Here is a 70513-nt window from a genome sequence, read left to right as displayed (position 1 = left end):
CCGGCCTGACGCTGGAGCTGCCGACCTAGGGATTCCCCTAGAGGTAACTCCAGCTCGGACCAGGGCGGGACCTTCCAGGGGGCCGGACATCGACTTCGGGGAAGTCGAGCTTATCCCCCCTATCCTAGACCAGGGAAGTGTCGACGAGCTGGTGGGGAGGTATGATATCCCCCTTCAGTTCGAGGCCAGGGCTGCCCGACCAGGGGAGTACGCTTGCCGACCTCCTTCTGAGTTTGTGGCTATCTACAGGGATCAGCTCATAGCTGGTCTCCGTCTTCCCATTCCCCAATTCCTTTACCAAATTCTAACCTTCTGGGGAATTCGTATAACCCAGCTCGTTCCAAACGCCATCAGATCGATCCTCGGCTTTTTTATTATGTGCCGAGTCCTCGAAATTCCATACTCTCTAGACCTTTTCAGGTCATTCTTTCAGATGAAAGTGAGCGGGCCAGTTCATGGCTGGTTCTATTTTGCTCGCAGGAGCGGGGGAGAACTCCCAACCCGCGAGCTGTTCACGCACACCCCCTCTTCCATTAAGGGCTGGAAAGCTCAGTTCTTCTATGTGAAGAACACGGGTTTCCCTCCCTTGACCTGGAGGGAGGAGACCCAGGTGTCCGACCCCATTCCTTCACCTCTTCCTGCGGCCGAACTGGACCTCCTGGTCAGCTCGGATGCTCGATTATCGGTGAAGGAATTTAGCAATGCCCAGCTCCGGTCGGCGGGGCTGATTCGAGCAGAGGTAAACGACCCTGCGCCTGACCTCCGACCTCTCACACCCGAGGAGCTTACAGCTTGTAATCCCTTTGATCTTCTTTTCCTTGCTTTCCTTTCTTTTCCTTTGTCGCACGAACTGACCCCTTTCTTTGCTCTCAGTGAAGAGGTTCTCCCAGCTTCTGAACATAGGAGGGACAGGCAGCTCGCGCGCGGCTACCTCGGTACCCTCCTCAGCTCCTGGTGACGTGGCTTCTCCCCCACCAGAGCCTATTCCCGCAGCTCAGTCTACCCCCTTGGAGGAACCCAAAAAGAAGAGGAGGAAGACCACTGCCAAGAAAGCCAGGACCGAGGTGACCACCTCGGTTACACCCACGCCCCAACCATCTCCTACTGGCGCTTCCACGGAGCACTATGGGGTCAACAGTGCGGAGCTGCAGGCCTCATCTGAGTCGCCCCCTTCGATGTGGCGGACGAGGAACATCATTCCTCTCAAGCCCCCAACCGAGCTGAGCACACATCCCCACCCACTCCATTTCTGCCCGAAGTGGGGGTTGTCGATGAATGACCGAGCTCAGTTTCCAGAGGCTGCTCGAGAGCTCGTCAAAGGTTCGGTGCTCCCACGCGACCATCACTTTATCCAGCTCGCATCCAACTCCGAGTTGCTGTCGCACTACTACCTGAGCGCAGCCCAGGTAGCTTCTTCACTTGGTACTTTATTAATATCCTTAATCCATAGTCTTCTCATAGTTGGACCTGCAGCTCAACGTCGCTGGTGCCGAGCTGGCTCAGCGATATGAAAACATGGGAGAGAATCTCTCCCAGGCTGATGCGGCCAAGAACAAGCTGTCCAGTCAGCTCGAAGCGACCGAGGCAGAGCTGGAGGCAACGAAAAAGCAGCTTGCCGACTCCCAGGCCGCCTGCGAGCTTGAGAAGGAAAAGTCCGCCGAGCTGACTTCCCAGCTAGAGAGTGAGCAGAAAAAATCAGTCGAGCTAGTGGAGGCGGCCAGGACGGAAGGGCGCCAGCTAGGCGTTCGAGATTTTAAGAAGTCCGAGGCCTTTATGGATGATTTGGCCATCTTGAATGGCCCCGTCCTGCAGCTGGGCTACACCAAGGCCATGGCGGATGTTCAGTCTTTGAATTTGCCGGGCTTTGACCTGAGCAAATGGCCTGATTATAATCCCCAGGCTGCTGACCAGATTGACAGACTCGTCACGGGCTACTCCAATGGGCGCGACCTGGCTGCCTTGGTCGCCAACCCTGCCTTGCCTGCGACCTCCCCTGAGCAAGAGCAAGAACAGCAAGGGGAGAACTAGAGATAGTGACTTAGATAAGTCTATTAGACTCGGCCAGCTCACTTTTTGTATGGCCCCCTCGATGTTTTTCCTCTTTTTGAAATGAAATAAATAGCCTCTGATGGCCTTTCTCGTCCAACACTTGTAAAAATTTTCCTTTATTCAAAGTCTTTGGGTACATAAAAATATCTCAGCTCGGGCATTGAAACCGTTCTAATACGGGCCGAGCTAACTAATGAAGTGAAGATCAGACCTGTCCAGCTGATTACCTCAGCTCGGACAAACTATCAAGAAAAAACCTCAAAACTGAGTGGTGCCAAGATAGGCCCAACTAGATAAAGTGAACCAATAAATTGAACTAATAAAACATAGAGCCGACCTGTCCAGCTGAGCACTTCAGCTCGGGCAAGCCCCTAAAGGAAAAGCTTCAGATTTGAGTTGTGCCAGGTACGTGGAACTTCGCTTCCATCCTGGCGGGCCAGCCTACAATAACCCGCTCGGTCAGCCTCTTTTACCACGTAGGGACCTTCCCAGTTCGGATCCAACTTACCGGTGCCCACAACTCGGCTAACGGAGTTTTTGCGTAACACCAGGTCTCCTGGCTTGAAAGAAATGCGCCTTACCCTAGCATTGTAGTAGCGTGCGACCTGGCCCTTGTACTTAGCCATCCATATAGCCGCCTCTTCCCTTTGGTGCTCGACCAGGTCCAAATTAAGCCGCATCTCCTCATCATTGTCTTGAGCCACAAAGTGTTGCACCCTACCTGAGGGTACCCCAACCTCTGCTGGAATCACCGCTTCGACCCCATATGTTAGGATAAATGGGGTTTCCTGGGTGGCCGTCCGAGGTGTTGTCCGGTAAGCCCATAGTATGGTGGGTAGCTCCTCCAGCCAACTAGTTCTCACGGACTCTAATCTTGTCCTCAAGCCATGCAGGATGGTTCTATTTACGTTTTCGACCTGCCCATTGGCCTGGGGGTGCCCCACTGAAGTGAAGTGCTGCTGGATGCCGAGCTCCGTACACCACTCTCGAAGAGATTGATCAGCAAACTGTCTGCCGTTGTCCGAGACGAGAGTCCTTGGTACGCCGAATCGACAAACTATGCTTTTCCAAAGGAACTTCTGAATAGACCTGCTGCTTATCGTGTTAAGGGGCTCGGCCTCTATCCACTTGGTGAAGTAATCAATGGCTATCACCAAGTGCTCACAACCCCCTGGAGCTCGGGGAAACGGCCCCAACAGATCAATTCCCCACTGGAAGAATGGCCACGGGCTGCTGAGAGGAATCAATTCCTGAGTGGGGGCGTGATGGATCGGGGCATGTAGCTGGCAAGACCTACACCTGGCTACCAGCTCGGCTGAATCTCTAAAGATGGTGGGCCAATAGTACCCCGCCAACATCCCCTTCTTGGCTAATACTCTCGGGCCGACATGGTTGCCGCAGATGCCCTCATGCAGCTCGCGTAAGACGTAATTACCTTCCTCAGGCGTCACACACCTCAACCAGGGCTGCAAGTAAGATTTCCTGTATAAAATCCCTTGTGTGAGTACATACCTCTGTGACTTGAGGAGGATCTTGCGGGCCTCTGTCCTGTCTGGTGGAAGCTCTCCCTGAGCTAAATACTGAATGACAGGATCCATCCAGGAGCTCACTACCTGAATGACCGCCGTGCTGACTTGGTCATATGCTCGGCTTTTAACCATCTCCACCAGTATTTCCCGACCTATGCCTCCTGCCGAGGTGGAGGCCAGTTTGGATAAGGCGTCAGCTCTCCTATTTTGGCTCCGCGGTATCTGCTCAAGCGCAAACTGCTCGAACAAACCCTTCAATTCGTGTGCCTTCGCTACGTACCTTCTAAGCGTCCCCTCTTTGACTTCGTAGCTTCCCCACACCTGGTTCACTATCAGCTGTGAGTCACTATAGATTTTTATCGACCTGGCCCCTAACTTCCGGGCTATCTCCATCCCTGCAATCAAAGCCTCGTACTCTGATTCATTATTAGAGGCTCTGAAGTCGAATCTTAGTGCATAGGGCAGTTCTTCCCCCATAGGGCTAATAAGGAGGAGACCTGCTCCGCACCCCTCTTTGCTCGACGCACCATCCACGTACAATGTCCAGGTGGGACCTGCTCGTTCCACCGCCTCTGCGTCCTTCCTAGCCTGGACAGTATCCCCTGCCAGTTTAGCCTTGTCTGCCTTTCCAAGATGCCTGGCCTCGTCAGCATCGGCGGCCTGTCCGACCTTAGCTGCCTCCTCGGCCTCTCCGGCCTTGGCAGTTCCCTGGGTCTGCTCGGCCTCCACTGCTTTTCCGGCCTGCCTATCCTTGACGGCTTTTTCGGCCTGCCGGGCCTCAGCTGCTCCGCTTCTCCGGACGGTCTGTCCTCGGCAGCTTCTTCGGCCTGCCGGGCCTCAGCTGCTTCTCCGGACGGTCCTCCCTCCGCTACCTGTGTGACCTGGGTGACCTCGGCAGCATCTTCGACCTGTAAGACCTCTGCTGCTTCTTGGGCCTGGACGGCCTTGGTAGCCTCGTGAGTCGGTAAAGCCTTAGCTGCTTGCCCAGCAGGTACCTCCTTACCAACTCCCCTGTTCCTCATAGCCTGCATGTCACTGGCCTGATTAACCTCCGTTTCAGGCGATCCAAAGGATACACCATCTGCTATGAAGTCTGCCAATGCTTGGGCTTTGATGGAGGTCCGGGGCTGGTAGCCCAAGTCATACTCCGACAGCTCCACAGCCCACTTTACCATCCGTCCCGAGGACTCGGGTTTGGAAAGGATCTGCTTCAAGGGCTGGTCCGTTATGACCACTACAGGATGAGCTTGGAAGTACGTCCTAAGCTTCCGAGCTGCATGTACCAATGCCAGAACATAGCGTTCTACCGTAGAGTACCTTGCCTCGGCCCCCTGCAGGGCGCGGCTAACGTAATACACCGGCTTCTGCGTTCTTTCTTCCTCTCGCACCAATACTGCGCTAATGGCCCCCTCTCCCGCAGCTAAGTAGATGAACAGGGTCTCCCCCAACTCTGGAGAGGTCAGGGCCGGCAACCGTGCCAGGTGGGCTTTCAGCTCATCGAATGCCCTTTGGCACTCCAGGCTCCACTCGAACTGCCGATTAGCTTTCAGGGCCTTGAAGAAGGGCGCTCCCCGAACTGCCGATTTGGACAGGAACCTGTTCAAGGCGGCCATCCTCCCTGTCAATCGTTGTACCTCCTTAATATTTCGGGGAGGAGCCATGTCCATGATAGCCTTGATTTTGTCTGGGTTAGCTCTGACCCCCTCTTTAGAGATCATGTAGCCCAGAAATTTTCCCGACCTGACCCCAAAAGTGCACTTCTTGGGGTTTAGCCGCATTCGCGAACTCCGAAGGACCTCGAAGATCTCTCTCAGGTCGGAGACGAACTGCTCCTGGGTTCGGCTTTTCACTAACATGTCATCCACATAAACTTCTAGGTTCCGGCCGATCTGGTTTCTGAACAGCTTGTTTACCAACCTCTGGTAGGTTGCGCCTGCATTCTTCAGCCCGAATGGCATGGTAACGTAACAGTAGGTCCCATCCTCAGTGATGAAAGAGGTCTTCTCCTGATCCCCCTCGTCCAAAGCTATCTGATGGTACCCCTTGAAGGCGTCCAAAAAACAGAAGATCTCGTAGCCCGCTGTCGAGTCCACGAGCTGGTCAATCCGTGGGAGTGGGTAACAGTCCTTCGGGCAAGCCTTATTCAGGTCGGTGAAATCCACACACATTCTCCAGGCTTTCTCCTCCTTCTTGACCAGTACCGGGTTGGCTAGCCAGGTGGGATAATAGACTTCCTTAACGATCTTAGCCTCCAGTAACTTACCCACCTCGCTCTTAACGACCTCCTTTCGCTCAGGAGCAAAATTCCTCTTCTTCTGCTTCACTGGTCGGACGTTGGGATCTACATGTAGCCTGTGAACTGCCAGCTCGGTGGGTATCCCAGGCATATCATCGGCACTCCAGGCAAAAATCTCAGCATACTCTTCCAAGAGAGATTCCAAAGAACTTCGGATCTGCTCACTCAGGCCGGCGCCGACCTTCACTGTGTGCTCGGGTCGGTCGGGCTGGACGGGTAGCTCGGCCAATCCCTCATCTGTCTCCAATCTTTCCCCTCTCTCCAGGGGTTCCCAGGATTCCAGACAAATCGTCTGAGCTACTAATTTTTCTTTGCCCTTAAGGGTGGCAATGTAACACGCCCTTGCCACCTCTGGATCTCCCAGCACCTCAGCCACCCCCTCAGAAGTAGGGAATTTCATACTGAGGTGCAAGGTGGAGCAAACAGCTCGGAGGGCGTTCAACGTGGGGCGTCCCAGGATCATGTTGTAGGATGACGGCTCCTTGACTACCGCGAAGTTTACCGGGATCGTTCGGCACCTTGGGGACACCCCCACCGTGACCTGAAGGGTGATCATCCCTTCCGGCCTCACTGGAGGACCAGCAAAGCCGATTAACGGAGTTCGAACCGGCACGAGCTGTCTATCTTCCAGCTGCAGTTCCTTGAAGGTCTTATAATATAGTACGTCTATGGCACTTCCGTTGTCTATATACACCTTCCTCACTTTGAAGTTACAGGTGATGACTTCTATCACAATAGCTTCATGGTTATTAGAGGCCAAAGGAACCGCGTCTTCAGGTCCATAAATTATTTCCTCATACATCTTCAATCGCTTGGCCGAGCTCTCCCCCGTTGGAGGGGGGCGGTTGTGCCGCCGAGCTGCATGGCTATCTCCGCCCGCAGGTCCTCCGGCAATAGTGTTAATCACCCCCGCCAGGTTCTGTATTTCCTGCTCGGGAGTTCGGCCACGGGGCCCCTGAGGCCGGTCCCGTAGGAAGGTTGGACGCTCCGACCTAGGCCTTCCCCGTTGTAGGTCAGCTCGTTCCTCTCGTACAAACTGCCCCAGATGGCCTCGTTTGATTAGTTTTTCTATGTCTTTCTTGAGATGACGGCAGTCCTCCGTATCATGACCCACATCACGATGGTAGGCGCAATACAGACCTTGGTCCCGTCGGTTTTTGTCCCCAGCTAAGGGCCGAGGAGGTCGGGATAGCCCCTCCTGCTCCATCACTGCGAGCACTCGAGCTCTAGGTGCCGTGAGGCCAGTCCAAGACTTGTCCTCTCCCATTGGGCGGCTCCTGGGGAAACGGTCATAAGCACTCTTCCTTCCCTGGTCAGGCCGTGCCCTCACCTGGTCGGCGCCCTTCCTGCGCCTGTCATCCCTCAGTTTCTCTTGCGCGCTCTTAAGGCGATTTGCTTCCTCCGCGTTGGCCTTCTCATGTGCTCGATCTAGCATCTCCCGAACTGACTTGGGAGGTCTCTCCACAAGCTCAGTGTAAAGCTTTTGCTTGCGCAGCCCATTGATGAAGGCTGCCATGACTACCTTATCGTCGCGATCTCGAACTTGAAGGGACTCATTATTGAAGCGTACCATGTATTCGCGCAAGGACTCCTCGGGCTTCTGTTGGATAGTCATGAGGTGCGCGGTGCTTTTGGAGTAGGCCCGTGAGGAAACGAACTGTGCAGAGAACTGCCGCGCGAGCTGGTTAAAAGAGCCGATCGACCTAGGGGGAAGCCCCTGGAACCACTGCCGGGCCCTTCCTTCCAGGAACATTGGTAAGGTCTTACACCTGACCGCGTCCGCAGCTGTCTGTAAGCGCATCTGCGTCATGAATATGAACAGGTGGTCCTCCGGATCCGTGGTTGCGTCGTAAGGCTTCATGTTTGGAATTTTGAACTTCGCGGGCAGTTGGTATTCCTCGATATCGAGCACAAAGGGGGAAGTAATATACCTGTCCGCTTCTGGGTCTAGAAGCAGGTCCAGTTCGTCCCGCACCTGTTGTCTCTCCCTCCGGGGGGAGAGATCTCCCCTGGGGAGCCTCCGGACGGGCTCCGGGTGTTCAGTTCGGGAGTTCTTGTGAGAAGGCTCCATGACCTCGACTTGCTCACGCGTGACTTCCCGGTGTGCCCGCTTGGCCCCAGTTTTGGTGGGACTCCCAGTTCGGGATTCTGACTGATCTGCTCCCTGATCCTTGGGCTCCTTGTCCTGATGACCTCCCGACTGCTCTTTGAGGTAGTTCATTATTGCCTCGAAGGTGGGCAGGTTTTCGGCCACGGTCTGAACCAGTTGTTCAGGCGGGATTCGTGAGGGCCCTGCCCCTCCTCCTCCGGGTGTTGGACCCCGAGAGGGGTTTTGGGAGCCATCACGCTCGGCCCCCTTGGACCCGCCCACATTTCTCTGCGACCTAGTTTTCGGCATGATTCGCAATGAAGTGTAACGTGCTTCCCACAGACGGCGCCAATTGATGCGACTGCCAAAAACCGCGTCCGAGCTGAGCTGATGCGGCCGACCTGATTGGACAAATCGAGCTGGGGCCGGGCTAGGTGACCTGAGAAGAAAGAACGGAGGCGGGACTGATGTCCCTGAGATAACTCCGACGGTCAAGTTAGTTTGGCCGTAGAAGGATATAGTAATAGTAGAGAATACTTGTCAGCGTACCTTGCGTAACCTTGGTAGCGTAGTATATATAGGACCGGAGGAGGGATAGTTTCCTTATAGGAGTCAAAATCCCCTTAGGGTTCGGAGTCTTCTTAGGGTTTCATGCGGCAGCCCCTACATGTTCGGAGGCGGCGGCCCATCAAGCCCATCACAGGAGGCTCCCGACACACCGAGCTGGCTTTCTTATGCCGAGCTGGCCCGTGCCAGCCTCGAGGTACCTATGGCCGACCTGCCGCGTGTGATCTGCCGACCTGACACGTGTCATGCGCGGATTTGCCCCACCACAGTCGGGTAAATGATAAGTAATACCAATTATGTTAAGAGTTGGTATGATTTAAGACCGGCAGGTCCTCGACGGAAGAAATTGGATACTTTGGGATCTTGGTTAATTATTACTTCTTTCTTCTTTTTTTTTTCGACACAGGGGTGTCCGGGTCAATCCTTACGAGGTCCGACTAATCCCCTGCGGTCTGGGCCCAACGCCCCAATCCGATCCTAGCATGTTAAGTACGAGGAAAAATTCAGCAGAGTTGAGGCTCGAACTCGGGACCTCTCGGTCTCTGTGGGAGGAGGCTACCGATGGACCATTTAATTATTACTTGATCGAGTGTAAGGCGCCTAACATTCTGGAAATTTTCAAGCCTGTAGGCTGTAGGAATGGGGTCAGTTTATCTTCCGTTATTTGCGGGGCAGGGCGGGGCTGAAATATTACTACTGCCACTGCTTGTTAGGTCAGAAGCCACAAAGAGCAGTCCTTTTGGCTTTTGTCCATAGATCTTGTTTTAATTTAACAGTACGAACATTCTTCATCCCCCCGACCAACCAAAATTCGAAACGTTGGTTATTGATGTCGTGAAATCTCTGCCTGCTTTTGCCGGGACTCCTAAAATCAACGGCCTGAATCCAGGATAGAATTGATTGCTACACGTACTACTTTTCAGTCACTTACACCTTTCACGTGCTTACTGAGCTGCAGGATCTGTTGTATTCTCTAAAAGCGAGATGCCCATTACCACGACCAACTATATGATCCTGTACCTTCTTCTTTTTTTTATTATTTTTTTTTGGAGGAAAACTTGATGCTATACTCGAATGATTGTAACTGACGTGGTTTAATTATATTACGGTCTTTTTCCTACCAAACAAAGGGGCGAAAAAAAAAAGAAAAGAAAGGGAGAGCCGTATGTGAGGGTTTCAAATCCAATCTAGTAGATTAAAAGAAAATGTAGTGCTTCTTTCATCGAAAAATTTAAAAAGTAACTAAAGAGTGCAGTAGTATATTTGTTTAGTATAGAAACCTCTTGTCTCGTCGTACAAGTTCAGTTGAGTAAAGTAGATTGTAACGAGTCCGTTGCATAGTCCACAGAATTGTAACGAGTCCAGTTGAGTAAAGTAGATTGTCTGCGTTCGACAAAATAAATAAATAAATAAAAGAAGAGAGTCCGTTACGAGCACTGTAGAAGTTTTTTAAAAAAATTTTTGAAGTGTGTAAATTTTTGAATATTTTGAAATGTATAGTTTAAAATTTTTGAAACGTTTTTTTAGATTACTGTAGTTAAAGTTTTTAAAAAATTTATAGCTGATAAACTTGCCAAAAAATTTGGGTTCCATTACTCCATAGAATTGTTACGAGATTGTGCATGCCTTTGTTCTTTCTTTTCTTTTTTCTTTTATAAAGGTCCAAGTACAAGCGTGGAAAAACTTCTGAATAGGAAGGAACTTCATGGTAATTTTTGCCAGCTGCGAAAACTGTACAAGATAAATACTCAAAAACAAAAGGGTAGGCCTATAATGAAGTGTAGCTTACCCACGAATTGAGGATATATTAACGCTGAGATTTAAATTTTTACGGAAAATTTAAACATGCCTAGTTCTTATAACGTGCCCTCCAGATATAAAAGAACTTTCTTTATTCATGTCTCTGGCATAACAAAAACTTCTTGGTTTTTCCTCTTCTAGCCAATAAAAGAGAAGTTCGAAATTATATAATTAGTTTCTACTTGGACAATTTTTCAAGTGTCTCTCTGCTTACTATCTATCAGTGGAGAATTTTTAGTTCGCATCCGGGTTTAGGTCAACGGGTCGGGTCTGGATCTGGATCTAATAAAATTTTTTGGCTTTGGGTTGAAAATTAAATCCGTTACCTGGACCTGGATCCGGATCCGTTCACTCTAACAAAAAAAGGGGTCGGATACAGAATATAAGATTCTGACTCGTATCCGATCCGAAGCCGAATAATATATTAATATTTATAAAATAAATATATATTTCTAAATACATTCTTTTATCAAATTAATAATTTAGTAATGATTTTGTTGATTGATTTGTGATCAGTTTTGAATTGACTATTGCGAGTTATTTGTGATTTAATTTTGTAATATGATTTGTTTAAGTTTGGAGATTGGATTCATGATTGATTTTGGATTTAATTTTTAAATGTTTAACTTTTGGACCTTTTTCTTTTTGGATAGACTCGGACCCGTCGGACTCAATTCCGAAACTCTAAGGTCAATATCTGTTAGGTATACGGATCAGGTCCTGATCTACTGCATAAAAATGTGTCCGATCCGAAATTTTTATATTCCGATCCGAACCTGACTTGTTGACACCGCTATCCGGGACATATAGCTTATCAAATGCATCTAAACATATTAAAATCTAAATTTATTAAATTTAAATATTGAATTGAATTATCAAATAAGATCTTACATGTATCTTCTTTTATTTTTCCCCGATAACTCAATTACTATTGAACTAATACAAAATTAGGTATCCTTTTGCGATGGCGTGCAATTTAGTGCAATATGATTTCTCAGTGCATGTTAGTTTTCGAGTGCAAGAAGCAGTAGAGGATGAAAAGAGACGGTACTTGGGACACGGGCTCTTACAATCCCCAGAATTTTCCTTATCACCCATGTTGATTAAATAAAATTTTATGTTTGGCCCCACTAAAATGATTAGGAATGAAATGGATACTAAATAACCAAAAATGCTTTTAATGACAGAGTCCAGCTGTTTAGTTCATTTGGAATTTTTTTTATCGCATGTGATTCATTTGTTATATTTATCACTCATTTAGTTCCCTTCAAACTTTGTACAATTTGTCATTGATTTTATTTAAAATGTTAGACAAATATACTTTGTGGAATTGAAAATAGTTATGAAACATAAATATTCATCGTGAGCAATTATAAATGTCTTTGCATGATTTTTCAAACCGTGATAGTTTTATGCATAAATTTGAGTATGCCTTTTTATGTTGATCATAACGTAGATGTATTGTTTCTATTGGTTATGTGAATATTGATATATCCTTTTTTTTAAATAAAAAAAAGATCGAGGAAAATAACAAGCAAGATATTCTAGCAATGTCTTTGTTCCCCATTGAGAAATTTTTTTTGGCTTCACCACTAGACCTGTCAACTTATCGAGTATAGGCTGCAATTGAACATTTTGAACCCGAATATGTTTTAATATGTATGTTCCGGATTCGACCTGTATACTTAATGGATCTTCTACTTGATCTTCCAAATTCGGATCCAACAGGTCAGATCGAATACGAATCAAATTTTATAATAAATATATATGTTTTTATAATTCTTAATTTATTGTATAATAAGTAGTATTGTATAATAAGTAGTATTGTATTAATAAGTATATATATTATTATAATAATAAGTATTGTTGTATATATTATTGAATAATAATAAGTAGATATTATTATAATAAGTATTATTGTATTAATAATTATATAATATATAATTATCAATTTATTTAAATGGATCCGTATTGAATACAAGTAAAAAATGCAATATTTTGTATTAAACCCACTTTTTTATTAAGAAAAATGGATTCGAGTCGAGTAAATGAAATTATATATCCATACCATTGGCAGAAAAATTTAGCGAGCTCGGGTCGGGTTGACAGGCCTATCCACCACTGGTACTTGGGATCAAAATGCACGACATATTACTGTGTTTAGGGAGTGAAAAAACTCTATGTAAAACAGCCAAAAAGGGCCCAACCGGGTTCGAACCGGTGACCTCTTGATCTGCAGTCAAATGCTCTACCACTGAGCTATGGACCCTGGCTGTCCAAAGGCACAACAAATTATCTCTAAGAAGTGACGGAAAAACTGATATAAAAAGCCAAAAAAGGGCCCAACCAGGTTCGAACCGGTGACCTCTTGATCTGCAGTCAAATGCTCTACCACTGAGCTATGGACCCCTGAGGTCGAAATGCACAACAAATTATCTAAGGAGTCACGGAAAAACAGATTAAAAAACAGTCAAAAGGGCCCAACCGGGTTCGAACCGGTGACCTCTTGATCTGCAGTCAAATGCTCTACCACTGAGCTATGGACCCCAGTTGTCTTGGATGCTTGCGCAATTCATTCTTCGGCTGCTCCGCCAATCCCACCGCTGCCTCTTTCACTTACCCTGCGGCAAACAAAGAGGAGTAGGTAGTAGGCCGAAGAGCCGCCGAGATGGTGTCGCAGCACGGCATCAAACTTGCCGTTTATCTTGTATCCTCTTTCTACGGAGATCATAATTCTGTAATACAGAACACCTTTCTTGCTGACTTGAAGTAGCGCTTTGTAGTATTAAATTTCTGGTTCTTTTTCCCCGATTATGACAATTAATGTTGGTATTCTAATATGGCAGAAAGTTTGTGAATGTCTTCTCCGGAGGGGAACCCTAACCTTAGCGCAAATTATACGGTTCACCGAACTCAGTCGAGAGATTGTGAGGCATTGTTTACTAGCCTTAATCCATCAAAACTGCGTTCAAGCCTTCTCAATCCAACAAGAAGGTTGAACTCTTATATAAATCCTAGGTTGCTTCTTTTTAATTTCCTGTGAAGTTAAAAGTTTTAAAACTCGAATTTCGAGAATTTCAATCTTCTGTTTTTAATGAAATGAATTTAGGTGCTTTCGGAGAGGCTCCAAAGGTTGTAACACACTACATGGCTTTATTTGACAACATAATCCACCACATGAGGTTTCCAAAGTTCATTGCAATTGTAAAAGATGAGCTTGGTGGAGAAGTTAGTACCAATTTTATGTTTAGCTATTTCATTTATTTTTGTGTTTAGATTTATTTGTCCTCGGAGTGAATTTGGGCGTATTTGATGAGTTGTTTTTTGGGCTTTGACAGTGTGAAAAGGTTTTTGAAGCTTTACTTCAACATGGTAGACTATCTTTCAATCAAATTGTTGACAGAGAGAAACAGACTGTGAGTAAAGAAGGTAATGAAACTGTCTTTCTGCAAACTTTTATCATTTCCCTTGAGTATATTGTTTACATTGACCTTATTGGCTTTATGTTGTTCATTTCTTTGTTGCATGCTAAGGGAACAACAAATTTGCGCTTCTTCTTTCGTAAGTAGAAGGTTCTCGTGCAATTGCTTACTCGTTGTTGGAATTGTGCCTGCAAGTAGTTGGTGTAGGATTTGGAGACGAATATCAATTAGGAGGACATAAGGGAAGATTATATAACTTTTGCATCGACCACAATGCCCTATCACTGAGTTTATAACTTGTATGTTTGAAGCAGTATGTAGAGGGGAAGCTGAACCTAATCATCCAGAAAACGTTTTAAACTCGTAATTACCCTATTAAAAGTTCTGCTATTGATATCCTTCAAAAAATATATGAATTACATTTTTGAACTCTTACAACATGAGCAATCCTTCAAAAAAAAAAAGAAAGAAAGAGCAACCCTGGACTGGATGTGTACTAAAATTTATCATTTTTTTATTACTTCCTATGTGTTTTTTTCCTTTTTTGTGTTGTTGTTGTTATGTGGTTTTCATTTCTTTGTTATTTTATTCTTTATTTTTTTAATTGTTCTCCAGAAAATTTTGATGTGGACCATGTAAAAGAAAGCTTTAATAAACTTGTCAATGGCCGATTTGTGGAGCGGTGCCCTGCTCCTGAACCATTTCTTGCTCCACCCTCCGACGAAGAAACTCCTGCTAAGAAGCGAGGTGCCAAGTCCACGAAGGTAGTCATGTTCACCTTTCAACCTAGTGTTTCATTTATAATACTTTTTACTTTGTATTTGAACCAATACAGCAAGGTTGAAGGTCTTGATGTTTGTTTTACTTTTTCATTTGTTTGTCCCTCATTTTGAACTCTTAAGATAGTAGAGTTGCTTATCTACCTCTGAGCTTTCTGCTAATGTTAATAGCTCTTTCCCAGAAAGTAAAAAAGAAAAGGACGGGTAGTTTAGCTGCTGCAGAGATATTCTATCTCATTAGTTCACATGTGAATTTGTATATCTAACTGGGCTTGCATTAAGAAACAGTATATCATGAAGTTTAATATGTTTGCAGGAGTTCCAATTTCTCCTTGTTACTCTGGTTAATGAATCTCTTAAATAAACACAGGTTGGTGATGTATCTGAGAGCATTGAGCAACGTGCTTTGGCAGCAGCAGCTCCGATGGAGTCATTAAGATTTTTAGCTGAAACACACAATTGGAGTGATTTTTCTGACAAAAGCAGTGAGGAAAAGTTTACCTCTGTGAAAACTGGGGAGAAGGTCAGTATAGTAGTTTTCCCTTGCATACCCTGTTTCACCACTTGCTGACCTTTTATTTTCTAAATCTTAGAGGAAGCAAGATTTTCTAGAGACAGATGGCGGCCTGCTGGATCAAGAAGAAAAGAAAGAAGTCCTTTGGCGTGTCAATTTTGAAGAACTTGTACGACGTTTGAGGCATCAGGTTGAGAACTTTTCCTTTGCACGTACATCAGCTCATTAAATTGCTCATTAGGTCAGATCTTATTGTTGTGTGTTTAAATGATCAGGATGCTGGAAATGGTTCAGACACATCTTTTTTTTTTATATGAATAGTCTATTGGTTAGAAACCCTGCTGAAGATTTCAAGGATGTGCCAGATTTACTATTCTAGATTTCTGAAGCGTTGTTCCTTTTCTCGGTCCAAATTTATGTATTATATTTTCTGTATTTGGTGTAGGCTTGCATTGCCAATGCAAAATCTCGGCTTAATGATGAATGTGGCATTATCCTTGGTGCAATTCTGGAGTTAACTAGAAGTTCAGAGAGTAAAGTGAACATTGGAAGCACAGGTGACGACTTATCTATATTTGTCCATTCCTTTAAACATATTTTTTAGTTTGATGAGTTTAAGAGCTTTAAATTTATGATGCTTGAGCTTTTGTATTGTCGTCAATGTGCCTGAGACATAATTTTATGGCGTTTGAGTGTTTTCCATGTTGTCAAACTTGGGGTTTCTGAACTTCTTGTTCTCTACAATTATTTCATTATTCTATGGTGTTACCCACTTCCTCAGGTGACTTATTTTTAATCTTTATTTGCAGCTTCTGTGTCAATAAATGATATTTATGATGAGGTGATAAAGAAGAAAGGGGGTCTTGGCATGAACTTGGAACGTATAAGAGCTTCACTAGTTGAACTGGGTTGTGAAATGCCCATGCTAGTTGAAGAATATAGCATTGGTACGCTATTTCTATTAGTCTGTTAGTTTTGACAAGAAGTAGAATTGGCAATGAAAGTCCATGTGATTTTTTATGAATGCCATGGGGAGATTGAGATTTATGTGTATAGTGAAAGTCATACTCCCGGAAAGATATACAGATTTAGTTTTATGTACTGCTAAATTCATATTTTGCTTAACAGATTTGAAGAGCATAATTGACATGGCTCAGAATGAAGAGGTGCTTTATCCGTAATTTACTCCGTTCTTTTTTTGGTCTTCATAGTATTAAAGTGCTCTAGTTATACTTAATTGTGTTTTGTGTGCTGTAGGTGGAATCTATTGTATTGAAACGATATGGAAGAGAAGCCTATAGGATGTTCAGGTTCCTTTCGAAGTCTGGCCGCCTTCATGAGACTGATAAGGTATCTATGTGGACATAATATGATCTGTTAAATGATCTTAGACTGATAAGGTATCTATGTGGACATAATATGATCTGTTAAATGATCTTAGCTTTAGAGGTTTCTGAAAGATAAAAGTTCATGAATGCATGGTTGGGGGTTTGAAATTCAGCCCTGCCATATTTTAGGATCTGGTTGCTGTATAGCTACCTGAATGCATAACGACATAGTTCAATTGGTTTCATGTATAGAGTCCCTTCTCCCCCTTCTTTTTCTAAACTTAATATCTGAGTATCGATGAAAACGTTGCTGTTTCTATTAACTTGTGATATTCAAGATAGAGGTCATACAATTAGTCTTTCTAGATGTGCCGAAACAGATGTACCAAAACAGTCTGAAGAATGTTTGCACAAGTTGTTGTTTTATTGATGTTGATGACTATCGGTAAAAATGATCCTTTGATGTGGTCTACATTCCAATATAACCACAAAATTTTTTTATTTCAGTCAGTCAACTCTCTGGATCTTGGTGCTGCATTCTCTAGATTGCTAGAGCACCATGGAGTTAGAATGAGAATTAACATGTCAGAAGAGGGAAAATAATCCATCCCAAATTTAATTTCATTGGATATATTAAGTTTTTTTGTTGTTTTGTTATATAGATTGCAGATACCACGTTTGTTGAGAAGAAAGATGCTATCAAGATTCTTTATAAGTTGTGGAAAGATGACTACTTGCAGATGGAGGTACTTAATATCAACTATACTTATCTCATTTTCTTTTTTCCTGAAACATTTTGGGGGTAATGTATGCCATTGCGAATAATGGACTGAAGGTAGCCAAATGTAATATTGTCATCTATCAGAGATCTCAATATGTGGGTAGCGGGTACTCAAAATGATGGGAAGTGGTTATCACAGTAAATATTATGGAAGTGATACACTGCTAGTCATAGAGGATGGCTGTATGTAATATTTAATTCAGCACAAGGCTGTTTCTTCCCGTTGATAATGAGTATACACTCGGTATTCCTTGTTTGAATGGTGAGATTTCTTGTATTTCTCCCAAACTTGAAGAGAATAAAGAAATTATGAGATTTTGGAAGGAGACATTGAACTTTCAGAAGTTTATATAGCATTTCTTTCAAGATCATAGATTTTCTGGGGCCCTCAAAAAGGTCTTAATTTCTAAGTGACTGTAGTGCACAAAGTTTTGATTCTTCTATCGTACCATAAAAGTTGCGGGTGCACCATGTATGAGATCTAGCAAGTTTTTAGTTGAAAATTTGGCATTTTAAAGCTGGATTCGCCTTCATGGGCAATTGGGTGAATTGGCTTTTGACTTATTGACTTTGTTGCTTTTAGAGCTTGAATATTGAATACTAAAAGGATCAATTGATTGACAACGGAAAGGTCCCTAAAGAATTTTCTGCTGCTTTCCTCTTACAAATGGTACCCAATATGCATTGGAATTATTGTATTAGTAATTGTCCAAAACCATGGGCATTGGAATTATTGTTTTCCATAAAAAATCCTTGCAGCTATTCCAGTTTGATGCAGCTTCAATCATGGTTATTTACTTGTTGCATCTTCTAATTCATGCAACACATTGTGGTTTTTCATTTCAGAAAGTTACTGTGAATGGAGCTAGGCAGACACATTTCTTGTTGTGGAAAGTTAATAGGCAGTCTCTTTGCCAACATGTTTTAGATGAAATGTACCACGCTGCTTTAAACCTGAGACTTCGTATTGCACACGAGCTGGACCAAGAAAAAGAGGTTTGTGACTGAATCCGTGCATTTGAACCTCTACTTGAATGTTAAACTGAAAGCTTCGGAGGGATTTCATGCTGGTGATCTGAAGAAATCCTTCTGGGCGATAAAATCTTTTGCAAATAAATAGTTCTGGAGGTGTCTTTTTGATCTGGTGTCTGATCATTTCTATAACCTTTGCCAGATTCTTCAGATGCCTAAAGACAAGGTCGGAGAGGTAGAGGAATTGCGCAAAAGATACATGCGCTTAAAGAAAGTCAGCATTATTTACGAATCGTCCTTGATGAATCTTGATGATGCGCTGATGCTCTTTCATGACTTCTAGATGCAGGACTTAATTTTTTTTTTTTTTTTACTTACTATTCTTTTTGTTTTCTTTGTTAAACTTATTGTGTATAAAAAACTTACACCACCCCGTCAGAAATTCATAGCCTCGATACACTGGTGACTAGTAGTATTGATACAGACACGTTAGTGGGGAGTAAGACAAATACATTTTAATTTCACATATTATTCGGGCAAACAGGTGACTAGTATATTAAGAGACGATGGGAGCGGAAACGTATGTAGCTTGATTTGGACTACTTGGATGCCGACAAAACTGTTAAAAAGCATTCAATTACTTTTTTGTATTTCGTACATTTTAATAATATTTTGAAAAATATTCTTACTTTTCATTAATCGTATAAAACATGCAATATACTTTTGTATTTTGTACATTTTAATAATATCTTGAAAAATATTCTTACTTTTCAATTAATTGTATAAAACAGGTAATATACTTTGAATGTATTATACTTCACAAGTTTTATTTAAATGTTTGAAAAAATTTTAAATTTTGAATAAGGATAATGACATAATTTTGAGTTACATACAAAATAAGAACATTACATTTCATAATAACCATAGATTTATGCATATTTAATTAATAACATGATGAAATTTTAATAAATTTAACATTTCATACAAAAAAAATGTTTAAAATTTGCATAAATAGAGCATAGTCTTTAAAAAGTATAATAAACTTATTTGTATTTTTAGTTTTGTTACTTTTGAATATGTTCATGCTATTCACCAATGAATTTATATGCATGATTTTGTCGAACACATAGTTTTATATTCGTATAATATGCACATGTATAATATCTCATATTATACTCATCTCGTATTTTACTAATTATGCAACATAAGCACCCTTTTTAACATTTTTTGCTATATATATATATATATCTATATCTATATCTATATGTATTCAAGAAGGGGTTTTTAGCAGAAACCCTTTCAATGGCTTCTAAACTTCTCATTCTTTTTTCTAGATTTTTGTATTTATTTTAATACATAAAAAGTAATGGGTCATAACCCACCTTATCACCAATCAAATTTAAATTTAAAATATTCCCACTATCTCTTAACTCATCCTACAACCACTCCTACAAATCCTCTAATCATCATCCCACGTTTCTCCCTACATTTGCTCCCACGTTTCCCACTCCAATTAAGAGTCCACTCCAACTATCTCTTAACTCATCCTACAACCACTCCTACAAATCCTCTAATCATCATTCCACGTTTTCGCCTACATTTCCTCCCACGTTTCCCACTCCAATTAAGAGTCCACTCCAATTAAGAGTCTTCCAATTTAAGAATTTCACCCCAATTAAAACTCCTCCAAAGAATTCCACCCCTAATTCCCCCACCCTCTCTCTCAGTTTCTTATTTGTTTTTGGTTCTCTATTGATTTTGTAAATGTATTGATTTTGTTTCTTTTGTGAGCAGTTATGGAAGAGATTATGTGCAGAGACTTCAGCGGAAATCAACTTTCTTGTGGAGAACTGGAAGTATATTCTTGCCAGCTTAATTTTCCAGGTCAGTCCCCTCTGCCCCTCTGCCTTTTAAGTATGTTTTGCTTTTGATTTGCTTTTTGTCATGAATGATATTGCATTGATTTTCTGATCATCCATTATTTTTGAAATTTTTTTACAAAATCCTATGAACGGTCGTTTGCTTATTGTTACATCGTAAAGCAAAGATACTCAACAGTGGGATAAAGTATAAACACAAAATCACAAGCACATGCTCCAAAAGACCCATTAAAGACATGATTTATGCATCGACCATGCTGTTGCTACTCAAATAGTAGCAATTCAGCGAAAATGGAAAGTGGAAACGATGTGTGTGAAGAACAAAATTGTAAAGTTTAGTTGCACTTATTGTTCAAGATAAGACACAAACTCGAACCATCAGAGTAGGGCCTGTTAAACCTCTAATAATTAACCAACGTGATCTTCTGGAATCTCAATTTTTAGGCTTGCAATAGCCTCTTTCATTAAAGCTACTTGGCAATGTACTTGAAGGCCCTGTTTTTTCAATCATATTTAAACTTCACTTGGAAGGATTAGAGATTACCTTGATCGAAAAGAAATAAAGAAAAACGGAATAGGAACACTATGGCCGTAGCTTTTAAATTCTAATAACCACATCATCTATCCTATTCATAATCAGTAAATCCACAAGGGTCATTAGATGGGGAATTGAAGACGGTGACTAAAAAAAATATGGTTTCTATTGGTATTTGAAAAATTCTGAATTCTAACTGAACTTAAACCAAAAGAATAAATTAAAAATTATAGAGGCTGCCAAATTAAAAGAATGTATTGAATTGGATATTAAAAGATGGTTTAAACATAGTAGGACTAAGAACCAAAATCTTTGAAAAACAATTCTATATTCAAAAAAAAAAAACCTACAAGAACAAACTCATTTTCCCCCAAAAAAGAAAAGAAAAAAAGCCTATAAGAACATACGCCCTTTTCCAAATTTAATGATTTATCTACATTATGAACATATTATAAACTAATGGATTCCTTTTTATTTAATATTAAAAATTTATTTTAAATATACAAGTGATAGCAGAGGGAATGAAGCAGTTAGCGACATGTGAAAAAATCGAAAAAGACAAAAGCAATTAGAGGGATAATTTCGCACAAAAAAAATAACAATAAGCGGTCAAAGTACCTAAAATAAAAATTCGTGGGTTAAAGTGCAATTTGAGGTATAGATGGGAGGCATTTTAGTGCATTTATTGGTTTGTTTTCAATTAGTGGTGCTTGGTTTTGCGGGGTTTTGGGGGGGGGGAGGGGTTGTGATTGCAAATATGTGTGGTTGGCGCTGGTGGGCTACTTGCTGGAAGTTGGGAAAAAGTGAGTTACTCTACAGTCTCCTCGCCTCGGTGCTCATAATCGGATGCGTGGGATGGGGAGGTTCAGTAACGGGAAATTTTCAGTAGTTTCATTGGACTAAAAATTTTCAAGTGCAATTGAAGAACAAGTCATTATCACAAAAATGCAAAGATCGTGCATTTTCATTTGTAATACGCACTCCACAAAATTTAACAAAGTTAATTAAATCACCAATTTTGGCATTCGTACTAAAAGTGGATTAGTGTGAAGAGTATTCGCACCTTCAAGCAAGATTATCAAATCGAATGCTTAGTATTTGTAAGTATTTCATTTTAACAACATTCAATTACATTCATTTGTAGAAATATATCATTTCCTTTTTTAATATAATTTTTTATTTTTTTTTTCAGGATCCATCTTCCGAAAAAAGACAATTCTTGAATGATATACACATTCTATTATATTTCAAACTATTGTTAAACATATATTACATTTTAATTTTGTTGGTACAATTTTTTCACCTTTATTTGTTCACCATTTTATTTTTATTTTTTTTAATAATGTCAGCACCGTGCGTAGCACGGGTATTCACACTAGTATATGTGTATAGACACACACATGATATACATATAAAAAAGGGACGTTACAATATTGATTTCAAAATTTTCTTTCGTAAATAATCTTTCATCCAAACACACACAGATTTTGTTATCCGAAGAAGCGTGGAGAGGATAACTAGGAGCACGATAGAAATTACTAAGCAAGAAAAGTTGCTGGGGTCAACAGTCAAGATTTTGCAATCTTCATCGAATAGGCATGAATGAATTCGGGTAGAAGTTAAAGAGACGCCAACCATTGAATCTATCCTTAATATGGACAGGCATGTGCAAATTCAAATTCTGATCAATTGCACATGTTACGAGTTTCACTTGCTAACATTTTCCTCTTAAAAGGCAGGACTAAACGGCCAGTGTCGCCTGAGTGCATTCTCACGACAGATTAGGGGGCATGAGCTTTATCTTATCGATGATGGAGAGGGCAAAAAAAAAAAAAAACAGAATTGAGGTAATTTTTTTTATTTTACTTGCACTTTTTCTTTTTTAATCCTGAATTTGACAGCGACAAAATTAAAAGAGTATCTTGCGAACTAATTTACTGGAGTATTATTTATTTACTTAAAAGAGTAATGCTGCTATTCAAATAAGGAGGGATATACAAAAAACAAACAGCACTTGTGTTGTGTGTACTAAAATATGATTAATTTGCTGCAAATTAACGGCTAGTTTTTTTTTTCAGGACTTCACGTGATAAATGTTAAAATGATCAATCAGATTGCAGAAAGCCCTCCCTAAGTATTAACATTCGGTCCAAGCACGCAAGGAGAAAGGTGAGCCATTTTTCAGGTAAAAAATCACGACTCTGATTTAAACACCCGTAAATAATATATATATATATATCCCAGGAAATCAACACAAACAAAAAAAAAAAAAAAAAAAAAACCGCGACCAGTCCGTGGCAGCCAGTCCTCCTAAATCTTTTAAAACATGTTTACCATGCATGCATTCCTAATCCCTAACCCCTAATCCCAATCCTCACGGTAGGGCAAGTAGCTTGGGCATAGTCTAGTGGTGAGTAAACCACTAACACAGCAGCCACTCCCATAATAAATACTTATGTTTGTGCCACCCAACAATAAAATAATAATAATAATGTACATGTTGAAATCAAAAGTGGTGAGTACTATTTTCTTTTCTTATAGTTGAATCAATCAACCAACAAATGCATGCATCCATACTTCTTTTCGACATGTTGTTTTTTTGTAAATAAATGGAAGCATGAATTAATTCTTGCCAAATCAAGCAAGACACCACCAAGCATAAAGGTTTATGGAAAATCGATCGTCTCTTGTGGTGTGTGCCAATTTGCCATGTGCTGCATAAAGATCCGAAATCCAACTGGGGGAAAAACAGGAAGAGAGTTCTTAATTTCAGAGCTTGTCTAATACTAAAAACTAGGAGAGATTGGTGGTACAATAATATATATGCCTCGTATTCTCCTTTTTTTTTTTTTTTTTCTGACGGAGTGGACATCCGGGTCAATTCTTACGGGACCCGACTAATCCCACTTCGACCCGGAGAGGAGGCTCCACTCCACTCGAGCACGGTGACAAGGGGGCTCGAACCCTAGTTGTCCAGATAAGTCCACCATACCCTAAAGAGGGGGAGCGGGCCGCTCGATGAGGCATGACATGTGCTTCTCGTGCTATCGGTTGGTGCGCTTTTTTCTTGTGGAGTAAATGTTTCAATGCATTTGTGTGGTGTAAGTGCATGCTCAGTACGTCAGTATTGTTTGAGCCTGAATGATTTGTAACCTGAATGATTTGTAAATGTCTCGTATTGATTCCACAACCGTGGGCTGTATATGTGAATTGTTATCGTATTAATCTTCGGCAGAGACAGAGAGCAGGCCGGTAGGATGATGTATTAGACTTCCATTATATATAAGTCTCTGTCTATATACCATGAATGAATTCTTTGGTCATGAGCGGAAATGCGGTTTTTTTTTTTTTTTTTTTTATATATAATAAAGTTCGCAGCATGTTAAACAGGGCAAAATAGAAATCTCAAATGTGTGCGTGTATTTATTTATGCTGCTAACTGAACCAACAGAACTCGTAACACAAAGGAAAGTCGTAATTTGAGTTTTTTTGGATGCCGAATCTGGAGGTGCAAATGGCAAACCGTCCATAATACTCGCACGTTGATCCATACTGTTGAATTTTCTGAAGTGGCGCAAAAATCATGCGCGAGAGAGAGAGAGAGCGTTTAACTAGTAGTCAGTTGTACAGTAGTACTACCATTTGCCCTTCTTCTTCTTTCTCGGTCCCTATAATTTCAGAAACTTCTCATGAGGTTTATTAAATTACGCCTACCTCTCTTACTTTTACTGTTTATATAATAATATAAGTTCAAAAGGCTATTTTTTTCTCAAAAATCCTAAACTACCCTTTTTGTACAAAAATAAAATAAAAATTATTATGCCAATTGTTTTCTTCTATATTTCAATCAAATCCACTGTACTAACAAACTAGCCTAGCAAATACTCTAATTCCAAATTCTAAACCCAAGCAATTCCCATTTTCATAGGCATGGATGGGATTAATCATGTTTAAGAGAAGGAAATGCATCATTATGACTATAGAGATTTTCAAGAAATTCATTTTGCCAAACAATTAAAATTTTATTTATAACTAATCACACCCCAAACTTCAAACCCAATGCTCACATCTTTTCAAAACAAAATAATCTAACCTGCCATCAAATTTTTCGAACATGTTAACGTCTTAAATACAAAGAAGAAACTCCATCTCCATAACGAAATCACAACCAACAATTGTCAAGCATAAAAACAATATAAATGTACTTATTAACATTTTAAAAAGTTTTTTGAATGGATGATAGACGAATTAGCAAATTTACCAATTTCAGTCCCTTTTTCTCTTCTGGGCAATGATTGCATTATTTATTCCATTATTATTGTGTGTCTCTTCATCTTGTTTTAGTTTGACCATGAAATCGAATTTTATTTTAACCATCAAATTTAATCTCTCAACTAAACTTGTGATTTGGCATTTCTAAAGAGAAGAAAGAAGGAATAAAAATACATAGTGGAGTTTGAGAGATCACTTTTGGTATGATTGGTTGTAGTTATAGATAATAGTTAGTAATAATTTGAGAGGGAGTTATATATAGGATGAAGGGGTTAATGGATGAGAACGGAATGACAGTAAGTGAGAGAGAATCATCGTAAACTGTAACTTTTAAACAGGATAGTCGAAGAGATTAGATTTCTTCTTTTTCTTTTTCTTAATTTCATTTCATTATACTGTGAAATTTTTATTAAATGAAGGTTATTGTAGTCATTTTATTGTGACAAGGGAGGTTAGTGTAATTTGTAAAACTTGAGGAGGGCTGAGTGAAATCATCATAAACCTCAGGGGAGGTTTGTGAAATTATCCCTTCTCGGTCGGTAGTGGCGGTGCCCTCTCTTTAACATTTTTATGATTATTTACATACTTCCGTCTTGTCTTGTGACAATGACGACGTCCATTAAATCGCTGCCAAAATATCAACTTCATGCATGCTGATACTCCAACGTGTTTAAGGAACCCCCCCCCCCCCCCAAAAAAAAGAAAAAAGAATTCCTGCGAAGATGCAGTATATATTCATTGGTTTTATATATACTACTATAACACTTGAAAATTAATAATCACAAATAAAATAAGCCGCAATGCTGAGTGGAATACTAGACTTCTTGGCAGGAAAAGGAAAAGGAAAAGGATGTACCTATCTCCTCGAATGCACGCGGAAACGAACGCGGGATTTTCATTTGCCCATTCAACAACAGAGCTACGTGTGTGTATCTCTTAATTACCAGCCAGCACTTGAATCTCGACCCAATTCCAACGTTCAGAAGCTGGGTGCCAGATATCAATAATGTTGATCTCTGTTATCTCCCCCTTTTTTTTTTCTTTGCGGCCTATTTTGTTGGGTGAAATTTTAGGGAGGTCAATCAGAATTTTCTGACTTCGTCACACACATACATTCATACTAAAAACGCGGCCACATGTGTTAGTTTAATGTGTGGACATCCAAATGTGTTTTATGTCCACTGAATTCAATTTTTTGATCGCAGGCGTTTATCTTTTGTTGTTCCACTGCCGCAACGAGCAAATGAATATTACACAGAAAATAAACATAATATACATTTATACGCAAGCGTGGAGGATTGAGATACGGGTAGATATATCGCTTTTTTTTTAAAAGATGATTCAACCCTTACGGAAAAATAAATTCCATTATAGTATAGCAGACTCTTTAACTTGTCATCCCCCAAATGTGTAAACAAAAAACAACCTAGCCAAATTTGCTGTCACTCTAACTAACTAATCTACGCATGAATTCGGAGAGTACAATTAATTCCACTAATTAACTCCTAAAAAAAAACCATGATCAATTTTCTTTCCTTGTACCTTGTGCATTTAATTCAAGAATTGGTTATCTTATTAAAACATGCAGCATGCCAACATCTTCTAAAGTCGAAACACGTTGGTCCTTAAAATCTCTTTCACGAATGAATGAAAGCTCTTTAAAATTCAAAACCATAGTTGAAACTCATACACAAGCAAGTACCATCATATTTAATATACCAACCAAAGTGTTTGGAGATCGGAATGAAGGGAGAACATGCTGTAGAAACTAGACATAATTCACATTAATAATCGATTATGTTCACACTTCAATTCTGATCTATCAAATTTATTGCAAGGAGAAGTCGTTACGTGAAATGCAGATTGGCCGTACATATGTTTGAATTTGTTACTCCACTTTATGACTTTGCACTCATAGTAGGTGAGAATCGTGGTATTTCATGTTTATGGGGGAAAAAAAAAGGACGGTAGATTTTTCTGTGACCATGGTCTCTAATTAATTAGCTTGAAGAAAAACTTACTACTGGGTTTCAAATGGTATCGGTAAAATAAAATTTAAAAAAAATTTAGGTTCAACTAAACTTTCATATCGGCGATTGTAATCAATATTCGACCAATTAACTTGATCCGTCAACAAAGTTCGGAGGCTTAACATGACTTTTTTTTTTAGAAGACTGCATGCCACTTTTTGAATAAGCCTGGGGACTTCAAACACAAAAAATTCGGATATGTTAGACTAGTAATAAAAAAAAATAAAAACACTTGACTGAATTTTGTGAAATCTGCTGAATTTTGGGATAAGGGTTGATGCTGTTGCCTGGCAGACGAGTCCTGGTTCAATAGGGGCGCTGAAATGATTGGGACGGCTTCCATCGGATCATTTGTGGCCGTTTTTCAAGTTCACATAAGCCGGCAAGACGGTGATAAATCACAAGGTACAGTATTACAATTAATTCCCACGGTGACACAGAAGAGTGATTGTACTTGTTGCTTTCTAGGAGTCAATTAATAATGTCCTTGAGTTCGGCTTCCTACGTAATAATGCTCCCGATTTTGAATGTCAATGTAGGCTAATTAAACTCAATGATTTCACATCTCAACGGCCTGCCATTAACTCTTACAGGGACAGGCAACTCGTTTTCCACTAATACCAGTGCATGATGTTATCCCGGTACACGCACAAACATGCCTAGTCTTGGGTAATATTAACTAATAAGAGTGTGAGTTCAACTTAGCCCCCGTCAAATGCTTTTCCTTACCGATTCCTGTGCTACTCCTACTCCTACTCCGACTCCGACTCCGACTCGCTCTTTCAACTTAACATGAAATATTTGATATTCTCTTTATAATTTTCATGTAGGTATTCATGTGATAAACGCTCTACAGATTGGGAAATGATTACGCAGATTTTAAGACTTTTAACTTCGGCATTTGTACTTACCCTAGGGGACATGGAGGACCCGACCTGCCTAGCTTATCTCTTGAATTTGCGTGAAGCATGCCCGGTGCATTGCTGCCTAGAAAGACAAAAATGTAGAATGGATGAGAAAGAAGCAGGAATCCTTACCGAGTGAGCGGCTAATTCTCGACATGGGAATGCCAACAGGCAAGGTGGAATGAAGAAAAATCAATTCTAGGAAAGGCACTTTGCAGATTTCCTGCCGTAAGACCACATGTCAGCTTCCTTTGTTCAATTAGGTGAACAATTAAAACCTTTTACCTCATAACAGCAACTGAGACTAAAAAAGCAAAAAAAAAAAAAAAAAAAAAAAAAGTAAGTGCTTGCGTACACAGAATTAGTTGCTGACGCATACACAGAATTAGTTGAATATCTTCGATTGAATAATAAACTGTTTTACCCTTCAACCAGGAAAAATTTTTAAAAAAAAAATCAAAGGGACAAATGAAGAATTTTGCAGTTGGATGAACAATATATATATATATATATATATATATGTCTTTTGGTGAAAAGTCAAGAACTTTGACTTTGACGTGCAATTGGTTTAGTCACGCCCACAGCAGACTTCTTAATCAGGGCAGTGAGTCCATCCAAGGTTAAAAAATGGGAATGGGCAAATATTGAAATGATTCAATAAACGGTACTTGCTAGTGATGTTAATATATTCTTAGATTTTGATTCTGTGTGCTTTTATTTTATTTTATTTTTTGTCAACACAGGGGCGTCCGGATCAATTTTTACGGGGCCCGACTAATCCCCTGCACCTGGAGTACCCCGCCCTCCAAGAGCACCCAGGCGGTATGTGAAGCCAGACTCGAACCGGTGCCACTACGAGGAAGACCCCATGGGATCACCAGCTGAGCTGACCCCGAGGGATCCCCTGTGTTATAGAGTAGTAAATTTTAATACTATTCACGAAATCCACTCGAGGGAGAAATAAAACTATAAACTATACAAAGCGCATATAATCGTGTCTATTTATAATTATAACAAAAGTTTTGTTTGAATTGCAATTTTTTGAATTTTTTGTAAAAAAATTACTGTAACTAATTGATATATATATATGCGCAAGGGATTTGTTTGGATGGAGTATTATTTGAAATAATTACTGTAGCACTTTTTGTGATGTGATATATGTGGGACAAAAAGGTAATTGAGAATATAAAAAGGTGAATTGAGAAATGTGTTTATGATGCAAGCGAAATATTATTTGAGATATTTGTGCTATACACTGACAGTATATACATTATCACCGTTTGATTCATGACATGTATGTAAAAGCGAAAAAATTACTGTAACTAGTTGATATATATATATATGAGCAAGGGGTTTGTCTGGATAGAGTATTATTTAAAATAATTACTGTAACACTTTTTGTGATGTGATGTATGTGGGACAAAAAGGTAATTGGGAATATAAAAAGGTGAGTTGGGAAATGTGTTTATGATGCAAGCGAAATATTATTTGAGATATTTGTGCTATACACTGACAGTATATACATTATCATCGTTTGATTCATGACATGTATGTAAAAGCTGAATTTTAAATTCAAATTTTGCATAGTTATCATTCATCTAATATTGATAGTGTATATACTGTCAGTGTAGAAAAATTAATCCTTAACATATATAAGGTAAAAAAAATAATTAAAAAATATGTTCGTGGAAAACGGCACAATTTTTCAAAACAAACAAATGGTTAAAAGAAGGGAAATTTGCCAAATTGGTCCCTAACATTTTCACAAAACACTTTTTTAGTCCCTAACATTTAAAATCAGCCAGAATAGTTCCTAACATATAAATTATGAGCCAGTTTGGTCCTAATGCTCGTATTTACTCTTTTTTCCGGCTAAAAATAGTACACCGGCGTAATTTCAAGGGCAAAATCGGAAAAATTCGTTAATCCATAATTGTGCATCCCTCAAACTCTTCCACCACTTCTTCAATTGATTCTCACCCTTTTGTTGAAGCTCTCCAAAGGCTTTGTGGGTTTAAGAAGGTGCAGAGAATTATTTGCCAAATAAGAAGATAAAAATGAGTTCTTTGTTGAAATTGATATCGAATTCAGAGATTTCCAAACTGAAAAGGGTCTTCTTCTCAATAACCATAGCTGCCTGAGAGAACCCATGTTGCTGATTCCTTGGTTAAGAGGAGCAAGGACGGATGATTTTACGAAGTCAGAAGCAGAAGAAGAGATTGGGTCAATGGCTGAATAGAGACGGAGGAATATGGGCTCCGTTCAAGCAAAGATAGCCTGTGGACTTGCCAAAATGCTTCAACAGCTTTCTTACCAAATTTGAGCAATCAATATGAGGGAACTGCAGATATTGGTACAGAGTATTGTGGAAGAAGATGATTATGCATTGGAAGCCGCTGATTGTGACAGATGCAGGCTCTGTCTTGTTTGAAAGAATTGAAGCTGAAGCTTTCTAACCCACAAAGCCTTTTGCTTAATTTTCCACCTTCTGGACAACTCATGATTGACCCTGTTGTCATAGCCTGTAGCCAGGCTAGTAGATTTCCCATTAATCTTCTGTTCGAGATTGAAACTTTTTCTTGGTGGCTTTGATATTTCTTGAAACTTCTTTTTGGTGTCTTTGATATTTCTGTCTTTTCATTCAATTTTTCTTGTTAATTCTCCATCCTAGTAGCAGTAGGTTGAGAATCAATTGAAGAAGCGGTGGAAGAGTTTGAGGACTGCAAAATTATGGATTAGCGAATTTTTCCGATTTTGCCCTTGAAATTACGCCGGTGTTCTATTTTTAGCCAGAAAAAAGAGCAAATACGAGCATTATGACCAAACTGGCTCATAATTTATATGTTAGGAACTATTCTGGTTGATTTTAAATGTTAGGGACTAAAAAAGTATTTTGTGAAAATATTAGGGACTAATTTGGCAAATTTCCCTTAAAAGAATCATCAAAAGAACAGAACAAAAGCAAATAAAAAGAAAGAAAAACAAGAAACGGGGAGCCATCACGTCACAACGTGTACAGGGAGAGAGAGAGAGAGAGAGAGAGAGAGAGAAAAGCGGCCGGCTTGAAAAGATTGGAATGTTAATGTGTACTCGTTTGGAGCCGCGCGTTAACTGATTTGACAAGGAATTGCGAACGTTGAAAATCAATCCATCCCGAAGGAACAATTTCAGAGTATATGACCTGACCTAGTTGTGGTGAAACATGCAAACATACACTAGTAGTATTTTTTTTTTTTCCCCAAAAAAAGGGACTGGTCCCAATTTGAAATATACACTAGTAGTACTTGCAAACGAAAAAGTTTGCTATACGACAAACTCCCAATTTGAATAGTCGTAGCTGTAATGTACTAAAATTTATTAATTTCTAAACCTGACCAAAAATCAAACTCCCCACCGGTGCTAGGACAGAAAGATGAAAGTGGAAAATGTTCAAATCTGGTCAGTTCCGACAATTCCCCAGTCAAACGTTTGACATATGCATGCCTGCTTGCTTGTCTATAAATACCCCTCATTCGCCATGGCTCCTCCTCATCTGCATCATATCAAATTCTCAACATATATACAGAGTGACTATCGATCTGGGGAATTGGGGACTTGTTCTAAGGTTTCTACCTGCGACCCTAGTTAGTTTTTAAGACTTTGTTGTAATACCTTTTGAGAGAAAATGGAATTCCTACTTGAGTTCTTTCAACCTTTTTTCATGGCCGTGGCCGCCATTCTTTTCGTCATCCTTTTTAGGGCAGCATACATCTTTTGGATTATGCCCAATTTAGCATATCGAAAGCTAAGGGCAAATGGGTTTCCTGGTCCAAAGCCTACTTTCCCTCTTGGAAATATACGTGAGATGAAAAAGAAGAAGACCACCACCTCCTCCTCCGCTTCTTCTTCTTCTTCTTCCCACGCATTAAGCATCACCAATGACATCCACTCTATGGCATTTCCCTACTTTGCCCAATGGAAGAAATTGCATGGTAAGCCGCCCTCGCTATCACTGAAACTAATCTTGTAGCGAACATTTTCCTATGATTCATAGCAACGCATACAACACCATTGCTACTGAAAGATGCAGATTCGATCTGTCTACTTGACCTTCAATTCTAAACCCCCCACCCCCAAACTAAACGAGAAATAGTGTAAAAGAGGATATTTCAATCCTTACAAGGTGAAAGGAGAAAGAAGAGAGAGTCGAAGAGAGGATCTCATGGCCATCTGATTAATATCTCTGCCCATAAGTTGGGTATTCGGTGCTGCAAAATATTATTCAATGCAGTCACTTAATTGAATGCGTTCTGAAATCACCTGGCTTCTGCATGTCCCATTTTGTTGGTGCAAAATAACTCGTGTCATTGAATTCTTACCAGTATAGTACATGAATATTGCACCGACGCTGAAAAGCTTTTTGTCCCAATTTTGCAGGGAATGTATTCATCTATTGGCTGGGAACGGAACCATTTCTATACATTGCAGACCCTGAGTTTCTCAGAAAGATGTCAGCAGGCGTAATGGGTAAGAGTTGGGGCAAACCAACAGTGTTTAAGAATGACAGAGAACCCATGTTCGGTAATGGTCTGGTTATGGTGGAAGGTGAAGATTGGGTTCGCCACAGGCATATCATAACTCCCGCATTTTCTCCGGCCAACTTGAAGGTCATCCATCCATCCCTCTCTCTCTCTGATCTTGCTTTTTATTTGTTTCAAGTCTTAGCTGCATTTTTTTTCCCCTGAAGATCGTATCACATAGGTTGGAAGATGTCTTGTTGTATTTTATATATTATAAGGTATGATTCGAAGACAGTAATATAATATACTCCGTTCAAAAATCATCAGACAATGTCAGGCTTAATGATGGAGTCAGCCAATAACATGCTCGACCGGTGGACATCACTAGTCAAGTCTGGCAATCCAGAAATTGACGTGGAAGAAGAAATCGTTAGCACGGCTGGGGAAATCATTGCGAAAACGAGTTTCGGGATGAACTACGAAACTGGACGGGAAGTGTTCCAAAGATTGAGAGCCATGCAGGTCGCCCTTTTCCAGTCCAACCGTTACGTGGGTGTGCCCTTCAGCAAACTAATATGCCCCAAGAAAACCCTAATGGCGAAAAGGCTAGGGAAGGAGATTGACTCCCTTCTCACGGAAATCATCAGTGCCAGGAGCAAATCATCAAGAGATGGGCATCGTGAGCAGGACTTACTCGGTTTGTTGCTGGCTGGGAACCACGTAAATGGGCGGCAGGGGAAGAAGACATTGACGACCAGGGAACTCGTGGACGAGTGCAAAACCTTCTTCTTTGGAGGACACGAGACAACTGCTCTGGCACTCACGTGGACATTGCTTCTCTTGGCCATGCACCCCGACTGGCAAGATCAGCTTCGTCAAGAGGTCGCGGAAGTGATAGGAAATGGAGACGTAGACGCCACTAAGCTTGCTGGACTAAAGAAGGTAATGGTTTCTAGTACCATATTTGAACTTGGAGACCCAAGATTGCTCGACTAAAGAAAGGACTACTACATCTAACACATGAACCCATCCTTTATATTATCACGAAATCACGGTTGATAGGATGGATAGACTATCTAAAAATAACTAATAAAGGAAGGGACGGATTGAATGATACTGAGAGAGGGAGTGCAAGTAAAAGATTTCAAGTTGAAATTTTTGCACTTCCACTGAAAAAAATTGGTAAGATAAAATTTAAATTTGGCTAGGGACGTCGATTCACTAACTTGAAAATATTTTTCACAACTAAGAAGGGAATATAAGGATAGTTACTTGAATTAATATGCATGCATGATGTTTTTTTGCTGGTAACAAAGACCTCCGTCCGTCGTACTCGTATCCCTTTGGTGGTATAAAATAACACAATAGGAAGATTTAAAAATGTTTAGTGACATGGTAATTGGAGATTTTTTTTTTTTTAGGGTAAAACAAAGTTTTCATTCATTAATAATGACATGGTAATCGGTGATTCAGTCAAATGGTACCCAAAACACACAATTTCTCTAGATAAGATTTTATAGCTTAGTTTCTGTTTTATTAAGGTACACTTTTTCAATTGCCGATAAGGCTACGTAGTAATTCTATTTTTTAAAAAAAATCAAAGAAACAAAAAATAAACGGCTTTGTAACCCGTACTGAATGGTTTTTTTTTTTTTTTTTTTTTAAAGAAGAAAAACAAGGCTACAATGCATAATGCTAAAAGAAAAAGGTCAAGAGGCAACCATTCAAGAGCGAAAAAGCGCAATTTGGCAGCACTTAAGTTGAAAAAGACCGGTCAAAGCGCGTGAGTTTCACTCTTGCGACCCACTGGTAGTCAATCTAGAAGCTTAATAAAAAATTGATTGGCTGGCAGAATGTCTGTCAGATTCTGAACGAATGAATCTGATTTTGACTGACCAAACCCGAAAACTTTGGATGTGCAGTGCACACGCTACGCTGATCCTGCTAACACCTATTTGGGCAGCTTCCAGATGATTTGACTTTCCAACCCTTTAGTTTCCCCTTCCTCCCTCTACCGTAGGCTCTAGTTTTACTATGCCATTAACGACCGACCGACCGACCAGCGTAACTGGCACCTTGAAGCTTCTTGTTTTTGGCTTTGACTGATGTCAAGGTTATCACTCCAGCGAGTCAAATCCGAATATTCACTTTTGATGTCTGCTACACGGCGAAAATGAAAGCGGAGCCCCATCGATGCATTCTATATTAGATGATGAAAAAAAGAGGAATGCGAGAGAAACAAAAAAAATGCAGCCAAACATTTAACAGTCACACTTGGTATAAATTATGCAGTAATGTGTCGTGATTATAATTTTCAGATGGAACTAATGAGTTTCGGTAAATTCTTTTGCAGATGGGATGGGTGATGAACGAAGTGTTGAGACTATATTCGCCAGCGCCTAATGTGCAGAGGCAAGTAAGAGAAGCGATTCAAGTTGATGATTTGGTGATCCCACGCGGAACCAACATCTGGATTGATGTCGTGTCCATGCACCATGACAAGGAATTTTGGGGTGAAGACGTGAATGAGTTTAAACCGGAGAGGTTTAAGGGTGATGTGCACGGCGGATGCAAACACAAGATGGGGTTTTTGCCATTTGGGTTCGGAGGTAGGATGTGCATTGGGCGGAATTTAAGCATCATGGAGTACAAGATCGTGCTGACTCTGCTGCTAACAAGATTTTCTGTGTCCGTCTCCCCAAACTACCGCCACTTGCCCTCTATCTTGCTCTCCCTCAGGCCTAGTCAGGGTCTTCCCTTGATACTCACGCCAATCGATTGATTGATTAATTAAACTCTCACTTCTTGAGGGCTTGCTAGGACTAGCCTGATTAGACCCTAGTTTAACTGGTAGGAAGGGAAGGAAAGCACCACTACGCTACGTTACCAACCTGTTTTCTTTCCCCATGTTATGAATCAGGAACGTTCCACTACCTTGATTGGGAAGCTGTGATGTAGGTAAGTACATATAGTACGTTTGTAATATGTTAATATGAATCTAGAAAGATTTAAATCTACTTTCTCTGGTATGTACACTTAGGTAAGAAGAGTGTGTGAATGTGGGATTGGAGCAGATGTAGTAAATATTTGGCCCAGCTTATGAAATTTTGCATATTTATTTCTATTTCAATAATGCTTTGATACCAACAACGTACCAAAGATTGTAGTTGCAGCACTTTGCATAAAAGTGTGCTGTTTACTTACTAGTAGTATACAAGTTCAAGGTTGAGGTTAATTAGAGTACACGTGTTTTCCTCTGTTATATAGCAACAATTTCTCAACGTGAATTTTACACTCTTAACTAGTAAAGCATAAATATATGAACTTAAGCTTGCAGCACTTTACTAGACATTTGAGGTTCTATGCCGAGTGAATCAGATTCAGTGAGCTCGAAGGGAAACAGAAATACATATAGGCATTCAAGGCATCGATCTTATCACTTTCTGCATAGCCATCCTACCATACTAAATAGAGGGCATACAAATCAAGTGATTTCCTAGACCACAATCCATGACAACTGAATGTGCTCCTTACCTTTCATCTTGAAACCCCCAGTGTTCGTTACTTAGTATCCTATAAATATGACATAATGAAATTGGACAAGAAATTGTGAAAATTTTAATTATGATTGTGAAAATTTTTTTAATTATGGGGTTTTCCACTATTGCTTGCCATCATAGTTGGGAGTCTTACAGTTTAATCTGTGTGGTAAACAAATAATTAGAGAAATAACCCGACAGTCCAATAAGAATTTTGAGAGTAATTGAAATGCCGGTGCTTACCTTTACTCCCACCCGAGTGTTCCTGATATTTTGCACAAGATAAGAACTGTAAATTTAGACTTTGGGGCAAAAGTTCTTCCAACATTCAAACCCACCAAGGCAACATAATCTAGATGCTTGAGGATTCATACATCACTCTATTTGATCTGAAGAACTTAAAGCACATATAATTGCACTATTGCGGAGGAAAGGGGGAAGAAAACCCCTCCGAAGACTGCAGACAAGAAGCAGGCACCTATTTTTGTTTTCCGGGGATAATATACTCACCTTTTAGATACCAAGCTTTCAACACACTGAAGATAAACTCAAGGTAAAAAAAACAAAAAGAAGTTAATCTCCAAACAGCAGTAAAGTATTAGCACCAAAAAAGTAACAAGAAAACATGTAACTTATTAAGTTTACAAATTCGTATTTATTATTCGGATTATACAGAACAAAAGATTTAGAGTATGTCAAAGAAAGTAGTATCTAAAAAAGACGTAAACTGGGTGGGAAGCGGACAAGCATCCATTGTTTCTCATACAAAACCAAATGGCTCCAACCAATCTGATCAAGCAATGAGAGCTTTAGTTCATAAAGCTTCTTCTTTGGAGGTTCAGCATTATCTTGGATCAGATCATTCAACGCCTGGTAAAACAAGTGCGCTATCGTGAGAAACTTTGAGATTCCAATCAAAATACCAAGTGGAAGATCAGGCCATGGTGTAACCATGTCAATCACACTATAAGATCACACAAAACAACAGTTATACAATCATAGGGGCATATCAACTGTGACAAAACTCAACCAAGAAGAATTCTAGATTAATTAGACTGAATTAAATTTTCCACAATGAAAGAGAGATGATAGTGACAAAAATAGGCATCCCTACCTGACCTTGGGGATGATGGCTAGTTGCTGTTCAATCTCAGCATCATCTCAAGGCAAGGAGTAAAGCAAGCATAACTCTATCAAAAGAAATGGAAAAAAGGAAAAGACGATAGAAATCAATTTTTTTAAATTCCGTTTTAATTTTCTTAAATTAGGGCCTCCATAGGGATTCGTGTACACAATTATAATAACACCCCTCAAAAACACCTCAATACCACCTAAAATAACCAAAAGAAAAAGTATAAGAAAAACACAAGCACACACAACACCACCCTCCACCACCATACCACCTCCTGCCACCCATGGCCTCCTCCTCCCTCACAATAAGAGGTACGATAATTACAAAATTGGGTATCCATACCTGACCTAAAGGATGATGACTAGCTGCTTTTCCATTGTTACTCTAAAAATGGAAAGAGGAAAACAATATAGAGATTGATTTTTTTAGTTCCATTTCAGTTTTCTGAAATTGGGGGCTCCATAAGGATTCATGTACATCAACAGTTACAACCCTCAAACCCACCTAAAATACCACACCAAAAAAAAAAAAAACTGAAATACACACACAGGACCATCCATGCACCACGATACCACTTCCTCCTTCCCCACACCCGCCACCGGGCACCACCCCCCTCCCCCCCTTCTCTCCTCACCCCATCCCTTCACATTGACAGAGAAGATAGGGGAGGAGAGGGGGTGGTGGGGAGGGACGAGGTAGGGCCTTAAGAACTATACTCAAAATTTCCAAAAAGTTTTATATTTTAGAAACACCACAAAAATACAAAATCATAGAAGTTTCCTACAAATACATCTACAATTAAAAATTTTAGAAACACCCTATCCATACAGATCGTTAGTTTTGGTTTCAAAAATATCCATACCAACCTAAAGTGCTATTACCAATAAGGCATTACGACTATCGCTTCATTCGTTGCCAACCCCAACCAGCGTTTGGTCTATGGATTTTGTTATTAGGTTCCTATGTTAACTTCTAAAACACAGACAACTACTAATTGATAATACATTGAACGCCTAAAACGAATCAATTTTTATAAATTTAACAACAGCAAAACCAATTTCAGTGCAAAAACAATAAACCAGGGAAAACAATCTTGGTTGAGTTTTTTTTTTTTTTTTTGTTCTTTTAGGGTAAAGGAAAAAAGCCCAAACACTCAAACCAAAGAAACAAGTACTTGCTCCAAAAATTAAACAGATACCTAAACCTTTCTTTTTTTTGGTTATACCAAATCAAAAAAACATTCATTCACCCAGAATTTTTAGAGGAGAAGCAGATTTTAAGATACATAAAAACAATAATTAGATAAAACCATTCTTAAAAAGAAGAGAAGTACCTTTAAAGCAGTTCCAAGCCTTCCACTACGTCTTTCCCGTATGACCACAAGAGTCCCATACTTAGATGATTTAACATCCACCCATTTCTTTAGTTCCTTAAAGTTATCTTCAAATAAATCTGATTTGGCATCAGTTTCTGATGCACCTTGATTACCTTCCTCATCCACAACTTTCTCACCCTCCTGCAATGGTCATTCTCACTATCAAAAATGTTACTCCTAAATAACATGACCTCCATACAGGAATTACCTTGTGAAACAGCAAGCAACTGAAAAACAATTTAAACTGGAGAACTAGAAGATTTGAAAACCCAAAATCGTGTGTACGCGTGTTTTGATAGAGAGATTCAAAAACAAACTACTTATTGCACCAGCTTATAAACCTCATGGGCCACATATTGTTAAAACATCTGCTATAACTTATGTACCTAGCAATACAGAATACACGCAACCTTTTTAAATCATAGCTCAGCAATATTCCCAATTTGTCATTGTAACTAAAGGTGGCATGGTATGCATTCTGCAACATACATGTAAAATTAGAAGTACCAGTGTCACAGAGATGCAGTCTGATCCAATTAAATTAACCTAGCTGTGCTACTTTTCTGCGGTTTCCTGATTTTTGTACAGTTGTAGGGTATGCAATTCCATTTTAAATTTTCCCAGCAGCAAAATAATTTTCAGCATAGAAGTTCTGGAATATCAATAAAAAAAATGTTTAAGAGACCAAATTCCAACATGCTATGTATCTTTGTGAACTTATTCTTTGGCGATCCAAATACCAACAGAAGTCCCTGATCCCATCTCAGAAAAGCATACCTTTAGTTTTTCAATCTCTGATAGTGCTAACCCTTTTTGATACAGTGCTTCTGCTAACTGCTCCCGGGTTGTCTCCATCTTCTTCTTCAAATTCTGTAGTGAAGCTAATAGTCACTATCCAGTTTCGATCCTTATTACAGGACAGAAAAGCAAGAAGTAAAATTGCTCCACATGACTGCTCCCAAAGGGGATAAAAAGGAAAAAGAAACTTCATCCAGAATGCCAGAAACCATAATCCTCGCACTTAAATTACAATATGGGGAATCACAACATGACATTTCCAATCTTATTTCATTGTTGTTCCAAAACATCAGAAAATGACAATGCATCAATCAGGAGACAGATACTCACTTCTGCACCTTCATCTTCTGGTTCACTTTTCAGGCAAAAGTATTTGGCAAGTTCATCTTTGTCAATACTATCTATGATATCATCTGCAGCAGCAATCATCTGCAAAGTGTTGAAGTTCTAAGCACCAGAAGCAAATGTAATCAGGAGCAGCCATAAGTATTTTGTGCAAGTAATTCCTCTTTGGTGGAGGCATACCCAGAACTTGAGGATTTATTTTTTTGTTGTGTTTTTGGTTTTGGGCCCCCCAGGGGGGGGGGGGTGGACGAAGGAACCATTGCATATAAAACTTGGGACAATTATATTTAGTTTCAAGAAAAATTTTGTGGGGTGCAATTTCTTTGAAATATCCAAAATTCCAATGTGGAAAAATCAATTTTTAAAACTTTGGCAGCGTGGCACACCCACATCACACTGGGCAACTGCAAAATTCCAGAATTCAAACTGGTTATAGCACGTATTTTGACATCATAGTAGTTTTCATTTTGCACTCATCTTTTCGGATGCTAAACAACCCACTAAATGTCAGTAGTGCTGCATGCAAATTGTTTCCAGTGAAGTGATACCAGTTATGCCTTATAATTGCGGAAACTCTTATGCATCTAGATTACACATTCATATCCCAGAAGCCTTCAGCCTAGATCTTTCTGGATCTAGCACTATGTTGCACTGTTGGCCAGAACAAGGAAAAAAATAATTATACTTGTATACCAAAAACTAAATAGTTACGAGGAAAGGTGCCACTCTTTGGAATACTATATACCTCCTCATAATAATGAATCTTGTCTTCAGCACTGCTCTGAGATAGCAAACCTTCCAAAATTTTAGCAAGCAACGGAGTGTACTTCGGGTATTCTGACTGCAATTAAATTCATGATAATAACTTCAGCAAACAAAAGAACATGTAGCTGCATGGTAGCACATAAAGATATAAACAATTACTACTGTCGGCAAGGTATAAAATTGATGTTAAAAGCACAAATTGAATAATCAGTATAATCAAAGGAATCCTAAAACCATCAGCACGAGAAATTGTCGAATAGTGACTCTCTTAGTTAGATCCAGATGCAGGTACTGAAAGGTGGTAGGTCTTCCAAAGTAACAAATGTACTCTTTAGGTACCTAACTTGTAACAATACTGCTACTTTGCCCACCCCCTCCTACCCACCCAAAAACAACTACTACTCCATCAGATCTATCCTTTTGAGAATCTTCTCCCTTCAAATCCAACGGTGGCAAAATTGGTTTCTGAAATACACTTGAGCTGAATGCATTATGGAATTGCAACATATTTATGGAATTGGTTTCTCTATTGTAATAATCGTTGTACATGAAATGCAACAAAAGTTTGAGAAAAGGGGGGAAATTTTCAAAACGAAGGGATTTTTTTTTTTTTTTGCCTTTTTAAGAAAAAGGAAGCAATCAAAATGAATCAAATAGCTAATTTCTATTCCACCAATAAAGGCCTACATGAAATGCAATGAAGGAGCAAAAGTCACTAAACTATACAATGAGAACACATTGTCTGCAAATTTGAATCATAGTATGTGGAACAAAAAGAGATTAGGTGATTAAAAACAGAAAGCATGCAGAATGCCATAGACTCCTCTACAAGTTAGGAGGAGAAGAACAAGTCTCTAGACTAATTTCTTCTACAAGTTCCGCAAGGTGTACAAAATACAGAGGAAAGCAACCTAACAGAATTTATGAATTGCAAACAAGGAGCACAAGGGCCACTAAATATGCTGAAAGGCCACCAAGTGAGAATAAGTATGGCTTTGCAAGGCCAAGCCAGACAGGAATGATCTAGCAAGGGTGAAAAACATACTAAATTCAAGGCAAATCCCACTGGGTAAATTACGATTAAAAGTTTTAAAAGTTTTGGCAACATAAACCAGAAAGGCATCCAGATTCAAGAGAAATGACAACCGAAGGCAATTCTTCCAAGTTTCTCATGAGGTATGCATTTAAAGGCCCATGAGATAAACTACTCAAAATAAAATGCAAATGTAAAAATTTATAAGCAAATATGGTCAACAACATATTTATTCATGATGAACTTCCATATGCAGACTCAGTGTGTTTGCATGTTGCTGTTAATAGGCATAAAGCTCCCAAAGACGGTGACTTCTCATATATACCTGGGCAACTGGGTACTAAAAAGTGCATCAGCCAGTGACTTTTAAAGTTGGAGCCCGACCCAACCATAGATAATGATTGACAATAGGTGTACAAGTACCCACATAAGGGGCCTTGCTAAGATTCGTTAACACTTGCAAAACAACAAACACCTACAACTCTGCAAGAGAGACATGCATGAATCCTTGAAAAGAAGAACAAAATAAATACCTTAAGAGAGATGGACAAATTCTTCCATTCTGATCGCTCCTTGTCAGTGCCTTGATTCAGGCTGGCAAGAACCTTAATTTTGGCATCTCGGACCTGATTGACCAAAGGCATCGTAAAAGAATCAAGACACTAACAAAACAAAAACAGAGCACAGACGACCTTACACCTGTAAGCAAAGCAATTAAGTATAGAAATATAATGCTGTCAAGGATCATACGCATCTCGTACTGAAAGCAGAAAAAGAGTTACAGGATGCTGAGACACCAGCAGAAGAATTGGTAACATTACACATGGTAAACTGGAAGAACTAACCAAAATTCAAACTCAGAATAACTAATCCATTAGGGACTACAGCAATTACTCAAGTGTGATGCTCGCATAATGCAATTGACATTCTATAAAGTGAAAAGTTTGTATCCTGTAGTAAAAGCAAGAGCCAAAATTACATCTCTGACATTTCTAATGCTGTTGAAAGTTACAAAAATCACTAACAAGATTTTTCTTAGTAACTAACACCAGATTAAGATGTGGATAAATATAACAGACAAGATTTGACATTCTTAACATACCTCCTCCTCTAATCTTTCAGACACACTTTTGCCACTACATCTAGATGAAGCTTTTCCCTTCTCTTCATCATGCTGTGAAAAAGATACAACATACTGGAGTTTAAAAGATCTGAAAATGTAACAGATGATACGGTTGTATAATTTCTACAAAGAAGTGAAGCAAATATCGTCCTATTAACCTTGACAAACTAACTTCAGATAAAAAGGCAACAGGTTCATTAACCTTAGGTGGAGGTACTATATATGACAAAAGATAAGATGTAGGGTTTTTGTTTGGCTTTTTCCCCTCTTCAGAAACAGCAGATGAAACCTTTCCATACGAAATTGTTCCAATCAAAACAGATCCTTCAGGGCAGTTCTGCATGTCACAAGACATAAAATTATGAACTTTGATACAATCTTGAGTATAACACTTCCATTTCGTCTTTTTCTTTTTCTATAGTAGCCACCATGAAGAGAGAGGACATTATAAAGAAGATATTTTGACAGTTCAAAACCTTTGGTAGCTTGTTCTTTATTGGCGGAGCCACATAAAAGGATTCTTTCAACCTGCCACAGATAAGTAAGTCCAACTTCACAGTTGCCACTTGAACAATACAGAAAGAAGAATACCACCAGAGGGGCAAAAAAATATAAAGTACCCCAGAATTAATGTAGAAGATTTAAAGCTACTATCTCCAATAATAGGACCATCGGGTTGACTGTAGAAACTCAGTTTAATGACTTCCTGCATTCAAAAAGTACAGGAAATTAAACAATTGAAAGTTCTTTAAGAAATCATACAAGCAGACAAGTCGGAGCCCTTTTTTTTAGGGCAAGTCAGAGCCTATTAAAAGGAAGGTTGAAACTTGGGAGACAAGCCAAATATGTTGGTGGGAAAGGTCCTCACTTAACAATTGTAACAATGAAGGAAAATATGGATGGTTTCAAAAGTTTGTCTTAGTAGCCCTATTGCTCCATCAAAAAGTTAGAAATATGAAATCTAACAAAGAAAAGTTACTCTAAAGCTAACATTTCAATTATGTGTAACTAATATTTCAAAGCACAAGACACAAATGCCTAGCACATCTATTTTAATCTAATGGGGGGAATTTCAGAAAAGAGTTAAAATGTTTTACTGGAAAAAAAATACCAAACAAAGTAACAAAAGGAAACTACATTTACTCTTAAACAGATGGTTCAAAATATATACAGTAAAAAACATGCTAATCCACCTTCTCCTCCAATTTCCTTTCAATAAACAATACCAAGCCCTTCATGCTCTCCAAATACTGCAAATTGTCATGCCTAAAACCAAAAACAAGGAAGATGGATCAGCAACACTACGTTGCAGTAAGTTTAATGAAAATTGCTAGGACCACTCAAAGTCAAAGTTCAGATCAGAGAAACGATATCAATATCTTGTAAGATTTTCTTTTCATTTTTCCTTTCCATCAATCCTTTGCTGTGAATGATCAGAAAATTTTACAACTTTCAAACTTATCACAACAATGTAATATAAATGTAAGTTCAAAAAATTTAAGTGTGACTCAAGTACTCCACCATCTCAAGGATTCAAAAAATACATATGCTTTTAAGCCTATAAAACTAATCTAAATCTGTTAAATAAAAGAACTCGATTCACAATTCAGTAAGGGATGAAGTGTTTGTAATGACTGCTACAGATTACAACGTCAACAAGGCTTTTACCTCAAATACAACTGCAAATTGTATTCGCCCTTTGGAAGTTTCGCCGAATCTGGATAAACGTCACCCATCGCATAAACTCGCTGGATAGTGAAAGCAAAATACTTAAGCAAGCAAAAAATTGATACATAACTGCAAAACAAATCTTGAGGCTTTGAAGAATAAGTATTTGCCACCAAGTACAAGCATAGTTTCCTCTAGACATAAAACAGCTAGAACACTATAGCAATCAGAAAAGACACAACATCAACATTTAGAGAAGATTAGATATATATTTTATTAGTAAAATCCCTATAGGCTTCATAAAACATGGATACTTAAAAACTTAAGCAGGGTGGAAATTGAGGAAGAAAGAGAAATGGAAGCAGAAACAACTTCCAAATTGAAGAAGAGACTAAACAGGAACAAGAGGGATTCACCAAAGAAGATCCTTCTTCTTCCCTTTTTCGGAAGAAAAAGAGGATTCGAACAAAATTGATGAGACAGAAGAAATCTGAGCGAACGGAAAGGAAAAAACAATGGATGAATTCCACTTTCACTTTACATGGACAGGCTATAACAATCTTTTATAGGAGTCGACCAGCTCAGAAACCTTTTCCTTGTCCTTGAAAAGCTTCAACCTCCTCTTTTTTTTTTTAAAAGACCTCCTCATACTCCAAGTGTGAAGAAGTATTTGAGAATGGAGGTGTATAACCAAGTTCAAGGTCTCTCCACATATATTTACATAACAACAAAAAGATTCCCAGCAGAATCACCAGAACTTAATGTACTTTGGATGTTCCAACAGAATGCATTTTATGTTGGAACATGACATTAAGATTTTCTTTTTAACTGTGCAAATGTCAAACTGCTCACCTGCCAAATTTAATTTACAGCATGCATATAAGCACAGAAGTCCAGAAAACAAAAAGCTTTCAAGTTGAATAGTGAAGCAAATACTCACAATGTGCTTTCCTCCCTGTTTTAATGCCCAGAAACATGGGCACATGGCCTCAAGTTATCAAATGATCGTTACCCACATAAATCATCACAAATCTTACAAAGGAAAGACAGTGCACCGAATAAGTAAAATTGAGCAGCCAGTGATTGGGATCATGATGCAGCAGAAGATGACGTGGCAAAATGAAAATAAAAAGCATGAAATAAATAATTTTTTTCATAAGAATAAAGAAGACTAGAAAAAGCTGCAATTGACAATCAGATGCATACAATGAAGCAAAAATAACAGAATAATGTATGCACCTTATTTGAATCGGATATCATGTAAAATTGAGACTCAAACTTGTTGTCGTAGATGCGATTGTTAAGCAAAGGAATTTGAGGCTTTATTTCAGATGCATCTTCCAGTCTGAATTTGTAGCTGCAATACCAGAGGAATAAGAGAGTGCAAGGAAGTGCTTATATTCAATCAAGTAGGGATGTAAGAACCCACGTCAAAATCAGAGCTAATATCTGTTTGCCAGATGGTAGTTTGTCCCGGTTGGTTGAAAGGGCAAAGCACTTGGTATCAACAGGACGATATGGAATTCTAACCTGCAAAGTCATTTGTATATTCAAAGGTTGGAAATAGCAAAAATGATTGTCACGCATCTGAAAAGGTACTTCTCCTTTTCTGCGCAAATTGCTCAATTATTTCACCTTGTTTAGCATTGCAGCAGGGACAAGTTTCTCAGATGCCAAAAGACCTTCAGCATCAATTCTGACAGGTGCATCACTTCCATCTAGTACCACTTCCCCTTTGTTGGTGTTGATCCCATGGAAACCAATCTAATTTATTTACATCAAGAAACAAGCAAAGGCTTTAACATGTTTTTCCCTTTACAAAAAGAAGTCAACGAAACTATGCCAATTTCAGTACAAAAACCTCAAGCCAGCCAGCAGCAAGAGAAGGCTAACCACCCATGGCTAGTGGGCTCAACTCTATTCAAGAAATCAAAAGAACAAGAACAAAAGCATAGGCACATGAAGTCCGACATTCAACTAATGCCTGAAGTCCGACATCCAACTAATGTGTAGGCTGCATAGGTAAGATTACAGTCCCACAATTACAAGACTTCATGAGTCATAACTAAGTTGACTAATGGGGATAAATTGGGGCCAAAAAAAATATACTTAGAAAAATCCATCCCAGCTAGAAAGCAGAATCAATACCCCAAAATAGTCAATGACTTCAACCTGAAAAATATCTTACTGACACAAAATTAGATACTTTTCAGTAATAGTTGGAATAGGATCACAAGTACAAAACATTACATAGATGAAAGCTCCTAAGGGCTCCTTGCCAACAGCTCCCCCTAATAAAGCTGACAAATGACCAACCCATATTTTCTACAGAAAAAAGAATAAACTAGAAACATATTTGATTTAACAATTTCTCAGTCATCTGATATTGTGTTACCTCAAAATCAACAATAGTAGGTTCATGGCTTCCTATGCCACTGGACCAAAATTGAGCTACTGCCAATTCCATTGTCAGGCCACCCTCAACCTGGAAGGCAAAGCTTTTGGCGGAAGGAGAAGAGAAGGTTATGACACTCTCCCATTTCAAGGGCCTTTGCAACGGTGAGATCTATAAATAGAATCGTGTCAAAGCGGGTGTTGACAATGTAACATAGATATCTTACAAGTAGTATACCTGGACACTGTCCACAAAGAATCTTCTAGCTGTATCAAAACCTGATGTCCGCATGGTTGCCTCCACCCATGTAGCACCAACTGGTACCTCTATATATCTACGTTCTATGTGGCCTATATAACAAATAGGAAGGCAGAAAGAGATGACATGAGGGCAGGGCAAGAAGAGGGAAACAAAAAAAATGTCCCTTTCAATAAGAAAAGAGAAAGCCACATGCAGAAAAGAGTACAATGAAGAGGACGCAAGCCACTCATCAATATTTAGCAGTTCTATGATTATCACACAGTACCCATCATGTGCATCCAGACTAGTTTGATGCTGAAGGTAAAATGAAAACCCTCACCACAGAAGGTGCTAAGGAAACATCGCCTAATAAATGAATGACAACTAATCTCATTAAGTAAATAAAATGTCAATGCCTAAAAATCCACAAGATACCAATGAAACTTCAGAACCAACAGTTTGACAGCTTATGAGTCAGTAAAAATGAAAATTCTCTCTAAACTCTTAGTGACTTTAAGACTTAGTCACTTAAACTTGTCAAAAGGAAAATTTATATGAAAACATACCCAAAAATACATTGATGCATGTAGAACCAACTGTTTTCAACTTAAATTGAAAATACTTCAAAATAGCTTGGGAATCAAATGAAATGTTTGTTCACAGAATTGAAAATCACCTGGCCGGAATGACATCCCCTGAAAGGAAATTTGTGGAGGTCGATTTTCGACAACTTTTGGTTTTGTAATAGTAACCGGAATCCTGAAAAGAGGGCCCCTAGATGGCACTTTGCAGTCTATTCCGTAGACTTCATAATAGTGTAAACCCTCACTGAGATTAGTCGGGTCCACAATTATGCTACAAAAGGAAAAGGAGGACGACTTATTCTTGCCACACCTTTGAACAGCATTAGCAGCTTGCCAAAGTAGACATAAAAAGGGAAGAATTAGGAACCAAAACAGAAATGTCTGAGTAAAATTTCCTGAACTGATCACCCCAAAATTGATCAATCACTATTCACTTTCGCTCAGCAAATAGCAGCCCAATTTATGGGCAGACTAAATCATGCAACTAGTACTCAAGAAGCAATTAGAAAACATGATAGGCAAAATTCAGTGGTGCTGACCAACCTGAAAGTGCGCCCATTGTGAGTCAATAGAAGGTACTCAGGAGCTCTGACCACTGCCTCATTGGTAGAGTGTAACTCAATAGATTCCTCAAATGGAACCACCTGGTCTAAATTGCTTGCATCTTCATGGAACTTTGGTTCAACTAACACTGTCCACTGATAATGAGTTGGTTAGCTGATGAAAAATGCATAAAAGAATTGCAACTCCTGATATGAATAACCATAACACATTTTCCAGTAATGCTATTGCTATCCCTTTAGCTGTGTCTACTGTTCAACAAAAAGTGGGAATGCTTTTCAGAGAATAATTTTCGATGACAATAACTGACTACCTCTAACATCTTTTCTGCCCCATTCTCATGAACAAAAGCAAGGCTCAGTTAATCCAGTAAGGCTCTAATGGAATTATAAGAGGCATACAGCAGTCAGAAATGACACTGAGCATAGCCATAATTCATGTGATTAAGTACTTGCATTAAAAGGATTCCACAAGCCCAATAACCTGGGACATGTCCGGCAACAACAGATTGAGACTATATTTTCCCCTCGTACCACTTGAAGAATATAGTATAATTCTCAGGAAAACATGTTCTTTACAGAAACATAAAGGGAGCTAGTAAGAACAATTTAAGTCACAAAGAAAATCAGCTCAAAATAGGAAAAAAAAAAAACAACTAGCCAAGAAACTACCAATCAGTTCACAAACAAAGCGTGTCAAGCAATCATAGAATGATTTTTCCCCTAAATATTCTATTCTGGACAGTCATAAAATTTCTTTTTCTCTCGTTCCTTCTATTCCAAATAATAATTAATCTCAACAGAGAAGGAATCTTTTCATTTCAAATCTAACTAATATACATTCTTAAGTCATTCTTTTGCCTAGGTGTAAAGTAAAACCCAGAGGCTAGGAATTTTGTATTAGGCAAGAATCTTGGCTTCACAAGCATATTCGGAACTGGTGCACAAATATATTAGTCAAATAAATAAATCAAAACTTTTTATTTCACCTCTGTAGACTGTTGACAAGAGCTGACCTCCCTCAGGTAGATGCCTCGTGAAGTAGGACCTACAAATATAGAAATACAACTCAGTTAATCTACAGTAAGCCCTGAGCTCACAAGATACTGCAAAAATATGTTTGCACATCGAATTTATGTTTATACATCTTCAGGACAAACTCCAAGATGGTATAATGGCTTCATTATATGGGAGAAAAGTAGTAACTAACATCTGCTGCACCTTATGAAAATTGACAGATACTTAATAGCAAAGGAAGAGGCATCTAAGTAGAATCTTGGTGCGCTAGGAGTTGGGGTAAAGAGTTGGCAATTATAAAGAGAGAAAGAGAACCCACTTGGTTTACCACACTGATTGATCTTTATTTGATACCAAGCAGAAGGTAAGCTGTGCAGCTTCTGAATATAGTCAAAGGCCCTAGCATCCAATCCAAACAAATATATCCCAAATCATAAAGGGTTGGGAAGATTTTAACATATTCAAAAAATTAAAGATACAGTTTAAGAAGCAAAAGATATGATGTAGTGAGTTTAACTTGTCAACTTGCATGAGTCCTTGCCCAGAAGATAGTTTATCTTCAAGGCAATCACCGATAGGATTACACGTATTCTCTATGGCTCTGCGCACACTATACGGACTCACAGGTATGCCTTCGGACTGCAACAGTAGTATGCTCATCAGGTGGTTAAGATGATAATGTAGGGAGAGAGATATTCGGAGAAAGAAGAGGAAAGAAGAAAAGAATGAAACACAAATAACAACTTCAGAACTACCTTCATAGCACTGATTAGCAAAGCAATTCCCCCACACGCACAAGGAGATGACATGGATGTTCCATTCATAAGCATGCGTGGTTGAAGAGTCCATGTTGGTACTGGAGCCACAGCCCCACCAGGCGTACTTACGGAGACACCAAGTTCACCATCAACTGTTGGTCCTCGGCTAGACCTGCATATCTTTTGCGGCAAATTAAGCAAAGCTCATAGTAGACCAAAAATACCTGTTTTATGAAATTTTCATGCACTTTGAGGGTGGGAAGGATGGAAGACAATCTATTTGTAGTTGCGAGAAATGAGTACAAATACATGTCAAGTTGTTGCCAATTTCAAAAGTTCAAACACCATGAAATTGCTAGAAGTCGGACAAATATATGTATTTGTTGCAGGGAACATGTCTTAACCAATATTTTAAAGCTCACTTGGAAAAGAATTATCAATTGGGAATAGAAGAACCTATATTTTCTGCAAAATGCAAACAAACAAAAAGAAAAAAAGAGGACATATAGCATACCATGTATACTCAAGTCCTTCCACAGGAGCTTCAACCACACTGTGCATCCCAGCTGCCATAGTAGGGGAAACATAGGCACCAATTCCTATTATGCTTGAAGTTGTACCACCTGGAGCACCCACAGTACTCAATGCAGGCCCATTATTGCCAGCACTACTGACAAATACAATATGGTACTTGTTGACCATCTACATACAACAGCCAATTAATCATGGGTTCAAGTGAACAAATAAGGTATTAAACTGCCTCTACAACAAGACAAAAAATGTAAATTTGAAATACCTCGTTAACAAGATCAACGAAGCGGCCATAATCAGGCAGCAGTGTAGGTTCTCCATAACTCATGTTGATAAGATCACATTTATGCTGCAAACAAATGCATGCAATAAGAATATTTCCAACATTGAACAGATAACATAAAGACCCAACAACGTTCAAATGATATCAAATGCTGCACATTATCATGGAGACAATGGGCCCTGCATAGGGAAGCATTCACCTTTGTACTCAATCAGAAAGTGAAAGAAATAGAACTCATGAAACCAATAAATATTGAAACCCACTAAGTGAGGTACAAAACTAGGAATGTGCTGTGCCATATAACACGTGATACCAAGCAGCCATTGCAATTAAGCTATTGAAGTAAATTCACCTATTTCCTACCTCAACAGCTGCAATCACAGCCCGTGTCAAACCAGTTCCTGTCTCCATTGAACCTAGGCGTGAATCTCCAATTTTACATGAAATCAGCTGTGCTCCAGGTGCAACCCCATTTAACAATGGTTCCTGTATAACCACGAAATATAGTAAGTTAAGAAGTTTAGTTCACCCAAAATTATAGCACATTACCTTTTGCATTAATGGTGACAAGGGGCTGTAGGGGGTTTGCCAGAAAAATCTTGGACCTATGAAAATATACCTTGGGATGGAAAGCAGCAGTAATCCCAGCAACATGAGTACCATGAGGAGAACAGTCTGTCACAATGCTCAAAACATTGCCTTCATCATATACGTTAACAACAAATGTACAAGCATCTACCTTACTGAAAACACCATACTTTCTTTCTGTCCTGCAAATCAAAATCCACATGTTAACTTTGTTAATACGCAGATTGGACATATAAATGTGATAAATGCCTGCTTTACAAATTGGCACATCAAAACCCAGTGAGATATAAAAATCCTTGATAATGGTCACAAGTAGCACTGAAGGTGTACAATTCCAAGCTTGTTTATGAAGCACATAACATATGATGGATGTTACAACACATCAGCTTTCCAGCGTATAATAAAAGTATGAGTCACAACCAGTATTTAGGCTTCAGCAAAGGTTACAAGACGTACTAGACATGACTCCTTACCATTATCAAAGGCAACAAAATCATTAGATCTACTCCTAAAAAGATGAATATCCTTTTTACATCAATAAAGTCAAACATAGAAGCAATTAAGACCATGTAGAAGAGAATGACCAAGGGGGAGATCAAATGCAAGAGTCCAGAGAAATTGAGACTAAAAGTATGCTTAAGGTTATATTCTTAAAACAAGAAAAGAAAATTAAAAAAATAATGAATTTCACGGTAATGAAGATATATAGAGGAAAGTCTCTTTGGCATGTGAAATGCGTGGGATTGCACATTACCACTACTTAAGCCAGTTTATTCTGGTATTCTCTGAAACACATTGCCTATACCATCTTCTCAATTGATTCGGTAATAAGAGTATTAAAAAGCATCATTTTGACTTCTAAGTTTAACATGCACCTAGATGTATGCAGATGCAAGAGAGACTCTTGCTGCAAGGTTCATATACCTATAATTGGTTAAAGGAATGCAATCAGCTAGTCTTCCAAGTCCTGGTTCATCCTCAAGACTTTGAGTATCAAGAGCAACCCTCCATAACTCTCCATCATACCATACAACAGCATCTATAACCGGTCCCTTGTCATCATAGCTCTAAATAATAGAAATTACATAAGTCAAAAGTATACCACTAGGTCCTTGAAAAAAAAAAGAAAGAAAGAAGCTGAGTGAATAGACAAAACATTACATCAGCTTGTGTACGCAGAATCTCAAGTCTGTTCTTTAGGTCTTCACGGGCACTTTTCAGGTTTGTATCCTCGACCTTTGTGTGCTTCTGAAGGCACAAAATGATTCGAGGTATGAAAAAGCACACTGATAAACAGAAAAATTGAAACAACACCTTTGCTGAATGATGCTAAAGAATATTTAGATCAGATGATGGGCAATTCTAGGAGGACAAAATGTGCATCTAAAGTTTAATGACACGAGATTAATCATTCCTACAGTGACAATTTCTACTTTTACTTTGAAGAGGTACCAGAAACATAATCCCATAAAAGGATTTAAAGAGATCTTGTGATACATATAGCATGCATCAAAGCTGATTTGTGTAAGAAGAAAACGTACGCTGTCAATACACAAAGATCATTATTTATATACAGATTACTAATTTAGAACATTACCTGATGCGTAATATTCTTACGCTTTTAGAGAGGCTCTAACACCACACAATGTCATTTGGTATGCTTTACAAGTTTCCAAGTGCACAAAATATTTGGACAATTATTTCCCTTCTCTAAATTTTCATGAAGTAAATTTGAGGCAAATACAATGGAGATAAATTATGAAAATGACCAAAACTACAATAATGGTTGAAATCCATATGCTGACGTATGGACATACATAAAAGAAAAGTAAAAGAAGCAAACAGTTGAGAATCTAAACTCTATTGTTTTAAATAAGTATTCAGGCAAAACCTTATCAAATTCATCAAGCTGCTTCACAGCTGCAGCTACCGCTTCCTGGTGGCTTTCATCCCATTTCTTCTTTCGTTCTTTCTGCATAGTAATTTTATGGGAAATGAAAGAAGTCAATAAATGAGATAAGAGAAAAATCCATTTAGATTAGATAAAGAAGATAGGCTACTTTGACAATAGCAGGTTTACCTTCAATCTTGATGTCAGTGTATCAGCAAAAAGCTCATAGACAAACTTATAACCCACATGCCACTCCCCACTAGGATTCTTCCATGATGAATTTACAACCAGGGAAGTGCCTAACCGGGACAAGGACAAGGTAAGTTGCAACCACTACAAAAACTATCATACTAAATAATAGTTAAGGAGAGGTACCATTGAAATACTAGTTTATGCTCCAAGTATGTCAAGTTGAAATCTTTGAAGAATTAAAATGGAAAAATTCCCCAAAAAAAAAATCAATTTAGGAAGGTCTAAGAAAGACGGAATAGACACCATCACAATGTCACTCCAGAGTCCAGAGTACTGGCGAAGGGAGTCACTGATAAAAAAGGTAATAAAAGATACACATTTTGACAAAAAAAAAAAGGTACACAAACAAGTATTCCACCATGTTACATCGTCATAATGATGTCAGAATTTTCCTAAAACCAAAATAGACAGGACCAAATGTTTCCTAGAATCAGAAACCACTAAACCAAATAAATTTCCAACACATCAAGAAACAAACATTACAAGAAATACTGTACCTGAGGCTCCACGAATGCAACCATCAGCGTCAACCTTCACAACAGTTGATGTATCGATATCCCCACTTCCAGTGCTGTTGCATTATATACAACACAACCATAACCAAAATAGGGAAAAAAAAGTAAAATCAGAAGTTCCTTTAATTCAAAAAAGACCAAGACAAATGTCAAACTCATTACCAATCGAGAACATCAAGAATTTTGGGTTTCCCATCCGACGTCACTTGTAGTCCATCCGCAGCCGGATCAACTCCGGAATCTTCAAAGTCAATCAGCCAAAAAGAATATAGCAAAAGACTCAAATTTCACTCTCGTGGATGTCTATAATCGCGAATAGAAGTAAACAACATGCTGATTATACAGTGTGAGTTACTTTAAATCAATATCAAACTATTTGTTAAGCAGTACTAGCAGCTGGATGTTCTCCTTATATATGAACTTGTAGAAATTTATAGATACCGAAAATAGCAATGACAACGCCACGGCCGTCGAAGTTAGGGTGAGCTTCGATGAAGCGATCGGCGGCAATCTCTTTTTTAGGCATGAGGGAGGCTAAGAAAGTGGACTCGTTCAACCTGACTTTACGGAAAGAGCCATTGTTTTCACCGGAGTTGACAGAAGAACCAAAAGGCATTGCCCTAATTCCGGTACCGTTGCGGAACTTAGTGCTGCTATGATTCTTCTCACCAGAGTTTCTCTCCCTACTTATGCTTTGCTTTTTGGGGGGAATGATGATGGATGGATAGTAGTAATAAGGAGGAAATAATTGGAGCTTAGTAAAACTCGCCGCTTTGAGAAGCGGACTTTGCATGACTTTTTACTACTACTTAATTGGACTATATTTTTACATATTTGCTTTTCTCGGGGGGGTGTTTTAGTAAATGTAGCTAACTGGGTGGAGGATTCCGGCAGTGGCACTGAAGAGAAGAGCGCAAACCGCCGGAATCCAAGGGATAGTTTACTCGAGGTGCGCTTGCGCAGGGGGGGACGTCGTCGCTTCACTTGATTCTTTGAAATAATTTTCATTCTTTTGCCCGTTGCAATTTTGCATGGATGACGAAATCTCGGGTACCCTCCGTGGCCCACGTGAGTTATGACTATTCCTCCTCCTCTTGTTTGTTTTTTTTTTTTTTTTTAATTCTCCCGTCCCTTCTCACGTTCTTCTCACTAGTGTGAATACCCGTGCTACGCACGGTACTTACATTATTTAAAAAAATTACAATCTATGAAAGAATTTAAAAATAGTAAAATATTATAATCATTAGCACATGAAAGTATATTTAAAAAAATGAAACTTTGTAACAATAGTTCAATATTGATAAAATCATCTCCATTATTTATAAACGATCACTTTGATGAAGGTTGGATCCTGAAAAAAATAGAAATCTATATCATAAATTGAGCGACATAAGGGTCCAATTAAATATAATTGAATATTTAATTCGATAAGTGAATGAAATACTTACAGACATTTTGCCTTTGATTTGATAATCTTCTACGAAGGTGTGAACATTCTTCACACCAATCAACTCTGAGTACGAATGTCAGTATTGGGGGTTTAATTAATTCTATTGGTTTTTGTGGAGTTCGCACTATAAATGAGAATGCACGATTTTTGCATGAATTAATGTGTTGGTCGAACAATGCACCTCCATTTTTCCGACAATTAAAAGCATACATAATTCAAAATTAACTTTTGTTTTAAACAGTTTGTAAATAATATTGTGTAAAAAAATATACATATAAATAATGCATACCTTTGTTTTTAAATCTGTAAGATAAGAATCATCACAACAAAACATGAATCGTGCATGCCTGTCTTGAAGAGCGAGGTATAAGGTACCACTGGAATCTCTAACTTCTATGTTAACATTGTATCTGTTAAGAAGAAATTGTGATGTATGATGCAACAAATTATATTAAAGTTCAAAATATATGAAAATAATTACCTGACAATAGTGTCGACTACGTCATTACAATGGATACACACCATTTTTTCAAAATGAGATTGACATGGTTGGCCACAATTTTTGCATAACTCATGGAACATATTGTCTAGGTTGATACTTTGAATGTAAGCAAGTATCCGAAATATTTAACCTAAAACCATCCAAACAATTATAGATTACAATTATTAATTCGAAACTACATGTAGATACTTGTTCATTACTTAATTAATTGAGAGCAATTGTACCGTAGGTATAACTGCATATTCGGATATCCATATTCTCTTAGCATTTGATATCAACAATGCTTGGGACATTGTAAAATTGCATGACCGCAACCACGTCACTAATTTCTGAGCACATTTATCATTCTCAAACCTGTAAATTTTTCAAATACATATTCGTAAGGGTATGAAATATTATTAATAATTTAATATTTTGGTATTTGTAAAACTTACCAACTGTGTAGGTATTGTATATAATATAATACATTTAAATATTTTTATATAAATATATAAATATATTTATTTATAAATATTGATAATTGTATTATAAATGCATAAATGTATATTTATATTAAAATATGTAATTTATAATTTATAATTTATAATTTATACATTTATATAATATTCATTTTTAATTTATACATTTATAATAATATACATTTATACATTTATAAATATATTTATATTATGTATTGTATATAATATAATACATTTATATATTTTTATATAAATATAGTTATTTATAAATGTATTATAAATGCATAAATGTATGTAAATATAAAAATATATAAATTATAAATTATAAAAATACTCAAAAATATGTTTTAAAAATACCTCTAAAAATAATCCAAAAAATTTCTACTGTAAAAGTTTTTCATATAGTTTTTAAAAAACAACTAATCCAAACAGACTTGTATTTCAAAAACGAAATGCTATAGTGTTGTTTTTGAAAAACAACCCCAAAAACAGCTAATCCAAACGGACCCGTATGTAATTTAACATTTAGAATAGTAAAATATATTTTTTATTATGTTAATTATAAAACCAAACAAATTGTCAATTTTGGTAGTAAAAATGACAATATCTTTATGTGAACCTTTGATATTAGATAACATTGTAGTGATTCTATTCATTATGATTGACTACTGCATATGCAATAATAGGTTTTAGTACTATTTCGTAACATGTAACATATTAACAAAGCAATTGGGGAGCTTTCGGTAGGATTTATTAAAGTGCTTATAAGCAATTGGTACTCTTTCCACATTCTTATTAACAATGAAAACAACAATAATATTATAATATTCGGAATTGTATTAATACTTAGAAGTACAATAAAAATGCCAAATTTTAAAGAATACATAATACCGAAATTTCTAACTTGATTCTTATAAACAATCAAAACAACAATAATAATATAATATTGAGAATATTATTAATAATTGAAATAACAATGGAAACACCAATATTTAAAGAATAAGTACCGTAACTTCTAACTTGATTCTTATAAACAATGGAAACAACAATAATATTATAATATTGGGAATATTATTAATAATTGCAATTATAATGAAAATGGCAATATGTAAAGAATAGATAATACCGACTTGGTTCTTATAAACAATGAAAACAATAATAATATTATAATATTAGAAATATTATTAATAATTCTAAATATAATGAAAATACCACTGTTTAAAGAATAAATAGTGGCGAAACTTCTAACTTGATTCTTATAAACAATGGAAACCATGTCATTCTGGATTGTGCCCGTGCAGATGTGACATGAATTTTACATTTTTTTAGCACCTCATTCCTACCATAAGTAAGATTTCTAAAAGATGCTTCGGATGGGCAGATGCTCTTCGTCCAAAAATCGGTTGTATGGGAAGCTATTGGTTCTTGATGATTGTAATATGCTCATTTACCTATAGCCCTGAACTGTACATTGTAGATTACTAATGAAACTTGGACATAGTTGCATGACTGTCAACCGAATTCCCAGCTTTTAAGTTTTCAAGTAATATTGACTCTTTATTACACGGTGAAGCGTCCTTTCTTGCTCCAGGCACAAACGGGGTAATGCCAATTGGTAGTTCTCTTAATCTGCCAATTGGCTCAAGTATACTTTACTGGCTCAATCCTACTCCAGTTTTCACTCGGCTGCACAATAACTCAACAAACACAAATCAGATTACCAACCTTCTGATCAAGAGTCGTCCTATTCCTATTTCTTAAGCCCTCTTGTTATCAAGTATCATATTTAAGAATTACCTGGTCCATGAAATGGATTAGGAAAGCCTAGAGAACCCGAATTAGTCATGTCATACCATAACTGGCTTAGAACGTTCCTAAACCCAACAACTAAGTGTTCCCCCCGATCAGTCACGAAAGATTAAGCATTTTGCAATAAACCCAAACGATTTACAATTTACGTAAACCCAAACGATTTACAATTTACGTAGGAATTTGCACAGAAGAACAGGAGCACTCCCGTGCCATGTTCGACGCAATCTACCCCACCGCGCCTCTTGTAATTCAACACAAAATTATCCTTGCTTGCGAAAAGCTCACATCGAGTAAAGTAAGAAGTTTTATGAACAGCAAATGACGATATTTAAGGGCATATATGAAAGGACATAGTAAAAGTTCCATTATCAACAATGGAAACACCTTTTATAAATATTAGTATGGGTTTCTGCACAATGTTGAATTTGAAAGAATAATCAATTATGGATTTTGAAGGTTTTCCCTAATCAGTAACGTTTTTGAAGGTTCTGAAAGAATAATCAATAACGTTTTCCCTAATCAAAGCTATGACCATGTTCCGGTACTAATCTGATTAATTACTAATACAATGAGAACTATATGTCTAAATGCCTAAACTCACATAAAAGCCATAGTACCATACTTTGTTGATTGAGCCGGCAAGGATTAGTATAGAAACAACAATAATATTATAATATTGAGAATATTATTAATAATTGAAAATACAATGAAAATATCAAGATTAAAAGAATAAATAGTACCGAAACTTCTAATTTGTTTGGCGCGGCGTTTGAGTCGGTTTAGTCGAGATTTTATCCATCGTAGTTGATGTGAGATTTCTCTTTCGCTGACGCAAAGTTGTTGGAACTGTTCCAATTCTTGTGTGGGACCGTTGTGGCGTCCTTTTCGTTTTGTTAGCAGATGTTTCCTCCTTTGCAATCTTGCGAGTTTGAAATTTAGGCGTTGCTGACATGCTTGTAAATGGCCATGTTCCATTGTGAAGTTAATTTGAGAGGGTCAAGAAGGAAGTTGATTGGAAGGGTTTTAATTATAGTGGAAAGGGGGATGTGGAGTGAAATTGTAAGAGTAATTCCCAAAAGTAGTACCAAGTATATTGTTGCTCCGTGGGAGTTGGAAAAGATCACAACCATTAGTAGTGGAAAGAGTTTTAATGTAAGTGGAAGTTACATTTTTGTGTGAGGGAACGTAGGAGTGTTAGAGTAATGTAAGTGGAAGTTAAATTTTTGGTTGAGAGAGTTGAGAGTGGGAAGGGTTGTGAAGGCTTGTTGCTAAAAATCCCTTCTCAAATTTATATAGATATAGATTCCTAATAATAACACATAGTGCACTCTAAAAGGTGGGGTGATCCCAGTGATTTAGATCCCGTGTAGATTGCTATTTTTAAATTTTTTTAAAATTATACTGTACCAATTTGATTCATGTGAAATAAAAAAAGTGATTGAAAATATATTTATAAAAAACATAAATATTATTATGCAAAAAATCACAATCCAAACAAAGCCTTAATCTTCAACCTTTCACTATTGAATGAATACACCTTACCTTAGTCCACTCCAAGAGTTTGGTCATTGGATCGATTCCAGTGATTTATTCTTCAGCCTTTGACTAGTGAATAAATAGGCCTTGGTCAGTATGGCTCTCTAGAGAAATTAATCAAGTAATATGAGACTTTTAATTCGATTCTTTGATTATTCCCTTTTTTTTGTCATTCCGTAAACTTAAAATTTCTATTTTGACTAAAAAAGAATAAGTATGGAACCTTGTTGAATTTAACTCTTAAATAACTTCTATATTTTGTTTAACTGTGTCGGAAACTAAGAAAGAAAAATCTTTATGCCAAACAATTCGTATAGATTGGTAACTTCGCATGCGACCGAGTAACTGCAATGGTACATTTCCGTTAAATTGAAGTGCGATACAACTAATAGCAAATTATTGGGGAATATCTCCCAATGGAGTAGCGTTCTTATTTCTTTAATCAAAGGCAACGAAAAATAAAGAAAAGTTATGGAAGGATTGGGACAAAAGAGCTGCATGTATTCGCTTAAGTGGGTCTCATTTGTTCCATCTTGTAGGTCAATAAAAGCATGAATGTAAAATAGGAAAAAAGAAATGGATTAGTAATCGGCAAACCAAAGCGAATAATTTATCAATATAGGTTTGATAGTGATCATCAAATACCAAATATATATTTGATTTGAGAAACTTCAAAACTCATTTGTAAACTCAAAACTTGAGAACCGAACACGGTGTTAAAACTTAACAGAGCGCTTTCGTTGACTCGAACTAGAGATGGTAATCGAACGAGTGCCCGCCCTCCTAAAAAAGTATTTAGCACAAACATGTTACGCGTTTTATGAGTATTCCCAAATATTATCTATACAATCCAATTGAGTTTCTTAATTTTTTTGGTGTTTTATTTCAACACTTTTCTTGTTTCATTTTTCATTTTTCACTTTTTCATTTTCGTATTTTATTTTATTCTTTGAATATAGTTTTGATCTATTGAATAGAAGTTTCTAAAAAAAATTAAATTATCACCCGTAGAGAGAACGGGGCAAGGGGTGGAAGGAACAGAGGCGGGAGACAGGGCGGGGACGGGGGAAGGGGAGTTTTTTGGCAACCGGGTGAGGGGACGGGGAAGGAATCCCCCGCTTCAAACCCGTCTCGTTACCATCCCTAACCTAAACTTCATTTTTTTCATGCACTCCTTTACGTTAAGTATTTTGTTTTATTGGTACGACTATTTTGCTTTATTTTATTGCGCCAGAATCGATATATACTTAGAATGATAGGACTCACTGCAGACCGCATGGATGGAGAGTGGATAGAATACATAAAATAGCCAGGTGAAAAACTGCAGATGTTCAATTTTGTTTTAGTTCAGTGAATCATCTGACAAGGAAACTATTTCTAAAATACGAGTCTTCATTCACAACTGACCTGACGTATCGTCGTGTACAAGTTTGAAATGGCAATAATATTTTATTTTATTTTTTTTACAAAGATTGCAGAGCCTCCGCATCAATTTCTATTTTTGAAGGAACAATAACGTGTTCCTATATCTATCCAGTAGTAATAAAAAGAATGTATAATACAGTTCTAATTAAAATGGCTAATACCCTGTGGACTTGTGAAAGTAATTCGGAACCTGGTAAAGATCCTTTGGAGTTTGAACCATTTTCTTGACCAATCGAGGCTGTGAAATGTTCAGGAACGGTTGCGTTCCAGCCTCAAATTCGGCGAATCCCTTTGCATCATCTGTTATTAATGCATCATGATGAGCTTGAATGGCCAGATGCCTATGGATTATCCGATCAAGTTCGCGCAAGTATGGTCGCAATTATATGCACAATCAATTTCCTTGCTGACCCTTCTTCCAAAGTACCAGGCTCCCACTGCCTCCGCTATGGTCTGGAAGAAACTGTCCAGTTAGAATTTTGGAATGTATGTTTCAGGCATCTGCTGATAGACCCACGCAGAGACAGAGAGGGAGGACTAAACCTGTGGTATGACTTAGTTGACCTGGACTGGAAAACGAGGTTACAGGGCAAAAGCTAATGTTAACTCAGGACTGACAACTCACCAGCCTTGTTTGGATTGCCGGTTTCCGTCGAAAAATTACGTCGTTTTTCGTGATCACATTTCCCTATTACTTTTTTTCCTCACATACATCAAATCGCTACAGTAATTTTTCCATGAAAAATCACGAAAAATGCAATCCAAACACTACCTAAGAACTCCTGTTGATAAAGGGACCTCCTATGATCCTCGCGTTAAGTGGTCGAATGGTAAGTTAGCAACTGCTCAATACCTAGGCCAATACCTACTAGATGGCTTCAGGAAAAATTTATGAGTCTAATTTAAATAAAAAAAAAAAAAAAAGGAGCCAAAGTAGCGGAGAAAGCATATAGCATACCTTATTGTTTACTCTTGGAGAATCAGCAGCAAACCATGTTTCTTGCGACTCGCTTTGACAATGAGCAAAGCAAGAATTTATGAACATCCCTCCTCTTCTGGAATACCGGTAGAAGAAACTCAATGCCAAAAGCATATCTTTTCTGAATCCTAAGAGACAGTCAAGCAGTCTGGTCAATATAAAGGAGGACACAAAAGGCTGAAGAAGCCGTACTAATTGTAATTATTGATCAATGGAATCTAAAATGCTATTGAACAGCAAATTAATTTGTCCAGACTTAGTGTGAGCTAAGATGCATCGGACAAAAGATAAACAGAAGCCAAACGTCATTACTTTCTGAAAGAATTTGCAGATGAAACAGAACCTTGCAAAATTCTTATTTGGGCTGCATTGCATGCTGCTGGGTTCAGCTTGCAGTGGTACCAATGTCCCTTGGGATCAGCAGAAGGTGGCACCAATATGTGATGAAACTGGAACAACCAACAATCTTACAGTTACCACCATGACTAAAAAATGTAAAGGCAATGATCTCACTCCTGTTGTTCTACAATGAAAGCACAGACGAATGCATAAGATGATCTTACTTGGTATACATCATAGGCTGAATTGAGGACAAAAAATGGTGTTCTGATGTATTTTAATGCATATTGTGGGAAGAAGCACTGCAAGAGAGATATTATGCGCTTAGCTAAGCGCTTCAGAGTTATCCTTTTTCCAAAACCAAAAAGCAGTTTGGAGATCACACCTGTACTGGATAGTAACGAGAGCCTGTGCAACTTTTGTCCAAATTCTGTTCTACCCCCTGAAAAGAAAGCATGCTAACATCATTATAATAGAATTCCGCGTAAAACACAAGCCAGGCAACATTAGGAGCAATATATATGATATACTTCGCTGCTTTCCCACTAAGAAATCAAATGAATTTTTTGTAAAAACATGGTGCTGCACTATAGCACAGTGAGTAAGAAAGCTACACGTTAGTTCCTCACACTGGAGAAACTTACATGTAAAGAGATCAAGCCTTCGTAGAAAGACCTCATGGAGTGGTTCAAACTGATGTCTCTCCTGCAAGAAAAGGCAGCATCTGTAATAGGTTGACAAGGATGGGGAGACTAAAATACCCCTAAATTAAAAGAGAAGAGTTTACTCGTCCAAGAAAAATCCAGCATCACTTGAGCATTTAACGCTGGTATTCTTTGGCAGATAATTTGCGAAGTTATCACAATGCAGAAACGACGCCAAACCTCCAGCAGAGCAACCAGATAACAGTGCCTGGACAAAATTTCGGCAGTAGAAGCCAAAAAAAATTACAAATAAACCGTATTTAAGATAAAATCCCAGTTCACAAAATCTAATACCATAATGCGTCTGGAGAACGCCGAATATCCAAATTGAAGATGCTCAAAGAACTGCTACATGATATTCAGATAGAAAATTACAAGTAGAATGCCAAACGACTGTTTAAATCGTCATGTCTTCCGTGACCATTGTAAAATAATGGTGGGTCCAAAATACCAGTCAGTCAATCTCATGTCAAAGAATTGCTTGATTCAGTTCTCAATAAAGCAGACGATATGACTTGATATGATGATAAATGAACAAGGTGACTAATTACCTTTCTTGCATGGCCCAATCCTTTTGGGAGAAGATCCTGAATAATCGCCCGCCAAATTCTTTGCCCTCTAAAATAAAGCAATGATGTCTGTTGTTCATTTCAAGTAAAAAATTCACTTTAAACGAAGGACAAGATAATTACACAATTTGGTCTCAAGACACCCTCTCAAGCAACAACGTACTAATTAATTGTAGACGCACCAAAGCCATAAAAAATCCATTAGAATATTGGGCGGAACTAGAATGATAATACATCGCCACAATGTAGTGCCCTATGTTTTCTGTGCAAGTTACTTATAACCTTAAAAATTGACGGAAACATGGCGTATGAATTCCGATAAAATTACAGAATTAGGCATGCAAATGATAGGGGCCTCACAAATACGGTTCCATACTTCTCTAAAAGGATGTATGGCTCGCATACCGTTATTTCTCTAAAACGGTACTAGTATAATTTACATAAGAACAGGAACTATGGCTTACTCAACACATAAGCAAACGTTCTACATGGACTTAGTTACTCAGTCTCGTTTTGTTTTACAGAATTCTTTCCACTTACCAGCATTGCAGTTTTGCATTTACTTTTGACCGCAACTAGGGAGCAAGATAGCTAATTGAGACATTTAGATTCCCCGAGCAGTTATGAACTATGATCCAAATAGAAAAAGCAAAAAGGTTTTTATTTTAGCACATCCGAACCTGGCAACCATCCGAAATGGGCAACAATGAGGCTGTTTGGAGAGCAAATTATTTATACGAATTTATTTGTTTGTGTTGTAAATATATTTTTTATTTATCTTTTTATCTTATAAAAGTCACATCCAAAAATTATTATAATTTTTTTTAAAAAAATTATCTCAAATAGTCTCGTCAATGCTTGTTAAAGACAATAAATCTGACCAGCATTGGGGGAGCCAAGCAAGAATACAATAAAATCAGTAGAGTTCATCCTGAAAAGGCTGACAACTGAGATGGCTTTTAAATTGCGGCCCACAGAATTAAACAACACATTGTCCTTGAGCAATGCCAAAACTAATCTACATTAGTTCAACAAGCTTCCGAGAAAACTAGGATGGTTAGAATTTGGAGAGATAGATAACAAGAAAACTAGGATGAGCACAGAGGAACAGCAGCTCTACTTCAAAACACCCAGCAGCTAGGAATAGAATATGGAACGGTGAAGTTGAGAATTGGGACAACAAGAAAAATGGACAAGTCTAGCCTAGGCATTGGAATTATTTTGACACAAGGAAATCAAGAGCCAATGAGAGGATGGGCACTAAGAGAAAGCAGCTCAGGATCACAGTTGGTGGACGAGGCAGTTGCACTAAAACTGGCTAAGTGTAAAGCCACCAACCTGCAACACAGGAATGTGCAATTCCAGGTGCAAAACCAGCAACTCCTCAACCATATTCGAGCACAAAAGGCACGGGACATCAGACTAGTTACTTTGGTGGAAGATATTGTTCAGTTAAGAGAATTGTTTCAATTGTTTCATATGTGCTCATTTTGTCTAGTTAAAAATAATAAGAATCAATTAAATTCTAAGCTTAGCAACTATGCCTTGGGCATCACTTTAGACGAGGAACTTTTGTTTTCTTAGTGGCAAAAACACTATTTGTAAAGTTAATTCGAGCCTTTGCTCGCAGTTGTATATCTTTTGATTAGAAATACAATCAATTATCGTTTCGGAAAAAAAAATGCCAAAACTAATCTACATTAGTTCAACAAGCTTCCGAGAAAAAGGCAAAAGTAAAGAAACGATCTAACCAGAGATGACCAGAATTGCGGAAGTTTACCAGCAACAATGAGCTATAAAACACAGCAAAATTAGTGGTATACAAGTGGCTCACCCCGTTGTCAAACTTAGCATCTCCGGCAAACGAGGCTCCATCACAGTATCTGAGTTTAACTCGGTTCCAATTGTAAAAATCTACAAGGTATCGTCAGTTCATGAAGATTAAGTCAACCAGTCAATGATGACTTTAAATTCATTCATTCAAAATAACAAAAAGTAAGGAATTAAAATTTTTGTTTTTTTGGGAATAATTTAATTAGAATTTGTTTAGCTTGCAAGATTAAGCAGTTGGAATTGTTGTAGATAATCAGATTAGAATGTGCATAGTTTGCAGATTCATTTCAAGCATTCAGTTGAACCCATAATCGATAATGTCCTGATCTTTTCATTGGTGGAGTAATTCCACTGAAGGATTGGGAACAAGGGTCAAGCTCTCGGGATCTGAGGGTCCATGATTATGCACCAATAAGGGCCCGGCACTCAATCTAGGGCTGCGGTTGCAGAGGAAGGAGGGAGAAAAGGAGATCAACTCTGTAGTTTGCACCTTCGTTGAGAATCTCACTCACAACAACCGACAAACAAAGGAAAGGGGTCATGCGGTAGGGGCCTAGGGGCACTAGCAGTCAAAGCTGGAAATGGGATTAAAAAACAGCGCAGCAGCAGCTGTCAAGCCACTACAACGGGTCACGTGATAGAGAATAGAGACAAGAATGAATAATGGGATTTGGCATGCAAATTGCACTACGGACATCTGCAGTCACCATTGTCCCGCTAGCGTAAACGAATGGGTTCCTAATTTCCTTGTAAATTTAGAAATTCCAATCAGCAAACTGATAATGGAATGAAAGTGATTGGACGAGTTGAGGCGCATACCAGGGTTTAAAGAGGCGTTGTTGCTTAGAATGCCGGAGAAGACCTCCAACTTGTTCATGAAACGTGTTGAACCTCGATGAGTTCTGGCTCTCTCCAAACATGATGGTATATCATTGCACCATCCACCACCCTGGGCTCAATTTAGACCAGAAATTTTGTAACTTGTCAGAATTCTATGGCTTGGAATTTTTTATTTTTTTATGCTCTTTAGTGTCGCACTTCCTCTTACATAGCAATGGCATGTATTTCCCATTCAATAACCACTAATGGCCGATTACATTATAATCAAATTTTTTAATTTTTTTTTTATTTCGTAAATGTTAAAGTACAAAAAGTGATTCAGTGTTACTTTAAAAAAAAAAAATCATGTAATCTTGCATGTATCCAAACAAACTTACGTACGTGACATGAAAAAAGCCACAAGAAGCTCAATATGAGTCGTAAGAAGTACAAGCACGGTTCTCCGCTACTTGTGGCAAGTCTCATTTATTTAATAAACGAATTATTTAGACTAAATCCCCGAGCCATTTTAAGAGAAACAAGAAGAGACAAAGAAAAAATTTTTGAGAAGAAAAGACAACAAAGGATGGTGGGTTGACAATAATGCCAGTTTATCATCTTTTATTTACTCCCAGAATTATTATTATTACTACTTTTTTTTTTTTGGACCTTTTCTTACCACAAATGTCACATCCGGCCGTCCTTACCGAATTATAAACATCACACGCTAATGCACCAAAATGTTTACGCATGGGCATTATTGATTTGACTTCAATATTTGCTAAATTCTTATTGGCCCAAATCCTCGAACATGCATTGTGCTACTGAATTGAATTGAGGTGGAATCAAAGCATTGCTAGGTTGAAGAATAAACAGAGGTTGGCGGTATATTCGTTCTACGTTAGAAAGAAAAGAACAAAGAGACGGTACAAATAGCACTAGAAAGGGAATGCAAAAGTATAAAGGAAAGGATAGCCAAAAACAGCACCAAAAGTCAAGAGAGAGAACCACTTACCTCGAACTGCAGAAGCCAATTGCGTGCCCCTGCTCCGAATCCTCTGTCCAGATGATAAGCCGGCAAGCTTCCGTCCAAGCAATCTACGAATAGGTAAAGTGCCCGCCAAAATTAAAATATACTACTACTATACATAAATAAATAAAATGGCTTTATAAAAAAGGGCGTACAGGCTCCAAGAACCGAAGCGTTTCGAACAAGAGTCATGTTCACCAAAGTCCGGTTGTCCCCGTTTTGCGAGTATACCCACCATGGCGCGCATGATAGCGCGATAAAGCAGCCGATTACGAGCTGAGTCGGCAGCATATTTTGGTTCATTATCTCCTTCGTTCTTCCCTGTGCTTTTAACCGGAGTCACAATGAAATACTATATACTATAGACACGGATGTATTCGTTCATTCGCTAACAAAGAGAAAGAGTTGGTCAATCAATTAATACTATATGAATAACGGATCAGATTGATGACCAGTCCGGCCCCCAGACTCCTTTTTATATCCCCGGCGGAAGACTGGAGAGACCAGAGAGTGGGAGAAAACGAGAAACGTACCGATGTTACCCCGAATTAATTGATAACTTAAGTGCAAAGTGGTGGACGTTTCATTGAACAAATTCTCATCCAAGTTGGGAAGGGGGAAAAAAACTTGAAAGATGAATTATTGCGAAATTTAATATTGGAATACTGAATAAGCTAAAACGGATGGATGCAAAACTAGAATTCTGGGAAAAAGAAAAAACAATCGAGTCAGAAACGGGAGGGAGACGAGAAACCTGAGACTGAGACGAAAGCCAAAAGTGATGTGATATACATAAACAGTAGTACTACAAGAAGAAAGCCACAAATGGAAGGGAGGAGAGCTGCGTCCTTGTGAACGGAGGGAAGGAGGCTGAAGAAGGAAAGTGAAGAGGGTAATCGAACAGGACGGGGAGCTAATGGAGTAGTACCCCTTTTATGGAGTCAATAGGAGATTTATCATTGGTGGAATGAAAATAGGTATGAAATACGTAGTTTAATAAATGGATAGTACCCTGCTAGTAATAGTGTAATACTACATGAGCGTGGTTCCCAAGTGCAGTGCGGGAATGTTGGATAACGATTAAGGATGAACACAGCGATTGCAAAGCCCGGGGGCCAATAGCCCATTGGGTTTCTCTCCTCAATTGTGGGACCCCTCCGAAGACAGATGTCTTAGATAATTGGTGGACCATGGTCCATGACTGCTGCGGCTGACGGTCTGTGTAAGTACTCAGATCATAGATGCAAATGCAAGTCATTTGAACTACACAATCCAAAATTATGCTGTACCAGACCCAATGCTAGCCGCACGATTGTATATTGTGACCGGTCGCACGATCAGTAAGTAGATCATTACACTAATGAATTAACGTTTGCGAGTGTGTTTTTTTAAAATAAAAAAAAAACTATACCCTCAATTCATTGTTCTCAAACAGTATTTTGAATGATTTAAATCGTTACTATCTAAAGTTCAAAATTACTTATTTCACTGTACAAGTGAATTTAACTTGAGAATATGATGCCAAAAGGTACAATAGAATCTCACGACAATGTATTTAGTAAATAATAGTACTTTGTTTATGTAGTAGTGAGTTTTTTTTTTACACCCTGTCGTCAATATACAAATTTTTCTACATTAATATAAATTTAAATCATGCGCATGTGACTGAATGACATACATTAATCACTACATTATCGACCGAAGTACAAAAAGGTTAATACTTATTTTACGAGATATGTACATCTTGCATCATTCTGATGAACGACACAACTCGTTTGGTGGCCGATGAATATGCAATTGACTTTCACAGTCTCACTTGCTTTTCGTTTGGTGGCTGGCCGCCGAGCGTTTTTGACGATCGTTGGCTTGGGGCAAAGACGCAGGAGAATTAAGAGTGGGAAATGGTCCGTGGTTGATGATGGGGACTTGTGAGGATTGAAGAGTCTGCATCATTTGAGGTTATAATTTTTAAACATAAAATTCTCATTGATCAGCCCGATGGACGTCGTGAGCTATTTCCTAGTTCTGGCATTACACGAGAGTAGGTTGCATCATTCATCCAAGCAAGCTTCACTCAATCATTCGCGAAGCGAGCAAGGGCGAGGCGTTTTCGTGAGCTGCCATTTTTTTTTTATTTTTTTTGGAGGTTCCGCTTATAGTTAAAGAGTTTGTTACGCCAAATTTGTTTCTTGCGATGTAAGGAAAAGAACCGAAAGTCTTTCTTCATTGATGGAAGATAAATGATGATGTTGCGACAGTTATGATTCTTTGCAAAAACTGGTAAGACTACAAAAATTTGAATTCCGGCATTAACATCAACCATCATATATAATTAATGCAGTGGGGCAACATCGGCCATCGGATCAAGGGCCCAAGCACAGCCCAAGGGAACGTGCGCATGCATCATTAGTTGTTTTCCAGTAGGCCTAGTGGTAATATGTTAGGCCCGAGACTCGACCGAAATAGGCGTAAAATTTTGTACTGTATTTTTTATTTTCTTTTTTTTCACCTTAAAAAAATGGAGGATTCTATTTCAGGCTTTCAGCAAGGCATATTAGCCTTAAAGGCTCTCATTAGATACAGGTCATGAGATCGAATCCCTTGACATGTATTTATTTACAGAATTTTTTGGAAGATTCACCAACGGGTGCAAAGGCATCGATTTCGTCCGATGGTAGTTCAATCCCCTCCGAATTCTCGCTCTACCCATTTGGACACCCTCTCTCAAAGCAAGACATATTAGCTCAAAGGTGACAAAATGGACCAACGCCGCTTTTTGCCGGTTCACATTGAGTTTATGACGACTGTCGAGTGTATATTTTGATGAGTCGCTCGTGTAGATTATCAAGTTCGCTCATCAACAAATCATTTTATGAGCAAAAATACAAGCTTACTATATATCAAGTACGGGTGCGTTGTAAAGCCGGCCAATTACATTGCGTCACATGTCTCTTCTCTTTTGCTCCGATAAGCTGATTGGACAATGAGTTGGAGCTTTTCCTTTAAATATCCTTTCCAATCTCCCACATGAAGTAATTTTAAACATTCTAGGCTTTTTTCTGTAAAATTGAGAAATAACTCGTAACTAATTTGAGTGTCAGACTGATCCTAAGGATATATTGTAGGGACTCTTCTCAATTATGTTTTTTAGGATTTCGTCAAGCATACAGTACAATAAGTCGACTCAAACAAAAAGAGTTCGACTCATCCCAAAACTCAGCTCGACTATTCCCAAGAGCTCAGCTTGTTTGGCCATCTAAATAGTTCAGCTTGTTAAAATTCTAATTTTATAATTAGCGTTATAAAAACTCTCCTTTGAATAAAAAACAGTAAAATTTTATGAGCATACTGAAGAAGCGCTGAGCTTCCCCGGACCGAGCTGACCTGATGAGCTCGGCGTGCTGACGAGAAGCACGTA

At 38.6% G+C, this 70513-nt stretch overlaps 4 protein-coding genes and 3 non-coding genes across 11 annotated transcripts; 2 read left to right on the top strand and 5 right to left on the bottom strand.

Moving 5' to 3' along the window:
- Positions 1-12527: 12527 nt before the first annotated feature.
- On the bottom strand, positions 12528-12599 carry TRNAC-GCA. Its single transcript has one exon. It is a non-coding gene; the product is annotated as a tRNA-Cys (tRNA).
- Positions 12600-12667: 68 nt separating this feature from the next.
- On the bottom strand, positions 12668-12739 carry TRNAC-GCA. The gene has a single exon. It is a non-coding gene; the product is annotated as a tRNA-Cys (tRNA).
- Positions 12740-12805: 66 nt separating this feature from the next.
- Positions 12806-12877, bottom strand: TRNAC-GCA. The gene has a single exon. It is a non-coding gene; the product is annotated as a tRNA-Cys (tRNA).
- A 16-nt stretch (positions 12878-12893) lies between these two features.
- Positions 12894-18690, top strand: LOC113764045 (DNA-directed RNA polymerase III subunit rpc3). Of its 2 annotated transcripts, XM_027308080.1 has the most exons (14): positions 12894-13067; positions 13177-13324; positions 13440-13558; positions 13669-13759; positions 14368-14516; positions 14902-15054; positions 15125-15235; positions 15491-15602; positions 15855-15992; positions 16174-16211; positions 16303-16395; positions 17036-17119; positions 18001-18150; positions 18329-18690. In XM_027308080.1, exons 1-14 carry the CDS (start codon positions 12999-13001, stop codon positions 18467-18469), a joined length of 1596 nt encoding a protein of 531 aa, XP_027163881.1. In that variant the 5' UTR covers positions 12894-12998; the 3' UTR covers positions 18470-18690. The 2 variants fall into 2 exon arrangements, with proteins under 2 accessions (XP_027163881.1, XP_027163882.1); XM_027308081.1 differs by lacking the exons at positions 17036-17119; positions 18001-18150; positions 18329-18690 and adding an exon at positions 16881-17024.
- Positions 18691-31412: 12722 nt separating this feature from the next.
- Positions 31413-35258, top strand: LOC113762726 (cytokinin hydroxylase). Its single transcript, XM_027306296.1, has 4 exons — positions 31413-31719; positions 32165-32394; positions 32575-33189; positions 34601-35258. The coding sequence occupies exons 1-4, from the start codon at positions 31413-31415 to the stop codon at positions 35027-35029; spliced, it is 1581 nt and encodes a 526-aa protein (XP_027162097.1). The 3' UTR covers positions 35030-35258.
- Positions 35259-36399: 1141 nt separating this feature from the next.
- LOC113762260 (tripeptidyl-peptidase 2) lies at positions 36400-54435 on the bottom strand. 2 transcript variants are annotated; one of them, XM_027305633.1, is made up of 34 exons: positions 54081-54435; positions 53802-53880; positions 53622-53695; positions 53062-53171; positions 52873-52953; positions 52143-52229; positions 51906-52048; positions 51013-51163; positions 50757-50879; positions 50376-50459; positions 50094-50281; positions 49577-49751; positions 49339-49460; positions 49141-49220; positions 48794-48852; positions 47788-47942; positions 47337-47515; positions 46658-46770; positions 46421-46591; positions 45661-45789; positions 45455-45555; positions 45265-45382; positions 44026-44105; positions 43551-43623; positions 42978-43063; positions 42834-42885; positions 42560-42694; positions 42337-42408; positions 41768-41860; positions 40182-40277; positions 39422-39538; positions 39071-39163; positions 38252-38434; positions 36400-36656 (listed from the first exon to the last, which is right to left on the bottom strand). In XM_027305633.1, exons 1-34 carry the CDS (start codon positions 54430-54432, stop codon positions 36498-36500), a joined length of 4113 nt encoding a protein of 1370 aa, XP_027161434.1. In that variant the 5' UTR covers positions 54433-54435; the 3' UTR covers positions 36400-36497. The 2 variants fall into 2 exon arrangements, with proteins under 2 accessions (XP_027161434.1, XP_027161435.1); XM_027305634.1 differs by having other exon boundaries at positions 39422-39520.
- A 6317-nt stretch (positions 54436-60752) lies between these two features.
- LOC113762605 (pectin acetylesterase 9) lies at positions 60753-68034 on the bottom strand. 3 transcript variants are annotated; one of them, XM_027306136.1, is made up of 12 exons: positions 67251-68034; positions 67081-67163; positions 66066-66195; positions 65248-65327; positions 63396-63482; positions 62928-63052; positions 62785-62845; positions 62526-62582; positions 62365-62442; positions 62145-62250; positions 61781-61929; positions 60753-61275 (listed from the first exon to the last, which is right to left on the bottom strand). In XM_027306136.1, exons 1-12 carry the CDS (start codon positions 67396-67398, stop codon positions 61171-61173), a joined length of 1209 nt encoding a protein of 402 aa, XP_027161937.1. In that variant the 5' UTR covers positions 67399-68034; the 3' UTR covers positions 60753-61170. The 3 variants fall into 3 exon arrangements, with proteins under 3 accessions (XP_027161937.1, XP_027161935.1, XP_027161938.1); XM_027306134.1 differs by having other exon boundaries at positions 61183-61391; XM_027306137.1 differs by lacking the exon at positions 60753-61275 and having other exon boundaries at positions 61801-61922.
- Positions 68035-70513: the final 2479 nt, after the last annotated feature.

The sequence above is a fragment of the Coffea eugenioides genome, chromosome 2 (genome assembly GCF_003713205.1).
Source record: "Coffea eugenioides isolate CCC68of chromosome 2, Ceug_1.0, whole genome shotgun sequence".
Taxonomy (NCBI): Eukaryota; Viridiplantae; Streptophyta; class Magnoliopsida; order Gentianales; family Rubiaceae; genus Coffea; species Coffea eugenioides.
Note: the sequence above shows the minus strand (reverse complement) of the source record. Positions and strands in the feature narration are given on the sequence as shown.

What these genes read in the sequence shown, in the direction of transcription:
- LOC113764045 (XM_027308080.1), top strand. Translation starts at nt 12,999, where the DNA reads ATGGTGTCGCAGCACGGCATCAAACTTGCCGTTTATCTTGTATCCTCT. An exon ending in AGTTGAAGAATATAGCATTG is followed by an intron (nt 15,993 to 16,173) that starts GTACGCTATTTC and finishes TTTGCTTAACAG; the next exon opens with ATTTGAAGAGCATAATTGAC. An exon ending in AGCTGGACCAAGAAAAAGAG is followed by an intron (nt 18,151 to 18,328) that starts GTTTGTGACTGA and finishes AACCTTTGCCAG; the next exon opens with ATTCTTCAGATGCCTAAAGA.
- LOC113762726 (XM_027306296.1), top strand. Translation starts at nt 31,413, where the DNA reads ATGGAATTCCTACTTGAGTTCTTTCAACCTTTTTTCATGGCCGTGGCC. An exon ending in CCAATGGAAGAAATTGCATG is followed by an intron (nt 31,720 to 32,164) that starts GTAAGCCGCCCT and finishes CCAATTTTGCAG; the next exon opens with GGAATGTATTCATCTATTGG. An exon ending in TTTCTCCGGCCAACTTGAAG is followed by an intron (nt 32,395 to 32,574) that starts GTCATCCATCCA and finishes AAAAATCATCAG; the next exon opens with ACAATGTCAGGCTTAATGAT.
- LOC113762260 (XM_027305633.1), bottom strand. Translation starts at nt 54,432, where the DNA reads ATGCAAAGTCCGCTTCTCAAAGCGGCGAGTTTTACTAAGCTCCAATTA. An exon ending in TGATATCCGATTCAAATAAG is followed by an intron (nt 44,106 to 45,264) that starts GTGCATACATTA and finishes TTCACTATCCAG; the next exon opens with CGAGTTTATGCGATGGGTGA. An exon ending in GGCTTGGAACTGCTTTAAAG is followed by an intron (nt 36,657 to 38,251) that starts GTACTTCTCTTC and finishes TTGTTTTACCAG; the next exon opens with GCGTTGAATGATCTGATCCA.
- LOC113762605 (XM_027306134.1), bottom strand. Translation starts at nt 67,398, where the DNA reads ATGAACCAAAATATGCTGCCGACTCAGCTCGTAATCGGCTGCTTTATC. An exon ending in AAGGCTTGATCTCTTTACAT is followed by an intron (nt 62,583 to 62,784) that starts GTAAGTTTCTCC and finishes CTTTCTTTTCAG; the next exon opens with GGGGTAGAACAGAATTTGGA. An exon ending in CTCGTTACTATCCAGTACAG is followed by an intron (nt 62,443 to 62,525) that starts GTGTGATCTCCA and finishes TCTCTCTTGCAG; the next exon opens with TGCTTCTTCCCACAATATGC.